Raw genomic sequence first — 72,089 nt, forward strand, 5'->3', positions numbered from 1 at the left:
ATTGTGTTTTCCTGAATCTATTTAACAGATTTTTGTGTATCCTCTTTAAGGACTTCTACATGTTTATCTGTGTTCTCCTGCATTTTGTTAAGAGAGTTACTAATGTCCTTCTTAAAGTCCTTCATCATCACTATGAGAAGTGACTTTAGATCCATGTCTTACTTTTAGGGTGTGTTGGGGTTCCACTTGATATGGTGCAAGTGTTGGGTGCTGATTATTCCAAATAACTTTGATTTCTCTTGTTTATTAACTTATCCTTGCCTCTCACCATCTGGATATCTCAAGTGCTACATGCCCTGGCTACATCAGACTGTCCTTCCTGTGATATTGGTTGTGTCATAACTCTTCAAAGTCTAGCTGTCTCTGTGATCCTGTTATTACGGTATACTGTGATTATGAGATGCTGGGTGTGTCTGACATCCTGGGAGTCAAGCTGCCCTTGGAACCTTGAGATCCTGGTGTGACTAAGCTCCTAGGATCCTGGGATCCTCTGACCCTGGCCATATTAGATCTTCAGGTAGTGGAGCTTCCTCTGGGTGTTATGGGGCTGGCTGCTGAGTTTGCATCCAAGGACTGCTCAGGGCCCTGTCCCAGACAGAATGGATGCAATCCATACCACTGGTCTGGTGGAGTTCCTGCATGCCTGTGTCTTTCTGGTACCCTCTACTCCAGGTGTTGGGGAATGATGTTGTGTCTTCCTCTTGTCTGATCATCGGATCCTATGAATGTTAGATGATTGGCAGTGGAGTTGCCTCCGGGTGTTATAAGGCTAGCTACAGAGTTTGCATGCAAGGTCTACTCAAGGTTTTGGCTCCAGAAATAAAATATTTTTTAAATGATGTTTCTTGTAAACTTACCTGTCTCCAAAAGTACCTGAAATATTTTTACAGGGATTGATTTAATCTCATAAATTGATTAAGGAAAAATGACATCTTGATGATTTTGATATATCCTAACAGGAAAAAAATAATGGACATCTCCCACTAAGTAAAAAATATTTCGGAAGCCAGGTGGTGGTGGCACACACCTTTTATCTCAGTTTTTGGAAGGCAGAGGTAGGCAAATCTCAGTTTGAGGACATTCTAGTCTACAAAGTAAGTTTCAGAATTGCCATATATATTAATAATAATAATAAAATAAATGAAAAACACAGTATTGAAAAGGAATGATAATTTTAAATTATGTACATATGTGCCACATGTCCCTGTGTACATATGTGAATACACTTAAGTTTTTTTTTTCAATTAGATGTTTTCTTCATTTAGATTTCAAATGCTATCCCAAAATTCCCCTGTATGTTCCCCCAACCCTTCCCCTTACCCACTCACTCTCATGTCGTAGGCCTGGCATTCCCCTGTTCGAGAGCATCAATAATAATGGTAACAGAGAGAAGGGGCTGAGCCTGGAAACCAGAGAGGGGGCTAATCATGGCACTCAGTTTGCAGTTTAGTTTGTTTCAAGAAACAAATATACTTTCTATCAATGAGGTTTGTAAATGAACAGGAAATATTTTCATCTCTCAGACTGGAAGGTGTTTATTTTATAGTGTTTATAGATATTTTGGGACTATTTTATTATAAGCAATTAAAGCCAGGTAAGTTTTTACATACCTGTAATGGTACTAGCATGGAATGCTGAACCTCAACACTCTAGACCTTCCTGGAGAATACAAAACATACTAACTGCCTATCTCAAAAATCAAATGAAATGAAATAAAATTAAACCAATGTACCTTTGGTATTTGTATATCATCCCTTTGGAAACTAATAAGATAATGAATCAAAAAAATAAACTTCAATTATTTTATTAGTCATAAACATAATTAGAAATGATAAGAAGGTTAAAAAATCAATACAGATAGGAGAAGGGAGAGACCTGGGTGGGAAATGGGACAAGAAGGAGAATAGAGGAATTTTATCAGGTACTGTGGTTGTGGGAAACAGGACTGAATTGATGAAGACCAGCGAAAAGAATGGAAACAGGCAACTTTGTGAAGGAGGAAATGAGAAAACGCTCTAGAGTATACCAGAGACCTGGGATGTGAGAGACTCTCAGGAATTTAAAAAAAAAAAAAACATTAGATGAAATGCCCTCCAGTGGGGAGAGTGGAATTGTAGAGTTCTCCTCCCAGGAATCCTCTCCTGTATGTGTGTTGGAGGCCTCATATCAGCAGGTGTATTCTGTCTCTTTGTTGGGCCACAATTTCAGACATCTTGGGGGAACACTTCAATTGAGACAGGTATCCTACCACAGGGATGCCCTCTTCTTTAATATCTTTGACCTCATTAATTCAACAACAGGGGTCAGATGCTTCAATCCATTGATTGGGTGAAAATATCTGCATCTGAATCATAAAGCTGCTATTTGGGTCACTAGGAATATTTCTTAAACTTGTTGCAGTGGGTATAATAGCTAATAAATAAAAAAAATCTCTAAAAATATATATTGTATATTGTAACAGAAATAAAATGTTGGTTCTAAGGCCCCTGTTTGCATTCAGTTCAAGATACAGGCATTAATCTGTGTTTCTCTGTGTTTCTAATAATGATTGTGGGTAACTGAAATAAGCAAAGCTAAACCAAACCAAACCAAAAGAAACAACCCTGTCTATACATTGTCTTTTCTTCTACTGATTCACAAGTTGTTAAAGTCCATGCTCTTGGATGTAACTACAGTTTGGAATTGTCCTCCCCCTACTCTGACTCAGAATAACAGTTTGCATGAGCTCAGATACCTTACTTTGTAATCTGAGTGCATGTGTGATTTAGATATTAGTTGATTGCTAAGAGAAAGCACAAACTGTGTAGGAAAGTGAATGAATGTTGCAGATGACATGCCAATATCATCCCCTTTGTAGGAGAGAATATAAGAGAATCTTTATTCATACTAAGTGTTAGAGGAATATATATATTGAGAGAGAGAGAAAGAGAGAGAGAGATATTTCATCACATAGAATAGAATATTGTAGAGCACTGATATCAATTTTAGTACTTATATTATATATTGCTTTTGCAGAAGACCTGCTTGCAGTACACAGCCTCTGTATGTTTCTGAATTCAGATACTTGTAATATTAATGCTAGGATGACTGTACTTATGAACAAATAATGAGCAGTTGAAACAGTTAGATGCAGATGTATGCAAACAACCAATGGACAGAATCTGCAGAACCATTGGTTTAATTTGAGAAAGACTGAAGGAGGCTGACAGGACCAGTTGTCTCAAATACTATGGACCTAGAATTCTCCCAAATGCTAGACAACCAAACAGGCAGCATATATGAACTATCAGAAGGTCTCTAAAACATACACAGAAAAAAATCTGCTTGATCTTTATTCAATCAGAAATGATGTACCAAATTCTCAACAAACTAGAGACATCAAGGTGTTTAGAGATCCGGTAGGATGGGGACTTGCCCTTGGAGACAGGGGATGGGCAGTAGATATGGGATGTGGAACAGTAGGAAGGTGGACAATGAATGAACTAATTAATAAAAAATAATAGTGCCACATAATCAGGTCCCCTATACTCTAATTCTGCAATCGGAATCCAAGAAAACTCACATGTTCCCATAATAACATACTCAAAAAAATTAAATATATATAACTGAAATGGCATGATTTTCAATGTTATTTTACAAAGAAATTCACTGGAACAAAGATTTTCTTTGGTTGAACTCATTTACATGCATTTGCTCTCCTAGTGTACCGAAAATATAGGTTATTCTAAATATAAATGGCCAAAAATATACTAACATAGCTTTCATCTGGATACACTCCAATTTTATCTTTCATTAGAATGTAATCTGGATTCATTTAGACATAAATTAAATTTATATTTAAAATTCATTTAGTTGGTGTAAGGTGGAGGTAAGATAAAATATCAGGGTCATGTTGGTTTTCATTTCTCTACTGATATGATCATTGATTTCAATAAACAATACCCTGCTGGGGGCTGAGAAGATGGCTCAGTGGAGTTCATGTATTCTCAGCACCTCTGTAAAATTCCAGGCATGTCTATTCATATCTGCAACACTGTGGGGTGGAGACAGGAAGATATCCCAATAGTGTATTGGACAGTCAAACTAGTCAAAATGGTGAGAGGGTTTCACTCTAAGAGAGCAAGTGTTGAAGATATTCTACTCATTACTGAACATATGTGTATGTGTGACATCAGACTTGGGAACAGACACTGCACTCATATACAGACACTAATCACCCTACCATACCACCCATAAAACCTTGAGTTCCGCAGATCTATAACCCATGTGTCTCTAAGTATGAAATACGAAGTTTTATATTCTCATTGTCTTGTTAATTCTGTTTTCTGTCAAATGCTAGAAGCTAAACCAATGTATTCTCAGACTCTGGATGGTACGTCATAACTTTTGGTCTTTCTGGAATAGCAACCAACTATCAGCAGAGACACTTTTCAATTTACCCTGGCTTACAGGTTCAGAAATTCAGTCCATTATCATCAAGGTAGGAATATGGCAGGATCCTGGCAGGCACGTGCATTTGGAGCTGAGAGTTCTACATCTTCATCTGAAGGGTGCTAGGAAATGATTAGCTTTCAGGCAGCTGGGCAGAGGGCATTAAAGTCCATGTTCACAAAGATAAATTTCTTTCAACAAGGCCAAACTTACTTCAACAAGGTTATTAGCTCCCAGTAGTGCCACTCCCTAGGCCAAGAATAGTCAAAATATCAAATGTGTTTTTGAATGTTTGTGTTTGTGTTAGTTTGGGTTTTATTGCCATGAAGAGTCTCCAGGATCACAGTAACTCTTGAACACTTTGTAACTTGTTTTCAGAGGTTTACTCCATTATTATCATGACTGGAAATATGGAAGCATTCTGACAGACACAATGCTAGAGAAGGAGCTGAGAGTTTTACATCTTGATACACAGGTAGAAGATGGAGACTGTGTGTCACACTGAGGACAGCTTAAGCATAACGGACCTCAAAGTCCACAAGCACAGTATTACATTTCCTCCAACAAGGCCACATCTATTCCAACAGGGTCACACATACTTCAACAAGGCCACACCTCCTAACAGTGCCACTCCTACTGGCACTATTTGTTCAGGATCTTTAAAAGTATTCTTAAAACTTTTCAATGGACAAAAGGTAACTTTAATGAAATAAATACAGAACGATTGAAAAAATTAACTGGAATATGGATGTCTTGGTTACTGTTCTAATGATGTGAGACATCATGACCACACCAAATTATAAGATGAAATATTTAATTGTGGTCTTACAGTTTCAGAAGGCGACTCCAGGACATCATGGTAAACACCATGGCAACACGCAGGCACACATGTGTAGAGCAGTAGCTGAGAGCTCACAAGCAATACTACAGACAACAAACAGAGACAGAGAAAGACAGAGAATGAAAGAGAGAGAGAGCAACAGAGATAGAGACAGAGACAGAGACAAAGAGACAGAGACAGAGAGAATGAGGAGAGAGTAAGAATGAGAGAGAGAGAGCCTGATGGATTTTTGATATTTCAAAGAATAGTGACAAATCTCCTTTAATAAAAATACAAATCCTAATTCTTTCTTAACATCTCACCACCTGGAAAACTAACACCTTTGAATATTTGAGCTTCTGTGGACCACAATTTTTCAAACAACTAAAGTATGTAAAGGAAAATGAAATCTAGTAATAAGTGTCCATGTCACTTTGTAGTATATCTTATATCATTACTTGTCTTTTCTCAGAGGTAAGGGTTATTTGAATAACAAGAGACTAATCAGTCATCACTATCACATAAGCCAAACGCATCCTAACCCTGCCAGATTTCTACTTGAATAATCACATTGACATTACTTATTTGTACGGAAACATAGCCCTTCTCCCTGATTTAGTTAAAAGTGTGGGACCTGTTGATGTGCAATTAATTTTGTTCACAATGGGACAAAACAGAAGCCTACAGCATTGACTGTATTGTTCCTGAGAGCTGAAGATTTCACTTCCATTTAATACAATGTTATAAATATGATTTTAACACAAGCCTAAAATCTCAAAAAAGCTTTGTTTTCATATTTTCATTATTTACAGATCATTCTATGCTATATAAAGGAACATAGAGGAGGAAAGCTGTTTGGAGTCACTGACACACACACTTAACTGAGGTTTCCTTTGCACAGTAAGAAGATATACCCATCATCTATATCTTGGGAGTTTGCTCCAGGAACTATAATGATATAAAGTCCTCAGGTTTCTAGTCTAAAACAACATTGCTTTTGAATATAAGCTATGTAAAATAACCTCTTGCATATTTTAATCATATTTATGTGAGTCTGCATAGAGAACTGTACAGGTAAGTTCAGAGGCTAGGGAAGGGTATAGTGTGATCTACTCTTTTCCTACATAACTTATCTCCTTGTGACTGGGTTTCTTGCTGAGCTGGCTTTCAGAAAGCCACAGTCATCTTCCTATCTCTGCCCCTCCCAAAATCATAAGCACTGGTGTTGTAGGTGAATGTTTGAACACACACATGGCATTGTCTCTGGGCCATATCCCCTGATCCTTCTTTATTTTAAATAATCTCTGGATTACTTTTGCACTTAATGTAATGTAAGTGCTACAAAATGAGTTGCTATTTAGGAGATTGAAATATAAGTGATCTGTATATGTTCAGTACAGACATTGTATATTAAGAACTACATTAATTAATTCCTTGAGAACTTCATACAAATTTTTTTGATGGAATTCACTTTCCAATTCTCTTGATAACTCCTCCCAGACTAAAACCAGACCCATTCCCACCTTAATCCTCCTCCCAAGTTCAAGTCTACTTTTCTCCCCTTTGATACAACCCAATTCAAATCAATTGTGTTGCCCCTAAACTCTTGGACATGTGGAAACCAGTAGAGCATGGCAAACCTATCACATACAAAAGCCTTACCTTTGATGAAAACTGATTCTCCATCCTTCATCAATAGTCCATATATTCGCAGATGGGGATGATGGATAGTGGATACCATACCACTTAGGGATGCAAGGCAGACTGGCCTGATTTTGTGCAGATAGAGACATACAGTGTCTCAGTGACCTCTCTGCCTTACAAGATTTCTACCATCTCTTCCGTGAGAGTTCCTAAGACAAAGCTCCTCTACTGCTTGCCTCTTTCTGTGAGTATGTGTGTATGTACAAATATGTCTATATTATACATGTCTCATTTTACATGCAAGTCAACACATAGTGTTGTTTGCAATCAACTGCTGGCACTATTTAACACTAGGCAATATGCCTTGAGGCAGACATGGTGGACTCCGTAACAGACAGAAAGTAGAGATGGCTAGAAATCATCCCAATTAGTTGTAGTATAGGTGCAATTTACACTTTTGACCTACATTTCTGTGTTCACCCTATGGTTTTAAGATGCAGAGTTGGGGGACAAAGACCCTTAAATTGCATTGCAATTTCGCTCTTCTTGAACTCACATTTATAAAAGCTCCTGGAGGTGCTGATGCTGTTTACCTGGACATTTTCCTTTTGGAACTGCTTGATAGAGATACCCTTAAAGAGACAGATAGATCCTATCACTTTGTGTAGCATAAAGAATGCTGTGGTGAAATGGGTTTGAAATGTCTGTCCTGGGTCTTTGATGAAGGTTTTGTTCCGAAGTACAATGTTCAAAGGTAGAACAATATATACAATCTGAAAAGTGATTGGACCCTGAGGCCTTTAATCTATGCGTTGATTGATGGGTGTGCATGGAAGGGGTGAGAAACTTGTAAAGGAACATGGTCATTGGGAACATGTCTTGGAAGGTGTTTATTGTATTTGGTCGCTTCCTGTGTTGATGTTTACTGGCTGCCAATAAGTTGGACAATTGTGCTCATTCATGCCCCTTTCATACTCTTGTGACCATGGACCTGTTTTACTTATTGCTAGGCATCTTGTAACAGTGATGAAAATGATTGACATGAATATGACTCATTAGTGATACTGAACTCTCTGGTCCAGAGGAACCATGGCTTAATTCTTTAAGTTTTTTTTTTTCTAGAAATTTCATGCTAACAGTAGACCCAAAGTTACCAAAAAGTTGTATCTGGAATATTCAGACAGTGTATCTGTTGTTTTAGAAATAAAGAACTTTGCAGCTTCCCACACTGATCCTCCCTCTGCCTTCAGTACTGTATTTTAATAGATTGCAATATCATATGAAGAAGCAGAAAATGAGGGGAAAATGGAATGGAGGTGAAAATGTGTTAGAATCATTAAATTATACACTTAAAGAAATCAATTGACTTTTTAGTATACAAAGGAAACTTCAAAAAAGCACTGAAAAGGCTTGGCCAACTGTGCAGCTGCTCATGGGAGTTGGTATTTGTCATATCTCCTGTGATGTATCTATTAATAGTAGTGGTTTTAGTACAGATGAATAAGACACCAATATATGCATGAAGGGATAACACTGAGTTGCCCCAGGAGAAAGAAATCAGGTAAAATTCATTGGATCTATTGATGAGGAGATTTTTTTTCTCATAGCTGAGTTGGCAGGAAATTGGACAGATTGGGTTGTACCCCAGTAAGTGTAACACACAGTAGAATGTGGGGGGTTGTGTGGCTATAGGACATATTAACATCATTTCACCTATTATTGAGTATCAATGCTGATGAAAGAAGTTATCCTTCACTTATGCCATGCATGGAAGTGGGTCTATGAAGGGGCAGAGAGGAGGAAATGCTGTTCAGTAATGTTTGGGTAGGTTGTGGAGTCAGTAAAATATTCCTGTGATGGGACTTTATTTTTTCCCAATCTTGACAATCAACGGATACCTGATCAGAGAGAGCAATTGAAGATCTGTCTCTATTCACTTGGTTATTAGGTAAGTCTATAGGATATTTTCTTGGGTAATGATTGATGTGGGAGGGCCCACCACTGTGGCTAAGCTCAACAGTAGTCATTTTAATTGGGAGCCTTTTAGACTGTACTAAAATAATAAAGGCTGATCAAGCCATAGAAAATTGGTAGTTTGAATAAGAAAGTTCTCTATAGACACATATATATGAATACTTAGTCACTGGGAAGTGGCAGTGAGTTTAAAGATTAGAAGGAATAAGAGAAGGTGTGGCTTTATTGGAGGAAGTGGGTGTGTCAACAAGGATGGGTTTGAGTTTTCAAGAAGCCAAAGCAATGGCAGAATCTCTCTCTTTGCTTAAGGATCAATAGTTCTCTATTGCTCCAGTGTTGGGATCCCTCCCTTGGTGAATGACCAAACTTCTGAATATGTAAGCAAGCCTCTAGTTAAATGTTTTGTTTTCTAATAGTTGCCTTATCCATGGTATCTCTTCACATCAATAAAAGAGTGACTAAGACAGTGGCAAGCCAATAAGCAGTTTTTTGCTGTTACTGATACAACTTCCTGTTTTGTCTTCCTCGGTGATAGACTATAACCCTTCTATTTCCAAGTAATTTTTGATTGTAGTATTCTACATAGTGAGAAAGAAGCAAACTAGAACATTTACATCTCAGGTAGGTACACGAGTATATCTTACCTTTAAATAAAATAAAATGTCTACACATTATTATTTGTGGTTTTAAGATAAGTGGCATTGGCACTGTTAGACATTTTTCCGATGAAAGTCTTACTATGTTTATTGTTGTAAGGATCCACCATGTCCAAAGAGCAAATTCCATAGCAAAGGTTTTATTCAGCTTATACTTCCACATTGTTGTTAATTATCAAAGAAGTTGGGACAGAAACTGAACAACAAAGGATCCTGGAGCCAGGAGCTTATTCAGAGGCTATGGTGTGGTGATGCTTATTGTCTTGCTCCTCTAGTCTTGCTTAGCTTGCTTTCTTAAAGAACCCAGGACTACTAATACAAGGATGTCAACACCCACAATGGAGTGGGTGCTCTCCCACCAATTATGAAATTTCCTAACAGCTGGATCTTGTGGAGGCATCTTCTCAACTGAGGCTCCTCCTCTTTGAAGAACCTAGATCTTGTCAATTGTTATGAAACCAGTGTGGCATTCTAAATGTATTATGTCTATGAGGAGGTGTGGCCTTGTAGGAATAGGTCGGGCCTTGCTGGAGGAAGAATACCATTTTGGGGCTTTAAAGCTCTACCAGTGTGGAAGAGACCCTCCCTGCATACAGAATACATAGTTTTTCCTGGAAGCATTTGGATGAAGATGCATAATTCTAAACTTCCTCTCCACCACCATGTCTGCCTAGACAGTGCCATATTTTCTGCCTTGATGATCGTGGAGTAAATCTCTGAACGTGTAATGAAATGTAGAAAAGCCCTAATGAAATGTTGTCTCTTATGAGTGGCCTTTGACATGGTGTCTTTTCACAGCAACTAATCCCTAAGAGAATCAGTTACTGCAGAAACTATCCCAGATATTAAAATTAATCAACAATAGAGATTATTATCAAATGCTGAAGCATACAAACTTATTCTAGAGAGGAAAATTGTAATGACTGAGTCCATGGCATTCCTGCCTCAAAAAAGAAAAAAAAAAAAAAAAAAACAAAACCTCTCAGAGTATAGATGGAACCCAGGCAGACCTCCATGAAGTACACGGGCTCCTCAGGAAGTGACCCACAAAGTGGGCAAACTCATAAAATTTGAAACCCATGTCAACTGGCGTAGAAAAGAGGTAAGCATATATGCATTGGTTACACCTTCAGTGTTTTCTGAGAATGAGGTCACATATAAGTAAAAGACTAGAATTTCCAGGCTATAGACAGGCTGAAGTTATACATAGGTATGTAGGGGGTCATGTGTTTAGAGGAGAGCTAGGTGGAACAGGCCACTATGGGGCTTTTTATGGTTATCTGGGGATCTCATTGGAGACCTGCAAAAGATCACAGGATTCATCACAGGGAAAGAGTGCTCACGGAAGGAACTCAGGATCCATTCCAACCCAAAATTATCTCACAGCATATTCATTTTCTGTTTTACTTTACTTTTGGAACTGATTACACAAAATCAAGGTTTCTGTGATGATTTAGGGAGTCTCATAAATATAAACATTCACTAGTCTAGATTGCCTGTGTAAAAATGGACACACACACACACTCACAAACACACACACACACACACACACACACACACACACACACACACACACACACACACACAAACACACCCATCTGTAATGACAGGCTGGCTATTTGTTAAGAAAACAAAGAAGCCAATGTGGATATGGCCCATGTTTGACTATTTCCTTAAAATTTCTCTTCTTTCTGTGACTCCAGCTTAACTTTTTGAGAACTCCAACTTAGAATTCATTTGTCTCTCAGTGTCCTCTACTCTTTGTGTGTCCCTTATTACTTTTAATGGTCACCATCAATTAGAACTTTCTTATCTTCAATCTGGTCTGTTTTATGCATGTGAATTTTGGATTTCTTAAAAAAGATATCTTTGTGGGATTAGAGAGATGAATCAATGGTAGCAAGCACTTTTGCACCACAAGAAAAATGGATTTGGTTTCTTGATTTCATATCCAATGGCAAATAATCACCTTTAATGGCAGCTCCAGAGGACCTGACAACGCATGTCTCTGTGTTCACCTGTACTCAAAAGCACATGCCATATCCCCACCCACATAAGTAAAGATAATAAATCTTAAAATGTGAGACGGGTTTCTTTAAGTGTCATTATTCAAAGAAAACCTGATTTTCTCTGATTTCTGAGTCTATTTCAATCAGTTTTCTGGGTTTCACCTTGTGCAACAAGGCCACATTTCTTTTAAATGTCCCACTTTCCCCAAATTTTTGTTTCTCCTTCAGTCTTCACATCAGAGGTTGTACCTATGTCCTGTCCTTCTCCCCTACTTCCTAAACATCCATCTTTTTCTGCCATCCCTGCTCCTCCAAGTTCCATCTCCATTTCCTTATTCTTCATGCAGACCAGAGAAGCTGTTCATTTTAGCATGTATGATTTTAGGTGTATGTACTGTTCACCGCCTGAAATGAAACTTTCATCTTCATTTGATGTTCCTTCCACTGTAGGCCATCTCTTCCAGCAAATTGTTCACTCACAGCATGTCATGTCACACATTTACATTTTTAGAACAAAATACATTTTATTGGCAAAGATACTGGGATTGTCAAAGACCCTTATATAGCTAACACAGGAAAAAAAAAACTTTTTTTTTCTTCCAGTCCTATATGTTTACATTTCTGTACTTTATGATTTTTCAACTTCAAGAATCTTTGGCACCATAGTATAGACATAGATATGGATGTCACCATGAAACTTGATAAAGAACACGGAAGGATTGTCTAGAACTTGGTAAACAACCTTTCCGAACTTTTTAGAACCATCTTTTCTGGTGTACTGCACCCAGTTACCTATCAACACATCACTGTCACCTCCTGATCTCTCCTCAGCCGGAGGAGTGTCTGGAATCATGTGGAGGTTACCTTCCTTGTAGTCATCCAGGAGCTGATAAGCATAGAGAGCTGGATCCTTCTTGTAGGTAATGTAAAACAAATCCTTCATGATTGGCACCTGGGCTAGCACCACCCCCCTCCAGTTGACCTCAGAGCCATCTTTCCTCTCAAATTTTTGTTGTACCGCTCTGCCAACCAGGGCTCTGGCAAGTTGGGCATCCCTCACCTGAGGAAATACTACTATGGGAGGCAAAACCTTAAGGTTTAAAATCCTGTCATCACTGTAGAGCTCCTGTCCATAGATGCCGTCAATTCCATCATACTTCACCAAGTAAAGAGAAGGGTTTGTTGGCAGTTGACCTAGAACTATGGCCTTCCATTGGGTGACAGGCTCATTACCTTCCTTCCAACAATGAGAAATTCTACAGCCGACAATATTCCTCAGGGTGTTGGAAGAAGACTTCCTCCTCCTCTTCTTCATGAGGGAGGACATGCTAAGCCTCTTCAAAGGTATTTTCTTCTACATGGCTGTAGCCTTGCTGTGGTATACCATACCAAACCCAGGCAGATGTCTTGTGGCTATCATTCTGTGTTCAAATATACTTGCCCATTGCCTTGGATTGAAGATATTGCCTGTTTAAACCAGACACAATGCTGTTGCTACTGTCATATATATGAGTTACTAAAAGGCAATGGGTGTAGGGTTGGAGAGAATGCTGGACCAAGGCTCTTCTCTAATGGAAATTTTGAGCAGGTCAAGAAGGCTATGCTAAACATGTTTGGGCTTCTAAACTTAATTTGATCAAAATAAGTAGATCATAATCTAGCTATGGTGGCACACTCATTTAATCTCAGCTTTTAGAAGGCAGGGTCAGGCAGATTTCTGACTTAGAGACCAGCCTGGTCTACAAAGTGAGTTCCAGGGCAGCCAGTGGTAGACAAAGGAAAAATGTCTGCAAATCAGCTACAACATTAACAACTAAAACAAAAAACCAACAAAAACAAAACAAAACAAACAAAAAACAAAAAAGAAAAACAAACAAAACAAAACAAAACAAACAATCAAATCAGAAGTTAATAGGAGATGGTAGTAACCCAAGTCTTTAATCCTAGTACTCAAGAGGCAGAGGGAGGCAAACCTTATTGAGATAAAGGCTAGTCTATTCTACAAAGTGATTTTCCTAACAGTCAAAGCTACACACAAAAACACTCAAAGTAAAATTAAACACCCATCCAAAGAAAAAACAAACAAACAAAACAACAACAACAACAACAACAACAACAACAACAAACAAATAAATAAGGGAAACAAGGAAATTATCAAAGGGAAATTAACAAGTAATTCTCCACAGCTCAGAATAACATACTCAGATGAATATGTCTTCAGCCCTGAGCTAATTTGCCTCTGCTGAGGAACATCTCCTTGCATGTCTATGTCAATGTGGAAGTTGGTATGCCTTTTACAAAATGATCAAGGATTAAAGAATAAAGAAAATGAGTGAGTTGTCACCTACCCTCTCTTGTACCTACAAGCTCTGAATTAGGTGGCAATATTCACAAATATCCCAGGGACACAGCACACCACTGGCCTTCTGTATTATGTCACCTGACCCAGCCTCAGGATTATTTGGTGATTATTTGCCACTGCAACTCTGGCCTCAACAAGTCCAGGCAATATCAGCCATTTAGAACTAACATTTTCTAAAATACATACGGACAAAGAAGAGCTTTGACATTTTAATGGAATTGTGAAGGAGATATTGTTAGCAAGGATAATAAATTCAGGAGATCAACTAAACTGGATCAACCATGCCCCTGGCCCCAAACATGGGAGAATTTAGAATGTACAGTTACTCAGTGTGGGAGGGAAAACTTTCAGCTTTCTATAGCTATGAGGGTCCCATTCACTTCATAAATGTATTTACCCAAAGAAAATGTCTTAGTCATCAAGATTCTGTCTTTTGATACAGACCAGGCAAAAAAAAACTTGAGGAACAACGTTGGGGTTCAGGAGCTGGCCTGCCTTTCATACACCACTGGGAAAATAGTGGACACACCTTCTAGGGATTCTAGTGCCTCCAAGTGGAATAGATGTGCAATCTATGGCCAGTGCTCTGTGACATCACCTAGTTCAGCTTGCATGATAGAACCCCACTCATGCTGGTTCCTTCCCTAATTACACCAGAGACATTAACCATCTAGGCTTTACCTTTTCATATGGCCTTCTCGAAATACAAAATATAATCCCTACTGAAATGTCCTGATGACTTGAGTCACATTCTGCCCAAGTAATTCACTCCTGTATTGTTTTTATCATTTTGGTGGTTGGGTTTCTGTTTATTCATTTGTTGATTGTTTGTTTTGTTTTTGTTTTTATTTTCCTCCTGTGAAAGCCTTCAGTTTCTGACTCACCAACATCCTTGGTGGTTATTTTCCCTGTTCCAACCTTTCCCTGGTTATCTTTAAACTGTTCTTAGTGTCAGAAATTGTGCCAGACTCTTTGAGGCAGCACATTGGATAGCACATCAAAATTCTGTTTATGAAAACCCAAAGTTAGAGCAATAAATATTTTATTCAAACAAAGCAGGAATTTTACAGGGTTAAGTACCTTGTATTGAAGATATTTGCAACCGTGAATCATGGATTCTTTGGAAAATGAGAAGGCAATCTAGCTCTTGTTCCTGCTTACAAAGTTGTGATGAAGTTAAACACAATATCAACCAGTCATGTTTTAAAGGCCTTTAAAATTTATTAGTATTTCTGGTTACAAGTAATTTAATAGATTAAATGCAGTAAAACAGGGTGAAATAGATTTGATAATTTTACTTTTGAAATATGGGTAGACAAAATATTGAATGCTGGTAAGTATGGAATTTACTTACAAATTATCAGGCACTTTAATTTTTTATGCCATATAGATCTTTAGTTCTTCCAGAAAAATTAATTTCAGGCCCTTACACGATAACCACCACACCTTGAATATTTTTTTCATAGATGTTGACACTACCCATAGTGGGCTAGACCCTTCAACATCAGCCATCCAAAAAAGATCATTCCTTACAGGTGTGGCAACTGACCAATGTGATGGAGGCAGTTCTATATCTGCAGTTCTATATTCCCAGGTTGAGTTAACTAAAAAAAAAAAAAATGCAAGAAGGACCATTTCACATCCATATCATAAATGTTGACTGCCTTACTGTGTGCAATAAACATGCGATGGATTAGTACTAGATGTCAACCACTGGATGGATGGCTTAAAACATGAGAGAGAGAGAGAGAGTGACAGAGAGAGAGAGAGAGAGAGAAAGAAAGAATGAGAGAGAGTTTTTGATATGCCAAAGGGTGTTTGATATTTCAAGCCCAGTGCCAAATCACTTTTAATGAAAACACAAATCCTAATTCTTTCTAAACATCCCACCACCTGGAAAAATAACTTCTTTGAATATTTGATCTTCTGTGAGCCACAATTATTCAAACTAATAAAGTATGTAAAAGAAATTGAAATCAAGTAATAATTGTCCATGCCACTTCTTGGAATATTCTATATCATTACTTTTCTTTTCTTAGAGGTTAGGGTTATTTGCATAACAAGAGACTAATCAGTCATCATTGTCACATCAGCCAAAGGCATCCTAACCCTGCCACATTTCTACTTGATTAATCACACTGGCATTACTTATTTGTATGGAAACATATCCCTTCATCCTGATTTAGTTAAAACCGTGGGAATTGTCAATGTGCAATTAATTTTGTTCATAATGGGACAAAACAGAAGCCTACAGGATTGTTCCTGGGAGCTGAAGATTTCCCTTCCATTTAGTAAAATGTTATAAATATTATTTTAACACAAGCCTAAATTCGTGAAAAAGCTTTGTTTTCATATTTTAATTATTTACAGGTCGTTCTGTGCCATATAAAGAAAGGTAGAGAAGAAAAGCTGTTTTGGAGTCACTGACATACATTTAACTGAGGTCTCTTTGCATAGTACAAGATATACCCATCGCTATATCTGGGGAGTTTGCTTCAGGAACTCTAATGATATAAAGTCCTCAGGACTCTAGGCTAAGATAACAAAACACTGCATATAAGCTATGCAAGATAAGCTCTTGTATATTTTAATTATATTAATGTGTTTCTGCACACAGATCTGTACAGGTAAGTTCAGAGGCTAGGGAAGGGCATAGTATGATTTGCTCCTTCACTCCCTAATTTATCTGCTTTTGATAGGGTTTCCTGCTGAGCTAATAGTGAGGCTGGCTTTCAGGAAGTCATATTCATCTTCCTGTCTCTGCCCCTCTAAAAATCCTAAGCACTGGTGTTGTAAGTAAATGAACACACACATGAATTTGCCCCTGGGCCATCACCTCTGATCCTTCTTTATTTTAAATAATCTCTGGATTACTTTTGCCCTTAATGTAATGAAACTGCTATACAAGGGTTTGTTATTTAGGAGATGGAAATATAAGTCGTCTGTATAGGTTCAGTACAGATATTGTATATTAAGAACTACATTCATGAATAACTTGAGAAATTCATACAATATATTTTGATGGAATTTACTTTCCAGTTCTCTTAATAACTCCTCCCGAACCAAAACCAGATCCATTTCCACCTAAATCCTCCTTCCAAATTCATGTCTCCTTTTCTCCCTTTTGATAAGACCCATTCAAATCAATTGTGTTGCCCATAAAATCTTGGATATGGGGCTACCAGTAGTGCTTGGCCAACCTATAACCTTCAAAGGGCATACCTTTGATGAAAACTGACTCTCCATCTTTCATTAACTGTCCATACCTTCTCAAATGGGGATGATGGATAGTGAGAACCTACAACTCATTGATGGAAGGCAGACTGGCCTGATTTTGTGCAGATAGAGACATACAGTTTCTCAATGACATCTCTGCCTTAAAAGATTTCCACTATCTCTTCATTGAGGGATCCTAAGACTCAGCTCCTCTACTTCTTGCCTCTTTCTGTGAGTATGTGTACGTGTACAAGTGTATCTATATTATAGATGTCTCATTTTACATCCAAGTCAACACATAGTGGTTTTTGCAATAAACAGCTGGCATTATTTCACATTAGGCAATATGCCTTGATGTAGATGGTGGGACTAAATACCACACTGAAACTGGAGATGGCTAGAAATCATCACAGTTGTTTGTAGTATAGGTGAAATTTACACTTTTGTCCTAAACTTCTGGGTCCACCCTATGGCTTTAAGATGGATGGATAGGGGATCAAGACCCTTAACTTGCATTGCATTTTCCTTCTTCTTGAACTCATATTAAAAAAAAAAAAAAGCTCATGGTGGTGATGATTCTGTTGGCCTGGACGTTCTGCTTTTGTAACTGCTAGACAGAGATACCCTTAAAGAGACAGATAGATCCTATCACATTTTGTAACATAAAGAATTCTGTGGTGAAATGGGTTTGCAATGTCAGTCGTGGGTCTTTGATGAAGATTTTGTTCCGAAGTACAATGTTCAAAGGTAGAACAATATATACAATCTGAAAAGTGATTGGACCCTGAGGGCTTTAATCAATGAGTTAATTGATTGATGGGTGTGCATGGAAGGGGTGAGGCACTTGTAAAGGAACATGGTCATTGGGAACATGTCTTGGAAGGTATTTATTGTCTTTGGTCGCTTCCTGTGTTGATGCTTACTGGCTCCTAATAAGTTGGACAACTGTGCTCCTTGATGCCTCTTTCATACTCTTGTGACCATGGACCTGTTTTCCTTGCTGCTAAGGCACATTGTAACAGTGATGAAAATGATTTACATGAATGTTTTTCACTATTGATACTGACTTGTCTGGTCCAGAGTAACAATGGTTTAATTCTTTAAGCTTTTTTCTGGAAGAATCATGCTAACATTAGACACAAAGTTACCAAGCAGTTGTACCTGGAAGATTCTGGCAGTGTATCTGTTGTCTGAGAAATAAAGAAATTTGCTGCTTCACACACTGGTCCTTTCACTGTATTCACTACTATATTTTAATAGATTGCAATATCATATGAAGTAGCAGAAAATGATGGGAAAATGGAACGGAGGTGAAAATGTGTTAAAATCATTAAAGTACACACTTAAAAATAAAGGAATCAATGGATTTTTTAGTATAGAAAGGATACTTCAAAAAAGCTGCTGAAAAGGCTTGGCCAACTCATGGGAGATGGTATTTGTCATACCTCCTGTGATGTAGCTGTTAATAGTAGTGGGTTTATTACAGATGAATCAGACACTAATATAAGCATTAAGGGATAACTCTCAGTTGCCTCAGGAGAAAGAAATCAGGTAAAATTCATTGGATTTCCTGATGAGGATTTTTTTTTTTTGTCATAGCTTTGGTGGCAGGATATTGGACAGATTAGCAAGTCCCCCAATAAGTGTAACACACAGTAGAATGTGGGGGTTGTGAGGCTATAGGAAATATTCAGTTCATGGCACATATTATTGAGTATCCTTGCTGATGGAGGTAGTCACCCTTCATTTATGCCATACATGGAAAGTGTCTATGCAGGGGCAGAATGCAATAGATGGTGTTGAGTAATGTTTGTGTAGGTTATGGAGTAAGTTAAACATTACTGTGATGGAACATTATTTTTTTCCCAATCTTGACAATCTACAGTTACCTGAGAAGAGAGAACAATTGAACATCTGTCTCCAATCACTTAGTCATTAGGTAAGTCTATGGGTTATTTTCTAGTCTAATGATTGATGTGGGAGGGCCCATCACTGTGGCTAAGCTCATAAGTAGTCCTTAATAAATGGGAGCCCTTTAGGTTATATTTAAAAAAAATAGCTGATCGAGCCATGGGAAAAGTGGTGGTTTGAATAATAAATCCCCTATAGACACATATATATGAATATTTCATTACCAGGAAGTGGCAGTGAGTTTAAAGATTAGAAGGAATACGAGAAGGTGTGGCTTCATTGGAGGATAGGTGTGTCAACAAGGATGAGTTTGAGTTTTTAAGAAGCCAATACAATGGCGGAATCTCTCTCTTTGCCTAAGGATCAATAGTTCTCTATTGCTCCAGTGATGGGGTACCTCCTGTGATGATTGACCAATCTTCTGAAAATGTAACAAAGCCTCCTATTAAATGCTTTGTTTTCTAATAGTTGCCATAACGATGGTCAGGTGATTATGTTAGCCTCTATCAGCAGACTTCGGAGACTAGTTTTCTCCTGAGTTTGAGTGTTCAGAGTACTCTCTGCAGGCAAGATCTCCTCTTGCAGAGAAGGGTCCCAGATATCTGGTGTTCGAACCTTCCTCCTGGCAGATGTTGTAATCCACTCACTAGAGGTACTAAGATCCCATGGAGAGTCCTGTGGGGACCTTTGGGGTGTCCACAGACTCTGCCCCCAAGGTGCCCGGTGCTGTAATGGATTGGAAGGGACTTGTGACCCTGGTCAGGCCGGTTTATCTGCTTCCCTAATGAATGCAGTCTCAGGTCCTGCATGATAGGATTGGAGCAGAAGTGGTTTTCCATTCATAAAGGTCTTAAGATCTCGTGGATGTTTCTGTGAGGACCTTGGGGCTGTCCTCAGACTCCGTCCAACAAGTTGGCCAGGTGCTGGCACAGACCAGAGGGACTTGTGACCATTGTCAGGCCAGTTTTTCTGCTTCCCTAATTAATGCAGTCTCAGAACCTGTGAGATTGGATTGGAGCAGGGGTTGTGTTCCGTTCACCAGAGGTCTTATGATCCCATTTAGGGTCTTTTGGGGACCTTAAGCGTGTCTGCAGACTCAGAGCACAATATACCCTGGTGCTGACTTGTCACTCTCTCTCTTATGGTACACTTTCTCTGACTCCTTAAACAGATGTTGTAAAGATAATGTTTTCGGACTCTCTAGACGCTGTAACCTTTTCCTAATGTCAGAAGAATACTGCCCAATGGAAGCCATGACACCTGTCACCTGCTGGCACGCCGAAGTAGGGTCAAAGTTAGTGTAACACCTCTATACCTTTCAGAGGTATTCTAAAAACACTGCTGGGGGCTCCTTTTTCTCTTGTAGGATCTCTCTTACCTTGGCCAAATTGGTGGGGCACCTGCCAGCTCCTTTCAGTTCTATTATCAGAGCCCAGCTGAAAATTGTCAATTGCTCCATATGGTCAGTCCTGTCAGGACATGTCAGAGGGAAGGCTGCATCCATTTCATTCAGAAGTTTTATTGGTAGTCAATTGGCCCCCAGCATGATCTTTCTTTCCTCTCAGAATCCTCTCCTTCTCCTCTGTGGTGAAAGAATCAGTAGCTGCTGACAGTCATCCCAAGTAGGCTGAAGAGAGAATATGAGAGATTCCATTAGATTAGCAGGCTAGAGGGGTTTTCAAAGAAGGGAGGTGTGATTAGCCTTCCAGTTATAGAGTTCAGAGGAGGAAAAGGGCCATTACTGAAGGGTCAGCAGTTGTCTGGGGCCTGCTGGAGGAGGGTCATAAGTACATAAAGGCAGTGCAATGGTTGAATCTGGTCACTCTGGGCCTCGAGCTCGCTGGCCTTGGGCTTTAGCAACTGGTCCCTCCCCAAATATCTAGTGGCACCCTGTTGAGAGTTCTTGGAGGGGACCAGTTGGGAATATGGGGGTGGGGTGCTATGCCATTTTGGAGGTTCTTCTAACTCTGGATAGATCTTGGGAGAAACCGAGGGCTGCAGTTCAACCTGTGCCAGTTTTAACTTTTTTTTTCACCTCTGGGAGGCAGAGGGCCAGGACTGGGGACCCTGGATTATTCTTTTTAACCCAAGGCTTTAAACAGGATGGGAGAGGGGGGATCCGGTGCTAAATTTTTCTAGATGAGAATGTATGGCACGTAATCTGGCTGAGACCCTGGTCCCCTCTGTAAAACAACTTTAAGAGCTGAAAACAGAACCAAACAAAGAGTGCCCTCTAGTGGCCAACTATCATCAAAGCTGGCCATTTTGTAGATCAGAAAGTTCTCTAAAATCGATTTCAGACATCCACAGAGAGAATGTGTTAGTCTTAATTTCAGTCGAGTGATCAAGGGTCAGTCCAAGGGGCATGATAATAGTCGGTCCCATCATCAGAGTCACATACAGGGAAAAAAAAAACATATACACAAAAAAGATTACAATAACCAAGACCAGGCCCCAATAAGATGGCCAAGAAAGCACACACTCACTTGGCACCCAGTAACAGAAACAGACAGCCGAGTGAGCACACTCTCACTTGGCACACTGATAGGAGATCTCCAGGTATCCCTAGAACTCCCTCAGAACTCCAGGGATGTCCCAAAGGGTGGCAGCTGGTTTCTCCTGACATGTCTGTCAGTAACCCTTTTCCATCTGAAAAAGGGAGTTCGTTGCTCTCACGAGCATTTACAACTGCAAACGGAGAATAGTGAATTCAAACAGAGCTGGCACAAATATTAGAGACAAAGATAGAGGAAAGTTATAGAAAAAGATAGAGACAAAGATACAGACAAAGATAGAATCCTACCTCCAAGCAGGGTCTCTGAGAATTGGGGTAGGCCACAAATCATGGTGGAGAAGCCCCCAAATGTAAGACCTCAGAAGCTGGGCCTCCTCTCAAGTCCCGGGATGAGCTGGCCAGCACCCCAATGACCCAAGAGAAAACCACAACTGATGCAAACTGCAAGAGGTTTTACTATTAGCTGGCTGAGGACAAAGTCACTCTGCCTAGCAGGGCAGGGGAGTTTGACACCGAGCTGTGACAGTAAGGGGCTTTTAGCAGCTAGCTGGGGAATTGGGAGGAGTTGGGAGGAGAGTTGGGTGGAGTTGGGAAATGTGGGCAAGGGAGTTCTTCTCTTCCTGATGTTCTTGGTGAAATTTACAAGGCAGGAGTGGGGCGTGAGTCCTTTCTAAATTTTTATCTCCTTGTCCTTGGCACAGGAAGGCAGGCATCTCTGGTTGAAAAGTATAGAAACAAAAAGCCTTTTTGCTGGCTATAGAGAACAAAGAGCTTCTTCCTAGCTGTATTTTCAGAGATCAGGGAAAACAAGCTTGGAAACGTCTAGGGGATTTACCTTCCTGCGAGATACACTTTAAGTTGGAGTCTCACCATAGGACATTTTTTCTACCACACAAAAAACTTTACACAGAAAATTATTTTAATTATTTTTAATGAATATATAATATTTGATTTGAACCATATGTCATATCCATATAAAATACATGGTAGAATTCCAAAAAAACTTGTAATATTTACTTTAAACAATTCATACATTTACACCTCACAGCACTTCTTCATAACTGTACTACCATTGCTGAGATCCTTCTTCTTCCCAAATGGTCCTTCTATTATTTTTATAATGGTTCTCCTTTTCTTTGTGTGTATATCTGGGAACATCTCATGCAGGTGGTTGTATTGTACTAGTTGCTATGTTTTTGTGATCACAAGGTCTAAAGGACCACAATCTGGTCTTGAACTACACATATAAGAGAATCTGACCCTGAATTACTCTTTTTCCTGAATCTACTTCTCCAGTCAAGGGATCACAAACACCACTTTTGAAGTACTCTATTGAAATGGGAAAAATTGAAAATATTACACCGTATCTTCATCTGTTTCTACCTGAGGTGATATATTCTCATCTTTGTCAAATGCTGGGCTCTGTACTATATGGACAACAGAAAATGGAAACATAATATGCTATATTAGTAAAAGGGAATAAAGTATTAATGATTTGAATTTCTCAGGAAATACTGCCCAGGTGAATTTTTGAAACAGCTTTTAGAAATGACATAATTACGTACATGAAATCCAGTATAGGCATAGATAAGAAGTAAGGTTTCCAAATTATAGGGCTAGTGAATATTTTTACCAATGTTATAGAAAAAAAATCCCTAACTTAAAGAAAGATATGCTCATGAATAAACAAGGAGACTACAGAACGCCAAATTATTTGGACCGGAAAAAAATAATTTCTGCCATCATATAATAGTCAAAACACCAAATGCACAAAACAAAGAAAGAATATTAAAAGCAGTAAGGGAAAATGGTCAAGTAATATATAAAGCAAGATCTATCAGGATTACACATAACTTCTCCCCTGAGACTATGAAAGGAGAAAATCTAGGGCTGAAGTCATACAGAATGTAAGAGAGCAGAAATGCCAGCCAAGACATGAAGCAAAACTCTTTTAACATAGCTTGGGAAAACAAGGTATTCTGTGACAAAACAATATTTACACAATATCTTCCAATGCATCCAGCACATCAAACGATAATAAAGGGACAATTTCAATATAAAGAGGGAAATTACACTCGAGAAAAAAGAAGAAATTAAAGGTGAAGGAAACCTAAAAGAAGATAGCTACATGAACAAAATTCCAACTCTAATAACAAAAATAACAGGAAGCAACAAGGACTTTTCTTAGGATCTCTTAATATCAGTGGACTCAGTTCACCAGTAAAAAGGCATAGAATAAAAAAATGGATGTGTAAGCAATATTCAGCATACCAAAAACAAACACCAAGGACAAAGTCAGAAATTACCTCAGACTAAAAGGCTGGAAAAGAACTTTCCAAGCAAATAATCCGAAGAAATAAGGTGGAGCAGCCATTCTAATATCAAATAAAATTGACTTTCAACCAAAAGTTATTAAAATAGGCAAGGCGGGAAACGTCATATTCATTAAAGTTAATATTTACCAAGATGGACTCCCAAATCTAAACATATATACTCCAAATGCAATGACATCCACATTCATAAAAGAAACTTTAGTAAAGCTCAAAACTCACATTGTACCACACACAATAATATTGGAAGACTTCAACACCCCTCCCTCATTAATGGACAGATCCTGGAAACTAAAACTAAAAAGATACATGGTGAAACTTGCAGAATTTATGAAGCAAATTCGTTTAGGTGATATCTATAGAACATTTTATCCTAAAACAAACGAATGTCCCTTCTTCTCAGGACTTCACGATGCCTTCTCCAAAATTGACCATACAATCAGTCACATAACATGCCTCAACAGATATAAAATTATTGAAATAATTTTCTGCTTCCTATCAGATCACCACAGACTAACTTCAACAATAATATAAATAATTGAAAACCCACATACACGTGGAATGTGTACAACAATCTAGTCAGTGACAAAACAGTCAAGGAAGAAATATAGAACTAAATTAAAGACTTTTCAGAGTTTAATGAAAATGTAGCTACAACATACTGCAAGTTATGGAACACAATGAAAATAGCCCTAAGAGGGACACTCATAGCTCTCTCTGAATGCCTCTAAAAAAAAACCGGAGAGAGGATATAGGAGTAGGTTGACATCACACCTTAACACTATAGAACAAAAAGAAGCAAATTCACCCAAAAGGAGTTGAAGTCAGGAAATAATCAAACTCAGTGCTAAAATCAACCAAGTAGAAACAAAGGAACAATACAAAAATAATCAAACAAACTGGGAGCTTTTTCTTTGAAAAAATCAACAAGATAGATAAACCATTAGACAGACTAAATAAAGAACACAAGGACAGCATCCAATTTAGCAAAATCAGAAATGAAAAGGGAGAAATAACACCAGAAATTTAGTAAATTTTAAATATCATCAGATCCTACTATTCAAGGCTGTACTCAACAAAACTTGAAAATCTGGATAAAATGGACACTTATTTAGACAGATATCAGGTACCAAATTCAAATCAGGATCAGAGAAACCCTGTAATTACTTCTACCACTGTGAGGAGCCGCCCTCATGGTCACCAATACAAGATGGCGCTGACAACACCATTGTCACCATTGCTCATGGTGAGTACGCTCAGGCGTCAGGGTATCTTTCCATTACCTGAGCCCTGCCTCTCCAATGGCATCATCAGGCTGATGGTGGGCAGACAATTCCGGTGATTCACGTCTCCAACCGTATTTCTAACCATATTTTGCAACCTATATAAGGGAGGGGTTTTCTGCTCTCTGGATCTCCTGACTTGAAGCTGTTCATCTATCTCTGGAGATGTATTAAAGCTTTACTGCAGAAAGATCTGAGTGTCCTGCATGTGTTCTTGCTGGCGAGATGGTAGCGCAGGTCATCCGGTGCCATAAAGCCAGGATCAACATCGCTGGCATTGAGGAGAACCCCTGGAAATGGGGTGGATTCAGAACTGCAGGGAAAAGGTAAGTTTGGAGAGGTATGTCTCATCGTGACCCTCTTATCCCTATTGATTTCGGTCTTAATCTAGATGCACCCTAGGAAGGGGCAGTAGAAGCTCTAGTCTTGGTTGCCCTGGCCCTCATTCTGTTTCTTATTCTGTCCATCGAGGCTGGTGCTGAAATTTGAGGTCCATCGAGGCTGGTGCTGAAAAATGAGGTGTTGTCAGTCCGACGTAGATAAGTGGCAGCACTGAGGTATCTTCTAAGCCTTCCGTAGACAAGGGAACAGAGCACTGTGTTTACTTTCGCTTTGCTTAAGGAGTACTATAAATGGGGTGTAGATCGGAGCAGGGACTCACTCTATCATGGCCTCCTCACAGTCAGTGATCACTGCATTACAGGCAGGTTGCCTCCAGTACACTGCAGAACTTTGTTAAGGAAGTGGATCGCATTTCTCCCTGGTATTCTTGTTCGGGGTCTCTAACTGTAGCCTTATGTAGTAAGCTAGGAAGTGACCTTGACCTTAAGCATGAAGAGGGAGACTTACGCCTGGGCACCAAGGCATTTGCAAGCTGATATAAAACTGTCTAGAGGATGAAACCTGCCAAACAGCCAATGTGGAGGGACAGGGAATACTAGAAGAGGTTCAGGACAGTATGTCAGAAACCTAACAGAATGAGAGAATGGGAGCTCGAAAAAAGAAAGACATGTCTAAGAAAAATGGCCCTCCCAGGGATTCAGAAGGAAGGGGAGAGAGAAAAGAGGGCAGTAAAACTGATCCTCTACTAAGAAAAAGCCACACATGTAATTCAACATTACCTTGAAGCTTGGAGTGCTTGGGGACAAACCAAATTTCTTAGAACAGATAATGGACTGGCCTACACCTCTCAAAATTTTCAACAATTCTGTCTACAGAGGAATGTAACTTATTTAACTGGTTTGCCATACAGGGACAAGACATTGTGGAACGTTCCCACCACACTGTTAAAACTTACCTTATCAAAAAGAAAGGGTGAGTCGATGAGGGCCTGCCCTTAACACTGAGAGTGGACATCTCCATGGTACTCTTTACACTTAATTTTTTGAATATTGATGAGCAAGGCCACACTGCAGCTGATCATCACTGTTCAGAACCAAACAGATCTAGAGAAATTATCAAATGGAAAGTTGTCTTAACTGGAAAATGTAGAGGCCTGCATCCTATTTTAATAAGATCCAAAGGAGTTATTTGTGTCTTTCCACAGGAAGAAGACAATCCCCTTTGGGTTCCAGAATGCCTCATCTGAAGGATCTCCCCTTCAGAAGATGTGGACAAAAGAGGGAATTCTGGAAACAACGATGGATAATGACCCTTCTACTGGAGATCATGGTTCCTAGTATATCGGGGGAATTGTGTTGGGGTATTATGTCTAGCATTCTGTTCATGCCTGTCATGCACAGTGCACAAGTTTTTCTACATTTCTTTACTACTGATAGGGAGCTGGGACTTGCCTTTTTACCATTAGATGGACAAATTCAGGTTCTGATGGAAAACAGAACTTCTCCCTCAAAGGAAGCCTGTGCTTTGTAATGATCTCTGAATTGAAAGACCAACGCCAGTGTATATCCTTCTAAAATCAATCAGTGGCCTGGTTGAAAGCAGCTGCTTGGGGAACCCACTCTGAAATATTAGCCAATGCCTTGATAATCCAAGGCTGGAGGCCTAGTCATAAATCCAGGAAAGCACTGCCCCAGCAACCCAGAATGGCACCCTTTTGTAAAGGAAGATCCTCGGAGGACTCCATGCTTCCTTGGACTGGGTGCCAGGCCAGAAAAACTTTTTGGGTGGTTGAAGGATTTTTTTTTTCCTTTTCCCCACATGTAAGTGTAGAGATTAATGAAATCCTTGCTGGACATGATTTTAACTTCATGGATTCTGATCGGGCAGATGCTAACCCTTTTGATCAATGGTTACTTTGTGGGGTTAATGAGAGCTGTACCGATCTTTCACCTATGGCCATGATTGAAGGTGGATATAGTGAAAAGGGCCAAATGGGTTTTGAGTGGTAGGGCACTTTGAGTGCTGGTTTGGGGTCATTCGATCACTCCTCCTCTAATACTAAATATAAAGCATTTAAAAGGGTGAATTATACTGTCACCCCGGTTTGTGTTTGGCCCCCTTTCTGTGGGTGGTAAGTAATAAAAGTTTAAATAATAATCAATTAGAGTTAGATTGTTTGCTTAATTAAAGTTTCTATACCCTGTGTTGGGATGCTACTAAGTATCCCTTTGCTTTGGTTACTCATGTGCCTAGATTTGTTCCAGTTCCTGTGGAAGCCTCTAGAATTTAAGCTTTTTTAGAGAAAAGAGAGATTTTGGAATCTCTGCTATTATAGTTGGCTTGGTAGCAATAGCAGCAATAGCTGCCTCTGTCACTGTTTCGGCCCTTGCCTTGTCTGCTACGGTTCAGACAACACAAACTATAAAATGACCTTTCGGCAAGAGTGACATTGGCCCTGAACAGCCAGACCATGGCCAACTCCCAGATACAGAGAGGCCTCATGTTGGTAAACCAACGGATCGATCTGGTCCAAGAGCAGGTGTATATTCTTTGGCAAATGCCTCAGCTGGGTTGCAAACATAAGCTGCCTAGCGTCTGTATCACCTTACTACAATTTCAGAATTTTACAAGAGCAGCTAACCTGTAAAAGGCTTTGTCTTGTTATTTGTTACAGAATTGGACCATAGAATTTGAACAGACACTCCGGGAGCTGAGGATCACCATCTTATAAGTCGATTCGACATGTCTTGACCTGTCATTGATGGAAGGATTTTCTACCTGGATTTCTGCAGCATTCTCCTACTTCAAGCAATGGGTGGGGGTGGTTTGTTTGGCGTGGCTGTGTACAGTGGAGTACTGCTCCTACTATGGATGATCTGCAAACTTAAATCCCAAACAAGGAGGGACAGGATGGTAGTAACCCAGGCACTTGTTGCTTTGGAGCAGGGTGTTTCCCCCAATATATGAATATCGATGATGCTCAAGCAATAAGGTTGCTGGACATCCAGCTCCACAAAACCCTGAGGCGAGTCTTGCTGCATGGGTTGGAGCGGGTGTGCTTTAACAGCCCAGGAGAGTTTTGGAGCTAAGCACTGCACTGGAATGGCGTTGTGGTGTAATTTGAGCTTCTTTCTGTGAGATATGTCATCTTTCAAGAAGGTTGAGTGTCCTAGTGTCCTTCCCCCAGGAAAAACGACAGGGGAGCTGACCAAGACCCCTCTGGGTGACGAGCCTGGGAGGAGGTTTTGTGTAAGGCCCCTATGCTTGCACACTCGGAATTTGACCTCTATCTCCACTCTCCATACTGTGTGGCCTGTTGCTTCTAACATAAAAAAAAGGGTGAGATGTGAGGAGCCGTCCTCACGGCCACCATTACAAGATGGTGCTCACAACACCATTGTCACTATTGCTCGTGGTGAGTGTGCACAGGCATCGGGGTATCTTTCCATTACCTGAGCCCTGTCTCTCCAATGGCATCATCAGGCTGATGGTGGGCAGACAATTCCGGTGGTGCACGTCTCCAACCATACTTCTAACTGTCTTCACAGCCTATATAAGGGAGGGGTTTTCTGCTCTCTGGGTCTCTTGTCCTGAAGCTGATCATCTATCTCTCGAGATGCCTTAAAGCTTTACTGCAGAAGGATCCGAGTGTCCTGTGGGCATTCTTTCTGGCAAGACTGTAGTGTGGGTCATAACACCCCTAAAGAATTAGAAGCAATCGTTAATAGTCTCCCAACCAAAAATAAGCCCAGGGTCTGATGGGTTTAGTTCAGAATTCTATCAGATATTCATGGAGACCTAATACCAATACTCCTCAAACTATTATGCAAAATTAAAAGAGAAGGAACACTATTTAATATGTTCTATGAAGCAAGATTACAACTATACAAAACCTAATGGAGAAAGGAAACTTTATTCCAATTTCCATTATGAATATCGATGCAAAAATACTAAATAAAATCCTTTCAAAACGTGTCCGAGAATACATCAAAAGGATAAACCATCATGACCTAGTTGGCCTCCTTCTTATGATTCAGGGAGAGTTTAATATCGAAAATCCATCAATTAAATCCATTATAGAAAAAACAAAAACAAAAACAAAAACAAAACAAAAAAACTCAAGTACAAAAACCCCATGATTATTCGATTAGATGCTGAGCAAATAGTTGGATAAATACAATGGCCATTCATAATAAGTCCAGGAAAGACCAGGAATTCAAGGCATACACCAAAAAAAAAAATAAAAAAGAAGGAGAAGAAAAGAAAAGAAAAGAAAAGAAAAGAAAAGAAAAGAAAAGAAAAGAAAAGAAAAGAAAAGAAAAGAAAAGAAGGCCCAGGATTTAACTTTAATCTAAATGGTCAGAAACCAGAAGGAATCCCACTAAAATCTGGGACTGGACAAGGCTGCCCACTTTCTCCCTACCTATTTAATAGAGTACTTGAAATACTAGCCAGAGCAATTACACAAAAAAAAACAAAACAAAACAAAACAACAAAAACAACAAAAACAAAACAAAACAAAACAAAACGAAAACAGATGAATACAAATTGGAAAGGATGAAGTCAAAATTTCTCTATTTCCAGAAGATATGATAGCATGTATCTATGACCCCAAAAATTACAACAGAGAAAACCTAATCCTGATACACATTTTCAGCTTAGGAGCTGAATTTAGAATAAATTTAAACATAACAGTGGAATTTCTCTGCAGAAAAGACACATAGTATGAGAAAGAAATTAGGAAAAAACGTGCTTCATAGTAGTCACAAATAATATAAAATTCCTTGGTGTGACTCTGAGAAAGTGAAATATATGTATGATAAACACTTCAAGATTCTTCAAGAAAGAAATCAAAGAAGATCTCTGAAGATGGTAAAATCTCCCATGCTAATGATTTGGCAGGATTAATATAGTAAAAATGGCTATCTTTCAAAAAGCAATCTGATATGCATTGCAATCACCATCAAAACTCCAACTCATTTCTTCACTGAGTTAGAAAGGGCAATTTGCAAATTCATCTTGAAAAAAAAAAACTACTATATCCAAAACTATACTCAACAATAGAAGAATGTCTTTTGTAATCACTATGCCTGACCTCAAGCTGTACTACAGAGCAATTATGATAAAAACTTCATGGTACAGGAATAGTGTTAGACAGGTAGATAAATGGAACAGAACTGAAGACAGAGAAATGAACCCAAACTCATGTGGTCACATGATCTTTTACAAAGGAGATAAAACCACCCAGTGGAAAGAAAATGGCATTTTCAAAAAATGGTGCTGGCTCAACTGGCAGTTAGCATATTGAGGAAAGCAAATTGATCTGTTCTCATCTCCTTGTACAATGCTCAAGTCTAATTGGATCAAGGAACTGCACATAAAACCAGAGACACTGAAACTTATAGAGGAGAAAGTGTGGAAGAGCCTCGAAGACAAGGTTAAATGGGGAATATTCCTGAACAAAACAGCAATGGCTGTTATTATAAGATTAAAAATAGACAAATGGGACCTCAAAAATTGCAAAACTTCTGTAAGGCAAGGGGCACTATCATTAGAACAAATCGGGGAAAAAGTCTTTATCAATGCTAAATCAGATAAGGGACTAATATTCAATATATACAAAGAACTCAAGAAGCTGGATTCCAGAAAATCAGATAACACTATTTTAAAAAATGGGGACAGTTCTAAACAAAGAATTCTAAATTAAGAAACACTGAATGGCTGAGAAGCACCTCATAAATGTTCAAAATCCTTAATCATCAGGGAACAGAAAGTCAAAATAACCCTAAGATTCCACCTCACAGAGTCAGAATGGCTAAGATCTAAAACTCAGATGACAATAGTTGCTGGTGGGTATGTGATGAAGTAGGAACACTCCTCCATTGCTTGTGGAATTGCAAGTTGGTACTACCACTCTGGAAAGCAGATGGGGTTTCCTCGGAAAAGTGGTAATAGTTCTACTGAAGATCCAGCAATAGTCCTCCTTGGCATATATCCAGAAGATATTCCAACTTGTAATAAGGATACATGCATCACTATGTTCATAGCATCCTTATTTATAATAGCAAGAAGCTGAAAATAAACCTGATGCCTGTCTTCAGAGGAATGAATACAGAAAATATAGTACATTTACATAATGAAATACTACATCACTATTAAAATCAATGAATTCATGAAATTCTTAGACAAATGGATGGATCTGGATGATATGTTCCTAAGTGAGATAACTCAATCACAAAAGAAAGCACATGATATATACTCACTGATAAGTGGATATTATCCTTGAAGCTCAGAAAAAAACAAGGTAAAATTTGCAAAACCCATGAAACTCAACAAGAAGGAAGACCAACGTGTGGATATGTCGTTCCTTCTCAGAATTGGGAACAAAAGATCCATGGAAAGAGTTACAGAGAAAAAGTTTGGAACTAAGACTGAAGGAATCCAGACACTGCTTCATTCTGTGATCCATACCATAAACAACTACCAAACCCAGATACTGTTGAACAGCCAAACAAGAGCTTAGGGACAGGAGACTGATATAGTTGTCTCCTGAGACGATCTGCCATTTCCTGACAAATACAGAAGTGGATGCTCAAAGAAATCCATTGGACTGAGCACAGGGTCCCTAATTATGGAGCTAGAGAAAGTACACAAGGAACATTCTATGAGGAAAAACAACTAACAAGTACTCCCAGAGTTCCCTGAGATTAAATCTCCAATCAAAGTAAACATAAGTTGTGACTTATGCCTACAGCTGCATATGTAGCAGAGGATGGACTAGTATGTCATCAATGGGAGGAGAGACACTTGTTCTTGTAAAGTTCCTATGACCAAGTTTTGGGAATGCCTGGGCCAGGAATTGGGAGTAAGTGTGTTGGAAAGCAGGGATAGAGGGGAGAGGACTGGGATTTTTGGAGGGGAAAACAGAAAAGGGAATAACATTTGAAATGTAAAAAAAAGAAAAAAAGAAAATAAATAATAAAAAAAAGAATGAAATAAATTATTTGTAATGTTCTTGAAATAAATTCAAGTTTTGCAAACATATTATTGGAACAATTTTCAGGTATTTTCCGGTGGCAAAATCATAACAAGTTATTTTTTATCAACATATTGTGACTACAATGTCAAGAGTAGTTATATGTGTTGCTAAAACTCGGGTATAGGAATATATAGATATAGATAGATAGGTATAATTTCAAATGAACTATATAAAATCTCTGAGAAAAGACTTCTTCCATTTCAGGTGACTAGGTAAAAGTCTAGTGAACTGCACAACACACAATTAATACCCAACACTGAATATGCAGTAACCTTCAGAAAGAGACTCCTCCGAAATATTTATGTCATCTTCTTCATTATCAAAGTCCAAAAGTAATAAGTAATCTTCCTTTGGAATCATCATTATTTTCTTAAGAGCCATTCTTCTCTTAAAAACTATAATGTCTTCTTAGTTAAAAAAAAAAGGAAAAATAAATAAATATGATCTTCCTCCTTCATTTAACCCTCAGAAGCCGTAGGAAATGCAGATCGGGAGGTTTTTCCTCACATAGTGGCCTCTTGCGACTGAGATTTCCTTCCAGTCACACATCCTTTAACAGTCCAATAACCCTAATCAGAGCTGGTTATCTCTTCCAGGTCATTCAGAAGTGAACTCCTTCACAACCGCACCTTTCCTTGCTTGTCTGCTCAATGGGAAAAACAAACAAACACAAAAACAAACAAACAAACAAAAACAAAAACAAAAACAAAAAACAAAACAAAAATAAAACAAATAAAAAACAAAACAATAACAAAAATAAAAAACAAAACAAAATCAAACAAACAAACAAACAAATAAATAAAACGTTATCAGGAGAGACCCACATGTCTCTGAGGACCCTTTGTGATGCCAGATGGAGAAAACAGGTCTCATCCAGGGATTTCACCCTTTGGCTGAATATACCCTGTGTATGCTGTCATGGAGTACCAGGCACCATTGATTAGAAGGGAGGTCTCAGGAGGTGGAAATGAGCTACCATCTTTAAGACAAATGATTTCCAGTTTCTAGGTTGATAAGCATTTGCAGACTTGAAAAAACATGAACAAATGTGTAACATGAAAGTACTGGAAATGGCACTACTAATTTCAACTGTAATATTTTTTGTTATTTATTTATGTGCATAAAAATTAAAATGTGTGTACTTTTTCTGTATGTACATACCCACAACAGAACAGTCCATGCTGTCCTAATAGATCAGAAGAGAACATCCAGATTCCCTACAATCCCTGGTAAACTCCCACCTCCACCTTCCTAGTACTGAGCTTGATTACAAGAGTGTGCTAGGATGTGCAGGCCCTCTCTCCCTCACTTATGTGCTTGGATGCCCAGCCCCTTTTTCTCCCTTATGTGCTAGAGTGCTCAGGACCTCTCTCTCACCTATGTGCTATGCCCTCTCTCACTTCTGTGCTAGTCTGCTCATGCCCTCTCTCTCACTTATGCCTCTATAGCCTACAGAGGCTAAAAGAGAGCAGTGATTCTCTAAAACTGTAGCTGTGCATAAATTGTAAGCCACTATGTGGGTGCATTGTGCCAGGTCCTCTTCAAAGAACAGGTGCTTTTTGTTTGTTTGTTTGTTTGTTTGTTTGTTTATTTTTTGAGAGAGGGTTTCTCTGTGTAGACCTGGCTGTCTTGGAACACACTCTGTATACCAAGCTGGTCTCAGACTCAGACATTCTTGGCCTCTGCCAACCAAGTGATGAGAATAAAGACATAAAGCACCACTGCCCAAACAACAGTTGCTCTTATCAGCTAATTTTCCACTTTTCAACTAATCTAGTGTGTACTTCATGTATCTTTAGGGCATTTCTCCCATTTAATTTCAAGGTGGAGGGTGTTTCCACCAGAACAGGGACCCAAAGTGGGATCCGTGGCACCATGGCATGGGTGTTTATTGTTACATGCCAACATTGAGAAATCCATCAAGAATCATTGGAACAGACTTCAAATGAATCACGTGAAAGAATATAAACAAGAAAGGGGGTAAACACAGACTGGGGGAGATGTATAATTAATCTGGTTTACCAAAGTTTTATTGAACCCAGTGATCTCTACTCTGATATTAGTATGTCCATAAGAATCCTGGGAGGCATCATGTATTCCCCAGTGCTGAGCAAATCTTGAGATGCCAGTAAAAGAAGCCTTTACAACTGCTCCTCCCTGGATAAAAATCAAAGGATTGAAATCTGTACAATTGCCATTGACTCCTCAAAGCACCCACTTGTGAAAGGAATGCATTCTAAAGTCCTGAATGAAAAATCTCTTTTTCATAAAAAATTCATTCTTTGGGTCATCTGTCATGTTGGAAGAAAAGGAAAATGTTTTACTCTGATCTGCCCAACAAGTGATGGAGGATCGACAATCAGACCAAGGCAGGATCAGACCTTCATCTTCCAAGACACAATGAGGGGCTATTTTTGGTTGGTGGGGACGTTCTTTGTCTGAAAAGTTAGGTGGTACAAATGTACCATTAACCCAAATTGCATCCTGCCAAAAGGTCCGATTTGTAAAGGTTATATCTACATTAGAAGTATCTTAGGTTGTGCTCACCCAACCTCCTCGGTGCTCATTAAACCTCCCTAAAGCTCAGGCTGGGAGGTTGATACAATGTCCTTGTCCATTAATTTGAAAACATAAAAAACCCTGTTCTAGTAAGGAGTGATTTTCTCCTAATGATAATAACGAGTTGGATCATAGGGTAAATATGGCAAATCTACTGTTTGATTAGTAGTAAAGAATTTTGGAAAAACTATAGTATCATGGCGAACTGACATTGGTTTAGGGAAAGTCGAGAGAATAGCACATATCTGTTCACCCATTATACTAGGAACCTGAGACAAGTTCAGCATTGTCAGGATCAGGAACAGTCCTCAGGAGGTCAGCATTTTTGCACCATCCTTGATGAATATCCTGCTGGTGAGTCAATCCGGCAGCAAAAATGGGTTGTCTTCACTCTGTGGAAAAACACAAACAGCTCCCCGGGATCTGATTAAGATAGGATCCGGGCCTTTCCAGAGACTAGTTAAAACATCCTTCTGTTTGACCATTTCTTTTGGTCTATCAGGGTCTGAGCTATGTCGCTCAGCTGCAGAACGTCCCTGCTCGTCAAGATTCAAAAAATTAAGTGTAAAGAGTGACATAGATACTGCTACTCTTGGCACTGAGGGCAGAGTCTCATCAACTCCCCCTTTTTGTTTTATAAGATAAGACTTGAGTGTGTGGTGGGCACATTCCACAATGCCTTGTCCTTGAGTATTATAAGGAAGGCCAGTCAAGTGAGTGACATCCATTTAATGACAAAATTGTTGAAATTTAGTAGAAGTATATGCTACTCCATTAACCGTTTTAAGAATTGTGGCCTTGCCCCAGCACTCCACACTTCTAGGCAGTGCTGTATAACATGAGAGGCTTTTTCCCCTGTTAAAGGTGTGGCAAACATTACAGCATTGCAGGTGTCAAAGGAAACATGTAAGTACTGATTTCTCCCAAAGGAGGAAATATGAGTGTCATCCATTTCCCAGACTTGTAATGGCCTGATGCCTCGAGGGTTTACCCCTACATGAGGTGTAGGCAAAAATTGACAACTACCTATGCACATAAGGCAGAGGTTCACTAGGACACTGAAGCCAACAATCCCGAGGCCGAGCAGCAAGCTGGCTTTCACCAGTCGTTGTTGGACTTTTTCTGCACTGAGTAGCTTGCATTTTATCTTGCAGGTACCTTTCTTCCTTATAATGAACTGCTTCCTCCTCCAAGTCCGTTTCTTCAGAGGAGCTAAGCCCTTCATCAGATTCTGAGCTACTAAGAGCTAGCTGCTTAAACTCATCTAGTGGCAGGTATAGGCTCCTTTCCTTATGTGCCTCTCCAGCTGGATCTCCCTTCTTCTCTCCCTTTCCATCCCTTTTCTAATCTCTCCCAAGGCATTCTTTTCTTTTTATATCTTTTCCTCGGGATCAAGGCCCATGAAAAGGCCTAAATGACCCTAAGCAAGCATACCATGGTGCCACATGGTCTATCTCCCTGACAAATCCCTCTAAGGTATTAGTGGCACATTTTAGGCCACACTGCTTCAGGACCGAGTGTAAGGCCACTATTATAGAATGCGAGATTCTCATACTGCCGCTGTACAGGCCTGATTGTGACTGAAAATGGACGCTGTCCAGGCACTGTCCAGTCCTGACCGTGACTGAAACTGGTCGCTGTCCAGGCGCTATCCAGGCCTGACCGTGACTAAGAACCAGTCAGCAGTGGAAGCAGTGGAAGAAAAACGAAACTGAAAGGAAAAGTGCAATCGCTGTGCAAACAATCAAAAGGGTGTCTAACTCTGGAGAAATTTCAAAACTGTATGTACCTTACAGAGCCTTTCATCCCGCAGTTCTGATTCCGCCCCGCGAACAAGGGATCTTCTTTGCACTGGTGTGATGGTATAAAGTTCCCGGGTTCCTCGGTGCCACTTATTGCATCCCACTCGACCGGCAAGAAAGAAGCAACAAACCGGAATCTTCTGTGGCAAAAGATTTATTGCTTACTTATCAGGAAGACCATGATCCGGGAAAATGGCGCCAACAGCATGACGTTTCAGCACCTGATGTGATGTGACAGCTCCTGATTCGTTGCTTGCCCATCACCCCACTATTATGCCCCGAGAATGGGCAGTGACTAGGAGTGAGTTCACTCTTGCACCTGCGTACAAGTCTTGTTTACTAGTTAGGCACAGGGGAGGCCATCACCATCTTATAATGGCGATTGCTCGTGGCATGCACGGCTCTTCTCAGTGATTGCTTGCGGCATGCACACGATTGCTCAGGGCATGGCACTACACAGCCGTCTATATAAAAATGAAAATGTAATTAAGGATAAAAGTGATACAGGAGAAATGGGTAACAATTCAAGGAGGAGAAGATAGGGATGAATTTGCTAAAACTCATTTATGTGTATGTAGAAAGTTCTTACCCAACAAATTTAAAACAAAGTAAGTAAGTAAGTAAGTAAGTAAGTAAGTAAGTAAGTAAGTAAGTAAGTAAGTAAGTAAGTAAGTAGGTAAGTAAGTAAGTAAGTAAATAAATAGACAAATATATATGTATGCACGTGCATATCCGATTGGTGTGTGTGTGTGTGTGTGTGTGTGTGTGTGTGTGTGTGTGTGTGTGTGTGTGTATGTTCATATAAGCTTGTAGGTATGTCGCACCTGTGACTAGAGGAATGCAATCATGCAGTATCTTTCTTTATGTCCTATGACGCAATGTGTTGATTAGAATATCTTTTGCCCATAGTATGTGGCATTATTACAAGGTGTTGGCTTGTTAGAGGAAGTGTATCTTTGTGTAGGCTTGCTTTTGTGTAGTGCTCAATCTCTGCTAAGAGACAAAAATCAATCCTCTTCCTTGCTACCTGTGGCCACAAGCTTCCTTCTGGTAGTCTTCAGACTAAGATATAGACCACTTAGTTCCTTCCCCAGCACCTCCTCTACCGGGGTGCTGCCATGCTTCCTACAAAGATAATAATGTACTGACCCTCTGAAACTGTAAGACAACATCATTTAAATTTTCCTTATAAGAGTTGCCTGAGTCATGATGTCTCCTCACATCAATGAAACCCTATGGAACATAGGCAGTATGTTAGACTGATTTTTAATGCTTACAAGATAATTGCAACCAGCCTGCAAGCACAAAGTAAAGATGATGAATGAGTTGCTGTATTTTTTGCTCCATCTACCCAAGGGACTTCAGACACTCCCAGATATGCTGGATTGCACCTGAATCTTACTACATCACTAGAGGTGTCCCCATCATCTTTGAGATCTGAGCAAGGAACTGTGGGACCTTTCTCATCTAAAGCAACTAAATCTAAGGAAACAACTGTAGGGTTTTCTGCATCTGCTTAGGGTACTAGGGGGTATTCCTTATCTGCACAAGCCACAGTAGGAAAGCCAATGTCTGCAAAGCAGTCTGTGGGAACTTTGCCTCCCACTCCAGGACCTTTAGGGTCCACCCAAATCACTCGGATCTGATCAGAAGCCTCTGGGAATTTCTTCCTCTTCACCAGGAACTCTAGGCACTTCTTCTTCCATAGAGCCTTCTGGACATTGCCTTTCTGACCAAGCGTCTTTAAATCTGTCCACAACTAAGCAAGGGAGTGTACAAACTGTACCGTCTTCTCCAAATACTGTGCAACATCCAACTTATTGCCAGAAATGTATGAGATTTTCTCCCCTTTCTGAACCTTCTGGACAAAGATCCCCAGCTTCCTCAAGGGATATTGGGCCGTTACTACCTAGCCAGAAATCTCAAAAATCCTTTTCATATTCACCAGCAGATGGGAAACACTCACCATCTGTACTAGGATCTCAGGAGCATTCTCTATCTAGTAAAAACTCTCAAGGATATGTGCTATCCTCTCAAAAGTGTAAGGACTTTTCCACACCTGCAGAGGGGATTTTGCCTGTGCAAAGTTCTTTGTCATCCACACGAATGAATCTAGAACCTTCCGTAGATTCCACAGGGATATTGGTCATGGGACAATGTAAACACACAGAAACTACCTCGGGCCCTTTGCCTCTAGTGAGGGAGAATACTGAATCTTCTACATATTCTTTTCCTACTCTTGGACCTTTGCCACCATCACCTCGAGAACCTGGTACACATTCATCTTTTACTCAAGGAGGTGCAGAAACATTCCCATCTAGTCCCGGGAACCTAGCACATTTGCAATCATTCCAGGGGCCTCTGACACATTCCATCTCAGCCCAGGCAATGACTCATATCTCTGGATCTGCTGAAGGGGCTCTACTGCATTCAGCTCCTTCCCCAGCAGTTTCAGAAACAAATGAATATTCTCCTTCTACCTGAGGGACTTCAGACACTTCCAGATGTGCTGAACTGCACCTGGATCATACTACATTATTACAGGTGTCACCATCATCTTTGAGATCTGAGCAAGGATCTCTGGGACCTTGCATACCTGAAGGGACTAAATCTAAGGAAACAACTGTAGGGTTTTATGCATCTGCTCAGGGCACTAGGGGTCATTCCTTATTGGCACAAGCCAAAACAGGAAAGTCCATGTCTGCAAGGTAGACAGTGGGAACTTTGCCTCCCACTCCAGGACCTTTAGGGTCCACCCAAATCACTCGGGTGGTCTCAGAGTCTTTTCCATCTGATCAGAAGCCTCTGGGAATTTCTTCCTCTTTACCAGGAACTCTAAGCTCTTCATCTTCCATAGAGGCTTCTGGAAATTCCCTTTCTGACCAAGGGTCTCTAAAACTGTCCACAACTAAGCAAGGGAGTGTAAAAACTGTGCCATTTTCTCCAAAGACTGTACAACATCCAACTTATTGCCAGAAAGGTATGAGATTTTCTCCCCCTTCTGAACATTCTAGACAAAGATCCCAACTTTCCTCAAGGGACTTTGGGACATTACTACCTAGCCAGAAATCTCAAAAATCCATTCCATATTCACCAGCATATGTAACACATTCACCATCTGTACTAGGTTCTCAGGAGCATCCTCTATGTAGTAAAGACTCTCAAGGATATGTGCTAACCTCTCAAAAGTGTAAGGACTTTTCCACAGCTGCAGAGGGGACTTTGTCTGTGCTAAGTTCTTTGTCATACACCCGAAGGAAAATAGAACCTTCGGCAGATTCCTCAGGGATATTGGGCTTGGGGCAATGTAATCACACAGAGACTACCTCGGGCCCTTTGCCTCTAGTGAGGGAGAATACAGAATCTTCTACATCTGCTTTGTCTACTCTAGGACCTTTGCCACCATCACCTCGAGAACCTGGTACACATTCATCTTTTACTCAAGGAGGTGCAGAAACATTCCCATCTGGTCCTGGGACCCTAGCACATTTGCAGTCAGCCCAGGGGCCTCTGACACTTTCAAGCTCAGCCCAGGCAATGACCCATATTCTGGATATGCTGGATATGCTCTACTGCATTCAACTCCTTCCCCAACAGTTTCAGAAACAAATGAATGTTCTCCATCTACCCAAGGGACTTCAGACACTTTCAGATGTGCTGGACTGCTCCTGGATCTTACTACACCACTACAGTTGTCACCATCATCTTTGAGATCTGAGCAAGGAACTCTAGGACTTTGTTCAACTGAAAAATGCCATCTAGAAGTGACTAAATCTAAAGAAACAACTCTAGGGTCTTCCACATCTGCTCAGGGCACTGAGGGGATTTTTTTTATCTGCAGAAGCCACAGTAGGAAAGTCCCTGTCTGCAAAGGAGACTGTGGGAGCTTTGCTTCCCACTCAGGACATCTGGGGTCTACCCAAAATACTCAGGTGCGACCAGAATCTGTGTCATCTGAGCAGATGTCTCTGGGAATTTGTTTATCTTCACAAGGAACCCTAGGTTCTTCATCTTTCCAAGAGGCTTTCAGACATTTCTGTTTTTCCCAAGGGTATCTAAAAGCCCAATTTTAAACAGGGGAATACACAAAGTGTTTCATTTGCTCAAGATACTTTGCATCCTCCAACTTCTTGTCAGACAGAAGTAGGATTTTCTCCAACTGCCCATCATTTTGCACAAAGATCCCCAGGTTTCCCAAGGGACACTCGAACTTTCCTACCTAGCCAGAAATCTCAAGAAACCTTTTATCCTACACCATCAGTACTGGGTGTTCAGGAGCATCTTCTATCTACTCCAGAGGTTCTAGAAGCTTTGTCATCTTTTCAAAAGCACAAGAAATTTTCCAGGGCACAAGAGGGAACTTTGCTCATGCAAAGTTCTTTTTTCCCCAAACAAAGAAATCGAGAAAATTCAACAGATGCCACAGGGATATTTGCACAATATGAAGAGTCACACAGTGCTTTAGGCCTTTTTCCACAAGTGAGGCAGGCTGTAGCATCTTCTCAGTCGACTTCAGCAAATCTAGGAACATTGCCACCATCATCGCCAACACCTGGTAGACATTCCTGTTCTGACCAAGGAGGTGCAAAGACTTTCCCATTTGGTCAAGGGTATCTAGCACTTTTGCAATCTGCCCAGGGGCCTCTGAAACTTTCTATCTCAGCCCAGGCAATGATGAATACATCACAATGCTATGAATGTTCTCATAATTCTCTGGGTCTTTCATCCTCAGAACAAAGGACTCCAGGATCTTCTGATTCTGCTCAAGGAGGTGTGAGTCCCAGTCTCTGCACAAGGGGACCATACATCTGTCCACATGTCCACAAAGGTCTACCCAACATTCTACATCTTCCAAAAGGTTTTCAAGTCCTTCTTTACATACACAAGGTATAGGAACTCACTCCACATCTACACACTACACAGTAGCAGACTCACCATCTTTACCAGTGTGTCAGGGATATAACCACCCTGCTCAAAATACAGCAAGGATTTTGAGATCTGACCAGGGATCTCTGAGGATTTCAGCAAATACACAGACTCACCTCTGGAACTTGCAATTTCTGCCCAACTTAGTTCCTCACTTTCTTCCCTAAGCCTTTTGGATCTTCCCTTTCCACAGAAGAGCCTTTTGACCTCTCTAAACCTACAGAGGGACCTTTAACTTCATTCCAGGGACCAAATGAGTCTTTGAATTCTCTACAAGGGGTTCAACAAACAGATCCATCTACTTCAGATCCTTCAGGATCTATGCATTCTTCCAAAGGACCCATGGTAATTTCTTTATCTGATCGAGGAACACTAGGATCTATATCATCTGCCCTAGAGCCTTTGACATTGTCCCTATCTGCTCAAGGGAATCCAGGACATTTGTTATCTGTTCAAGAAGCTGGAGGCCCTTGGCTGTCTTTATAGGGGAACCTGGAAGGTTGTACCTGTACACATGGCAATCCAGGAATATCCAATGCTTCATCACGAGCTTTGAAAATTTCAGCATCTACCATAGTGAGTCCAGGACCTTCTCCATCTGTCCAATTGGATTTGAAAGAGTAACATTCTGTCTTAATGTCTTGGAGACCTTCCATGTCTGCCCAAGGTGTACTAGAAACATCAATATCTTCCCAAGGGCTTACAGAAACTTCCTTGTTACCTCAAGAGCCTCCAGGACACTGGTTGGAAAAGGAGGCTTTAGGATATTTACCATCCAATCCTGAAGATCTTGGACTTTCTGATTCTTCCCAGGACACACTAGAAATATGGGCATGTATGCAAAATAGTACAGAAATACCATCTGTCACCCAAGAGGTCATAGAATCTTTGTCAGCCACACAAGATTCTCCCAAATTACCAGTTCCTTCACCACTTAGTCCAGAGACAGAAGAACCTCTGACATATACACAATCCATTTCTAAGAGTTCAAAATCTGTGCCAGGGACTCCAGAAGCTTTGGCATCTGTGTTAGGGTCTCTGTGTCTTTTGAAACCCAATGAATGTGCTCTGGGCCCTTTAGTATCTGAACAAGGGATCCTGAGAACACCAGCATTTCCCCAGGAAAGTCTAGAACTTTCTCAACCTGCCCAGGGGCCTCTAAAACCTGTGACATCTCACCAAGAAACCGTGGATACTTCCTTTTCAACAGAGTTTCAGGGACTGTCCCTTTGTGCAGAAGGGGACATTATGCCTACCCCTCCTCATGAAGATGGATGGAGAAATTTCTCTTATCTCAAAAAGAACCCTAGACGTTTGAAATCTAACCAAAGGATATTGAAACATGTCCCAATTCCTGAAAGGGATATCAGATACTGCCTTTCAGAACTTGATGCCTTAAAATGTATCTCTTCTGCCGTAAGTAGCCTCACATCTTCCAAGTATGCAGAAAAGGAATCCAGTCCTACCTCTACTCCTCAAAGGAGCATCTCCCCCTTAAAATCATCTCAATTGAGTTTCAGATCTAGTATTCTTTGTAAAAAAGGTCTCAGTCATTCTCCTCCTCCAAGAGATTGCCCCACACCTTCTAAATTGAGGAAAACAAGACCAAGCCCTTCCTCTGTAGATCAAGAGGGCCTGAAATATGTGCGCTCAAAACATGCGGGTTGGAAACACTGCCATTCTTCCAAAATTTGGGTAAGAGTTTGCAAATTTAAGAAAGAGTTGTAAAGCTTAAAACTATGACTAACAAACTTTGCCACATCTGATTCTGCTAAAGGAGCCTGCAGATGCTCACCATCTCATGAGGTGGGCCTCAGAAGTCCCCTACCAAGCCAAGGCATTCACAGACCATCTAAGTCTACTGAAACCCCATCAGAAAAAGCCCCTTCAGACCAATGGGACACCAAAGCTTCCAATTCAGAGCATAAGGTTGACAAGCCATCCTCCATCCTTACAGAATAGTGCATGCGAACCACTCTTTCTCATGAAGACAGCCTCAGGCATCCCACCTTCCTCATGAGATTCCCAGACACGCTACTTCTACCAAGAGAAAACAGAGGAAAGCCTCTGTTACCCAAAAAGCCCTGCAAGCTTCCCCTACAGATCAAGAATGCATTGATTCATCTCCAGATGGAGACAGTCCCCATAGAGGTGTGCAACACTCATCATCACCCCAAGAGGATATCAGCCATTCTTTTTCTACTAAGGAGGACTCAAAACATATTCCTAATGTCCAAGAGGGAGAGAAAACTTCCAGAAGTGCCAAACGGGAGCCCATAGCTTTTGTGCCTATCCTATGGGCATCATACCACCAAAAGGGAGTACCACATTCCCTTTTGGAACATTCCCTGTTATGCGAAGATATGACAAACATACAATATCTCAAGCAGAGGATGTGGTACCTGCTCTCTCCTGTCCTCGGAGAGACCCATCATTACAATATAAATTTGGGTTCCCCCTTTGTGACCATTCTGTCCTAGGAGGCCACAAATATACACATCATTTGAAAATCAATCTCAACAGGATCGCACTGCAAAAGGGGAGTTGTAGTTCTTTCCTCTTCCCTAAAGGAGGTGTCGGACCTTCTCAATCAGACCAATGTGGACTCAGACTTTCCAGTTCTCACCAAAGGGACACTGGCTTTGTGATCCCTGTTTCAGAAAGGCTCAGAATGCTTCAGGCTGAAATAGGTGGCCCCTCAAATGCTCCATCTAAGAAACTGGGCCTCACCGGTGCTTTTTATGACAAAAGAGATATCGAAAATGCTCTAGGAGGCTTACGACTTACTCCTTGCTTCTGACTTCCTCCTTCTGCCCAGGGACACACCAGAGCTTCCCAGCCTGCCAAACGGAACCTGTAAGGCAGTCCATCTCAAGAGGGTGGCCTGGGCCCTACTCTCTCTTACTCTGGCATTTTCAGTTCTTTTTTGATACAGAAGCTGCCCTCATATTTTCCCTTTCTATGCCCCTTATGAACAACATGAATTTAGAACTTTTTCTTTTCATCAACTGGCTATCAAACTTACAATTTCCACTCCTAGCTGCCTCAGATGCACATTGAAGCCTCATCTATGCCCCTGTGACTAAAAGCAGGACAAGAATCCCCTTACTGATTAAGATTAGATCACAATTGTATCCAGAAGAATGTGCTATATAATTTTCACCTCATGGAGAGTATTATGTGATTCTTCTGAACATTGAGGACCTAGACCTACCTACTAGATCTGATCTAGTCCATGAAAATTCCACTCCCTTGATCTAAGGTGCACCAAGTGCTTCTTATTCTGATCCTCTGACCTAATTACCCCTGTCCAAGGATCAGGACCCGGGTTCCTGAAGTCTCAGAGCTTAAGAGTAGCCAGCACGTTAATGAACCCAAGACATAGACATTAAGCTGACCAGCAAAAATGAGAAAGCCTTGCCATTTTTAGAAGTAGGCAGCAGAATTATCAGGAGAACTAGCTGGGAAATGTCTCCTAGCACACTGGAGATTGATTAAGCTGTTGCATGGCCTGCATGATTTGCGTGTTCTAGGTTCCCAGGACGTCTCAATCATGAAATATTCAGGCCTTCTCTCCTCTCCATATCGACCCTTGATCTTGTACAGATACAATAGTCTTTGGCATTTCTACTTTCCCCAACATGGTGTGAACCTTTCTGCCTCTAAAGGATGGCATCCTTTATAGATTGTTTGTGGATACATCAACATTATCACTCTGTCACTGGGTCCTCCAAGTCCTGTTTCTGACACACAAACCTCAGAATTATCCCTTCAGCACCAAAAAGACTCACACTGTCCCCCCATTCTTGAAGTGGAGCTTAAATCACTCTCAGTGGCTCAAGGAGTCATCAGGTACACTTTGTCTAAATTAGGAATTCAAAAACACTCCAGGCATTCTTCTCTGGTAAGGTTCAGACCTACAGCTTAAGAACCACAGATCTTCTAAACTACTGTATGGACCAAGGGAACTTCTGATATGCCCATTCTGAACCAGGGATCCTCAGATCATCCCCAATAGCCTAAGTGACCTTCATCTTACCTGTCTAGAACCAATGTGCTGGGGCTGGAGAGATGGCTCAGCAGTTAAAAGCACTGACTTCTCTTCCACAGGTCCTGAGTTCAATTCTCAGCAATCACTTGTTGTACCACAACCATCTGTCATGGGACCTGATGCCACCTTATGGTGTGTCTGAAGACAATGACAGTATACCCACATACATGAAATAGAACCTATGTGACTCACAACTTACACCAATAACTCAAGGGGGATTCAGATGTAACCCCCGAAATCAAATATGTTAGAAACTCCCGAGTATTGAAGGCAGCATTATCATATGAGAACCAGAAACCTCAGAATTTCGTTAATTTCCCTCAGAATTACCACTTCAGAACAAAGGTGTCACATAGGTCCTCAATAACTGAAGATGCCCTGATACATATGACATGATAAGCAAAGGACTTATCAACAGACCCCAACAACATTTTAAGAAAGCCACAAAGTTGGCTCTTTTACTATCAGCATGCAATAGCATTGATAAAGTTACAATGGGGACTCAGATGTACCCTTCTAGACCCAGGATAATTTATACCTCCAGCATAAATATCAACTCCATCACGTCAGGCCCCCTCGATGTAAAGTATCCCATAACTTCAAGGGGGCTGACACCCAGTTGGTTTTTTTGAAGAGCACCTAAACCTTGCTTCCTCTAACCATAGTATCCCCTGACATTATGTGTATGCCAAAGGGGTCAGCTGACCTTGAGTAAAACGCTTTATTCTTCCTCCTTCTGCACTGGAAGGGTCTGAGACATGCCTCTCTGATGAAGCAAGGTATAGAACTGACCTTGTGAGTGAGAAGTTTATCTCAAATATTCAGGCTCAGCTCTAGTGTGCTTCAGGCTGAATCCTTTGTACCAAGAATATGCAAGAGCTTCAGTCTTTGTTCATGGTGGAATCAGGTCTACCACTCAACTAAGAGCTTCTCCCTCAGACATTATTGGTTAGGGAATACACTTTTGACCACCAAAAACAAACAAACAAACAAAACAAACCTCACAGAACTCCAGAGTCAAGTCCCATGGCCAATGTATAAAAACCTCAGCCTGGATCCAAGGCTCTCTTTAAGCTGGTCATCAGAAAGGTAACTGTACACTACATCCACACCTGTGTGCTTTGTTGTAAGTTTAATAGGCAACAAATCCAGGGACTTTGAACCAACTTGTCAGAAGAAACCTCAGATTGCTGTCATATCTTCATGGAGTCCTAAGAGATAAGAATTTTTTAGAGTTCTCTGAAGATGTGGAGGCCTGGAGTGCCTGGAACAAACTCCTCTACAGAAGGTGAACAGGGCAACTCCCCTACTGTCCAACAGGGTTGAGGGACTTTCTACTTTCCAAACCTATAGTATTTTCCTTCCTGTGATGATCAAGTTCATAAAATGTACACCTTTGATGCAATGGGCAATCATAAAAATCCCTTCCGTTCAGGAACCCATGGGATATTTTACCTCTGACCAAGGAGAATTGCTCCCTCTGCTCAAAGTTCACAGAAATCAAGAGGAGGAGGCCAATCCTGGAACCTTATGCCACTTTCTTGAGTATAGTCACATGACATTGTGTGAAATCATCATTATAACTCAGTTCTGGTTGGTTGAACATAATTCTTAGGAGGCAATCATGCTGAGGATACAATCCGAAGCTTTTCATGAATCATGGTATCTATATTTGGTGCCTTGCTAATTCAGCTAAGGATATGGATACCCCAGGCTGTGAAGAACTGTCAGAAGTTGTGGCCATGCTAGGACCTCATGAGCTAAGGTAAGCAATTTAATTTTTGCTCAAAATATTATGGGGAATTTTATACTCCGATCATCTCTCCTGTTACAAGGATATCAGCAACTCCTTTCTCCCCAGGGCTACTCATTCCTTCTACCTTTACTTAAGGAGGCATCACATATTCCTACTGAAGCAAAGGGAGCCTCAGATCATACCAGTTTGTCCGAAGCAGGCTTGGACATTCATTTAGGTCGAGGAATCCCACAGAGCTTGCTGATATTATGGACTGAACCTTAGATGTTTTTCCTAATGTTTCTGAGACTTTTCCTTCAGTTCAAGGTAAACTCTAGGTTCAAAAAGGTTTCAATGAAGAATCTTTGACATAGATACTCTGTCAAGGAAGAATCTTTCATTTTATCTTTGAATTAGGGAAAAATAGAATCACCCTTATATTTGACCGGGGATTAATACAAATTCTGCTGCTTATGGAGCCTACAGAAAAGCCACTGACATGAAAAACTCAAGCCAATGTTCTTTTTTTTTTCTTTTTTTTTCCTCAAGGAAACTTTAAATCAACTTCTCTTGACTATGCTTACCTCAGAAAATCCACTTTTATCCATAGAACCATGAGGTCTATTCCTCTAGGAGGTCCTAAAGTTTCCCTTCAGACCTGGATGGCCAGGCATGCTCAAATAAAAGAAGGGATGCCAAACACTCTGAAATGATGTCCTGGGACATGACAGTAATTATATGAACTCTAATCTAATTTTTAATTTTAAGCCTGTCACTTGAAATGGATCAATTCCATTTTGGTGCCTATGCCTGGGATGCTGCTGTACAGCTTATGGAGAACATAGAGCTAGAGTTTACCAAACAATTTGAAAGAAAACTGCTCTGATTGTTGGCAAGCAAAACTCAAAGTCTCAGAACACATGGGTATTCTGGACTATGAGGACATTTGCACTTGATAAGTTATTTTTGACATCTTCCAATTCCCAAGGTAAACTTTTGTCTGAGGGATTCTGTGACCTTCCTTCTCTTCCTTATCCACCCAACACGTTCTCTTTTTCAAAAATGTCATTCAAATATATGAAGTATATATGTGAATGTATACTTCAAAGTAGTTTTATACCTAGCTGGTCAGCCATATTTCCAAAAGTGACTCCTTCTGTAAACAATGTACCCTAGACCATTCTGGTTTGAGGTCCCATAGTCCAAGTTACAAATCAGAGCAAAGTACCTGTGCCATCTGCCTTTAGGCAAGTCAATAGAAATGTAATAACTTCATTAATTCTGCCTAGACCTGGATAGATGAATAAAGTCAAAGAAGTATACTAGCCAGCAACAGTCATTGAAAGCCTTTGGAAGAAAAAAAAAATATATATTGCTGCCATGTCTCTCATGAATGAACACAAACTATGAAAATAAAAACACTGAATAAGAATTGGAAACTTATGGTCATGCCTGGAAACATTCTCCACTCTATAAGGTACCAGGGACCTTTACCTTTGACAGAGGTGTATATGGCAATTTCACATTCTGCCTCAAGAGGAGTCTGCCCTCCTCTTTCAGGAGGGCCTTCGAGATTTCCTTTTTTACATGGGGCCCACATTTCCCCATGGTAACTCATTTTTTTCTCACTACACTGAATAGAATGTCAGAACTCTCCTAGGGCTAACATTGCCTTAGACCCTATTGGTCAAATGTCGCCTAAAACATGTATTATGCCTTATAAGGAATATTCCTAATCCTACCAAGTAGCTTTGAATCATTTTTCCTTAAAGGGATGTCAGACCATAAGAGACTTATACCACTCATTCTACATAAAAGAGAATCTAACATTCCCTGTCTTCCCAGTAGGAATCTGGGCCTATTGTCTACTTCAATTCACCAAGTGGATTTTAGAACTTCAGTTTCTACAAAGGGGGTCCTGGGAAATCAAAGACTATTGAAAGGGCTCTCAGAACTAGCTCCTGTGTCAAAGGGGCATTTCATACACCTACTCTCTGTACTAGGACACTTCAGGTCCATCTGTGCAATTATTGAACCACCAAAGATTCTCTTCTGGCTGTGCCTCGCAAATACCCCTATTAACTAAGTTTGCTTTAAACATATCCATACAATACATACACGACCAATGAAACCTCACATTTTCTATCCTTTTAGATCATAGGACAGAAAATAGAAATCTGAAATTGGCTCTCATATCCTGTGCCTCAAAAATGGTCATCAAAATGCACCATTCCTATCTCTTATTTACAGATGTGTGCAGCTGAACACAGCCTCGAGGAAACATCAATGCTTGCATAACTACTTATGCTGGGAGATTGTTGTGACCACTGACTGGACTCTCAAAGATGTTACACAGGGTATGCATATGGGGGAAATACTTGGAAGCTAGTGAGGCAGAGTCTGAACATTCCTCCAGTACCCAATGAAGCCTAGAAACTTTCCCTGTTGACCATGGGTGAACTGGATATTTCTGACCTGCAAAATATGACTGGGGACCTCTACTTTAGGTACTAAGACATTCACGATTTCTTCTCTGTTGAAGGTGGTCTTGGAACTTACCATTCTGAGAAGAGGTTCTCATAACTCCTATGTTCCACAAATTCCTCTCACACTCCTTGTTTTTTGAAGTAGCCAAGAGAACTAACCTGGGTGAGGCTGAGTGAGGTTCAGTCTTTTCCTTCCCTCAAAATATGGCCTTGGATCTTGTCCATTTCTGCAAGGGAGGGGGGCATTAACCACTGTGTTTGACCAAAGGAAGGTCACACTATTCTTTATTCCTAAAATGCCATTAGATATGCTCTTTTGAATAATAATGCATGGTGCCTTGTATCCTCAAGCATTCACTTATGACTTTGAACTATATCAAATGTATATTCTCTAATTAAGTAAGATTCAAGCCTTTCCCTTTTATAAGGATGACAGGGGAAATATATTGTTTTTCTCTGGTTTGTGGTTCCAGGTCATATATATATATATATATATATATATATATATATATATATATATATATATATATATATATATATAAGTATTGACTGGATCCTATGTTATGCTTTGCAATCCAATTGAATTGTTGTTGCCTATATATGTACATATTAAGACAAACTGAAGGTGGCAACCTAGCCAGGGACAGACATCCAGGCTGTTTGAAAAGGCTTGGAATGTTATCTGAACTCCCCCAGACTAAACACAGGATGTGGAACTTTTACCAACTAAGGAAGATTTGGAAGCTGAAGAGCAGTGGAGGGACTTCCTTTACTGATCAAGGTAAAAGGGACATTCATACATAACAGGATGTTGCATGGCACTTACCCCCTCTCCTAGGTTTTTCTAATGCATGCCATTGTACCAACCAGGTCTCATTATTTTCTCTTACTCCTAAGTGCCCAGTACTTCCTCTCTTCCCAAGTTACCTCAGTTCTTTGTTTTGTTTTGTTTTTCACTGAAGAGAATGTCAGACATTCCTCCTATGACTAAGCCTCCTGCAGACCTTCTCTATTTGCCCAAGATTGTCTAAAGTACTCATTTAGTAGAAATACCCTCAAACTTTCAGTTTCGTTGAATGTGGGACTCAGTCATTTCTCTTGTGACAAAAGATGTCCCAAACCACTGCCTGCCAAATACAAAAGTGGATGCCACAGTCATCCATTGGACAGAGCATAAGGTCCTCAATGAAGGAGCCAGAGAAATACCCAGGGACATGAAGGGGACTGAAGCCCCATAGAAGGAACATCAATATGAACTAACTAGTACCCCTCCCCCAGAGCTCCTTGGAACTATGCCACCAATCAAAGAAAACACATGGTGGAACTTGTGGCTCTAACCACAAGTGGAGCATAGGATGGCCTAGGAGTTCATCAATGGGAAGAGAGGACCTTGGTCCTGTGAAGGCTCTATTCCCCATTATAGGCAAATGCCAGGGCCAGGAAGCAGGAGTAGGTAGGTTGGGGAGCAGGGTGAGGGAGAAGGCATAGGAAATTTTCAGAAGGCAATCTAGGAAAGTAGATAATATTTGAAATGTAATTAAAGAAAATATCTAATAAAAAAAAAAGATGCCCCAGACTAAGTAAGCTTTATGCCATTCCCACAAAAAAAGTAGAATGATGTCCACTCACATGCAGTTCATTGTAGTACAAAAGGGGGCTATAATTACCTCCTTCAACCTCAAGGAACATAGACATCTAATTGCTTGCCAAGGGTGTATGTGTCATGGAGCAATGATGACAGAGACCTCAGGTTTGGATCCTATGGCCAAGAGGGTCTCATTTATTATACCTGTAGTCATAGGAGTTTCAGATATAGCCTCTTGGGATGCCCAAGAGTATTCTTTCCAAGGGCACCTTAAACTTGACTTAAACTCATATTACCTCAGTGCCACTCTCTATTAGAAAGATTGCAAGGCAAACACAATTGCAACTTCTCAGTGGGCTCTCACATGTTTCTGAGTGTAGGGCAGAGGGCAGAACATAGAAAGAAAACTAATATGCATGTGATCTTCCTAGAGTTAGGTGTCAGAAATGGTATGTTCCTGTCTCTCAGTTATAGATAGGTACAGACAAATACAACCTCAGGTCAGACAACCACTCTCCCTGTTGGAAGAGTGTGCTGATTGTTCCTTGTATTCTTCCCCAACAGTATATACAATATATGGATAATGGAAGGTGGGGAGACTAGATGAAAGCAAACTATGCACTACCATTCTGTTCTCCCTCTACCCAAGATAAACTAGATTTTTCCCTTTTGCACAATGTGGTGACTTGATCCTGCTACTTGGTTAATCATGGCCTGAAACTAACTAACTTACTCTCTCTCTCTCTCTCTCTCTCTCTCTCTCTCTCTCTCTCTCTCTCTCTCTCTCTCTCTCTCTCTCTCTCTCTCTCTCTCCCTTCCTTCCTTCCTTTCTTTCTTTTTCTTTCGTTCTCTCTCTCTTTCTTACTTTCTTTCTTTCTTACTTTCTTCCCTCTCTCCTTCCTTTCTTTCTTTCTTTCTTTCTTTCTTTCTTTCTTTCTTTCTTTCTTTCTTTCTTTCTTTCTTTCTTTCTTTCTTTCTTTCTTTCTATCTTTCTTTCTTTCTTTCTTTCTTTCTTTTTTTTCTCTCTCTCTTGCTTTCTGTCTCTTTCTTTCTATCTCTCTCTCTCTCTCTACCTCCTTCATTCTCTTTCTCTCCTTCTTTCTTTCTCTTTCTTTCTTTCTCTTTCTTTCTTTCATTCTTTCTTTCTTCCTTCCTTCCTTTCTTCCCTCCTAAATTTCTTTCTCTTCTTTCCTTCTTCCTTCCTTCCTTCCTTCCTTCCTTCCTTCCTTCCTTCCTTACTTCCTTCCTTCCTTCCTTCCTTCCTTCATTCCTTTGTTCCTTTCTTTTTTAAGTATTTATTTATTTATTATATATACAGTGTTCTCTATGCATGTGTGCCTGCACATTAGAAGATGGCACTGGATACCATTACAGATGTTTGTGAACTCAGGAGCCCTGGGAGAGCCGTCAGTGTTCTTAACCACTGAATCATCTCTCCAGCCCCAGGTTCTTTCTTTTTAAGCAAAATGGATCCGGAAGGTCATAGAAGTTGTAGGTATGAACACATGCTACTCAACCTGTTTTCAAGGTATCTCATACCATCACCTTTGGATGAAGGGTCATCAGAATTTCACTTGGGATAGGTGGCCTTCATGACCTACTGCTGTTACCAACAATACCCAAAACCTTCCATTTCTGCCCAAGGTCAGTTATAATTATGACTGTAGTTTACTATTGGAATCTCAGAATTTTCATTTTTCCCAAGGGTACCAAAATTCAGGTATCCTAAGAGCATCCTTGCATACATATGAGCCTCAAATATAACACTCCAATCATGAGCTTTAGATCATTTCCCTCCAACGATGGTCTCTAGGAAATTATACTTCACTTAATTCTGCCCTGCATTAACAGAGCCTGAAACTTAGGTCATCTATCCTTCGTACCATCCTTCATGCAAACACCCATATAACTGATGATAAGCTTCAAGAGTGCTTAGAGACTTACAGTCATGCCTGGTGCATAATACTTTTATTGCTGCCAGGCTTACCAAGGTGTATGTGAAGATGGGAATCTTCTAAGTTGTGAAGCAGTCCTACCTCTCCTGCTTAAGGTAGGCTAGGCCACTTCCTTAACCCTAAAGAGGTTGGGGACATTAAGCAGACTCTAATTCTGCTTTAATCTTCTACTCCTAAACATCAATACTTAGACCACTAATTTGTGTCCATTATATATCAAATGCACCCTCTGTATACATGAGGGTCCAATATCTGTCTTGTAAGCCTGACAGGCCTGAGATCATCTCTACCTGCCCCAGGCCCCAAACTTCACGTCCAGTCCAAAAGGTCTTCAATAATTACCCTCTCTGATCAGAAAGAATTCCAAACTATTCTCTATCTGATGGAGGGCAAAAATTTCCATTTAACTGTGTCTCACATCGAACTCCTCATTTGAAAGGGGCACCAGAATGACTCTTTTTGTTCCAGTGGTTCTCAAATTCACATCCTCTGTCGAAGAGGTCTATAAATGTCATCCAGTCATACCAGGGCTTCAGTGCCTCTCCCTCTCCCTATGGGAGCCTCAGACACACCACATCTAGTCATAAATATTTCCTCTTCTCCCTGTGTCTATTGGGCAACAAAGCCTTCTCGAATGCCCATATTTGACTGAAATATTTCCTTTTTTTTTCAGTGGTGGACACATACCTACACTCTCTTGTAAAGTGTAAATAGATCTTGTCTTATTGACTATGTGTGCCTGCTATATTACAACTGTCTAAGATTACTTCCAAACTTCTTCCTGTTACAAATATTCGGAGACATTCCTCCATTCAAGAAAAGTGGCCTTGCTCTTATGTCATCTGACTAAAGGTTTCATAGACCAAAAATAACCATCCAACCTGTTGGAATACTGAAACAATTGCTGCCTGCTTTCCACACACTACATAAAATATGTGGATATCCTAAATTCTACAAAAAAAGATTTGTAAGCAAATCAAGCAATACTGGGACTCCCTCTTCTCCAGAAGGTATTTGCATTTTCACCAATGTGAAATGGTATTTCTTATTTATTGAAAATAGCCAGAGATTTTACCCCTCTTACAAGTAGGTTTAGAATTTCACACTTGCAAAGTGTCACAGAAATGCTGCTTATGACCAGAATGCTTCAACTTCCTTATTCTCATGAAGTTTGCCACATTACCTCTTTGATGAAGGGCACAACCATTCTACTTCTGTGCAAAACTGCCCAAGCTCCTCCCCTATCTTCCTTTAGGAAGATTTAGACATTCACAACAGAGAGTGCTCCAACCTGTGTGGAGCACAGTGTGTTTGAGGAAATCCCCCAGATTCTCCATCTTCCCAGTGTATGTCCTACCTATAACTTCTAATTTCCGTGGTCTGGGAAGCACTGTTCTGACCTAAGAGATTTCTGAACACTCTGGACTGAAATCCCAAACAGAAGAGTATCAAGGTAAGGGTAAATCAGTTTACTATCTTTGTTTTGTTACTTTAGACAGAGACATCCTGGCCTCCATGCAGAGGAATGTGTGGATAGACATATATTTAAGGAAGACACTAAACCAGAAAATACTACATTACACCCTCTTAAAAGACTTCTAAGATTGTTGTCATGCCTACCACTGACATTCAGATGATGTGTATTCTTGATTGTGATTTCATGTTTGGAGCTGATGAAGGAGTAAGTACCTGGAAAGTCCTAGAATTCTCAAGGTATCAATCAGTGTTCAATTTCTGATCAATAGTGCTGCAGACATAGGAATAACAGGATAAAACTATTCTATACAATCCTATGAAGCTCCTATAACCATCCTCCTATTTTAGAGAATCTTAGATCTATCACCAATCCTGAGACGGGAAGAAACAATTCTTCTCCTGCACATAGGGATACTGCATATGTCTCTCCTTGCCCAAAGTATTCCAATTACTGTCTTTTTACTGAATTTGCTTTTAGACTATACCTGAAATATTCCACTTTTCACCAAAAGATCTACCAGCCCTCCCTGTTCTAATAGAGAGCTACCGTCCACCAATATCCAAAGGGTTCTCAGACATTCTAAATATGCCCCTGTGGGAGTAAACTTACTAAGTCTATTTAATTGGGCCTCAGATCCTTCTGCTTTGACCAAAAAGTTTTCAATCTACTGACTCTGAGTTACCAGGGGCCTCAGATATCATTTTCCCCAAGTGGTCATCAAATATGCTTTTCTGACTAATAATGACCTTGCAATGTTCTCCTCTGATGGAGACACTTAGTCACCCCTCCTCTAATTTTAACTCCCAAATGGACCTCCAGACCACCCAAGCTTAAATTACCTGAGCCGAACATTAAGAAGTACAGCCCAGAACAAAAGCTCATTTCCTCAATGCAGAAACTAAAATGATGTACTCCTCACGATTCATACCTAGACCCAGGAGAAGAACATATGCCTGAGAAGAAAAACTAGTGTGGAACTGTCAGCCAGGTTTTTGGTGAGTGCTCAGACTGCTTCCTGATCCGTCACCACATTTACTACAGTGGACAGATGCTCTAGTCTCTGATGAGGAGTTGCTAGCTGTAAGGAAGTACCTGGAATGGGCTCCACTGCATGAGGTAGGCTGAGTCTTTGAGCTCACGTCAAGGAAAGAACATGCAAATTTAAACTCTACCTAACCAAACATACTAGTTTACCTGTACAAAGGGGTTTTAGATTTCCAAATTCTCACAAAGATGCCCTCGTGTATTTCCCCTCTGACCATTGGGGTCCTATCTATTTTTCATGGCTCACAGGGTCTCATTTCTTCCCAATGTCCATTACCCAATCACCTCTGACCACTAGCCATACATCTCTGATTAGTGTTGGGGATGTTCTCGGTATGACAATAAGGCCTACAGTAGTGCCTACATGCCATTTTTGAATAATTGGATCTTAAATTCCACCTCTATCCAAGGGTACTTCAGAAAGACCTTTCTCATTACATGGGGTCTCTAAAGTAGCATCTTTATTCAACAGGCCTCTGGTTGTACCTTCTGGCCAAGCAGTTCTTACATTTCACTTAAAGAGATGCCACATTTACGCAATGTAGACAAAAAGGATTTGAGCATTCTCATACTCATCAATATAACATTCCTCCCCTCAGGTTTGAAGTCTCCAGAGCAGCAAGGAGAGTGGGGAGTAGAACTCATCATCTTTAGGTCACTCATCACCGATGGATTGTTCCCAACCTTAGTATACAGACATGGATGGTTGAATACAAACTTGTCAGACTGACAATGCAATAGACATCTACTAAAGTCCTTGGAACCATGTTCAGAGTGCTGCACATCCTCCTGAAGATGCCACGGATGACATGGTTCCTTGTGATTGTTGTTCTCTTCTTGTTGTTGCTGTTTTCTTTTAACTTTTGAAGAGGATACATTATTAGTCTGTTGCTATGTTAGTCATCTCCTGGCATTAGAAACCAACATGCCACTGCTTAAATGTTTTACATTTCCTACTCTTTTTGGAAAGCACAATGTATGCACATCATTTTTTCCTATTGTTTCAAAGACATACCACTATGTAATTCAACTTTACAATTGTAATCATTTTGACCAATATTCACATGAATATAAATTTTATGTGTAAACCTCTTCCTGTGCTGTGTTATTTTCCACCAGGTGACAGTTTCATTTCAGGTCATTTGGAAGATCGTTCCTTACTATGTGTCTTTAAAAGATATATTTTGGAGCTGAGGGGTATGACTGAATATCTTCAGCACAATAAATAACTTCTGTAACGTTACTATCTAGTGGATTATAAGAATCAGGTTGTACACGGTAGTAACTAAAATAATGGACAAGTTTGAGAAAGATTTTAGGGTGTAATCTCTCATAATATACACAAAAAAGAAAATCCTAGATATTAATCAAATCTATGCACACCAAATGAACATTGTGAGTTTTGTGGATTTGTTTTTATATGTCTTTGTAGTTCGAATGTCCAACCTTTATGTCTTAATTGAGGATTGTAAACAATGCTCAGGGTGTGTGTGTGTGAGTTAAAGGGCACCATGTCTTTAGTGTTTAGATTAATAACACATATCATTATCTGTCTATCCATCATCTATATATGTATGTATGTATGTATGTATGTATGAAGTAATGATTAAATGTGTTTATATAGATATGTATGCAACTATTTCTCTATCATCTACCAATCACTCTTTCTCTTTCTATTTCTCTCACCCTCTTTCTCTGTTTATCTCTTATGCATGAATATATGTATGCATGTAGCTAGGTAGGTGTGGTAGTTTTAATGGAATTGGTTCCCATCGGCCCATAGGCTGTATTCGGATGAGTAACCTTGTTGGACTAGGTGTTTCCTTGTTGGAGGAAGGGTGTCACTGGAAGAGGTGGGTGGTCTCATACATGTTCAAGTTATGCCCAGTAGGGTTCTGTGTGTTTGCTGTCTGTTTGCCTTTCCAAGAGTAGCTGTGATAGAGTGTTCAATGATTCAAGGAGGGGATGTTGGTTAGATGGCATATAAAGCAGGCAAGACACATTTACATACATGGTAGATGAAGCAAGCTTTAAGAAGCACAAACAATCACACACACACACACACACACACACACACACACACACACACACACACACACATTTGTTGGACAGTGCAAAGCTTCAACCACTTTCCATATATACTCACATTTGGTGGATGGAACAAAGCACCAACTTTATTTTTCTCACACTGCTTATATATCTCTGCACAATCTTTCAATTAGTATAAAATTTATACTGGTTACTTTCTATTTTCTTCTAGTGAATAATTATGAGAATATATAAGGAAAAGCATCTTCTCACTATACTTTTATGATGAGCTATTTATAAATTATGTTTATAAATATCCAATATTATCCCCAAGAACCAACACACATTTCTAACTAAAAAACTTGTTATAGATTAACAAGTTGTAAGCAAGTAAGGTATTTTTTTCAGCCAGTTTCTCTTACTGGTAGACTGAAATTTGCTGTTATACATAAAGGATTAGTTTTTATCTATCTCAAAAATTAATCCTTCAAAAATCTTAAAAGAATCACAAAACTAAACTTTTATGTAAAAACCTATCATCCCTTTCTACTTTGAATCCTCAGGGTGCACATTTATTCATTAACCATGTTTTTCTTAAATCATATCAGGAATTAGAGGGAGGAAATAGGTACAAAGAAATAATAATCATCTGAACACCAGCCTGACTTTTGAAAAAAAAAAAGGCATGCTTTTCGTAGTAATTCTTTCCAAGATCATGGTTGAAGTATTAATCTGCATCAGCTGCAATCCTTGAGAAAGTTAGATCTAACTAACACTGTTGGTGGCAATGATATTGCCCAGTGAGGGGCTGGAACCCCCCTTAAATTTTCATACAATCCATAGATTATGAGGGATGTGATGTGAGGGCAGCAAGTAGAGAGAAACTCTACAACAGCATGAGTGGTAACAGAGTGGTACCAGCTTTTAAGTGTTTAAGAGTGGTAAGAGCTTTTAAGTGGTTCACCTCACCAAGAATCCATCAAAGCCCAGTATTTTGGAGGTAAAATGTACATTCCTGGGAGCCCCTCTGCCATGCTTAATATTCTAGTAAAATTAAAAATAATATTAATTTCTCATTTAATAGACCCTGCTTACAGTCCCCCCAAATTTTACTCCCCACGGTTCTTTCACTACCTCCCATCCTCTCCAGTTCCTCCACCTTTCGGTCATCATTCATCAAATACTTCTCTTTCAAATATCTCTTCCTGCATTTCCTTATTCAACCCCATCTCCCTCCACTATGCCACCTGATCTTCTCTTTCTTGTCCACCTTTGTCCACTAATAAAATCCATTCTATATCCCCATACCATGGGCATCAATGTATGCACCCAAGTCCTTCCTCTATACCTAACTTCACTGGATCTACAGATTGTAGACAGGCCATCACATATGTAATGTAGAATGTGTTAATCTTTGTATTGCTGTCACCAAAAACTATAACCCAAGCACAAGTTGGGGAGGGTAGGACTTATTTGGTTTACACTTCTTCATTGCTATTCATCATCTGAAGACAGACAGAACAGGAACTGAAATGGGCCAGGTACCTAGAGGCAGGAGCTAATACAGAGACCATGGATGGGTACTGCTGCCACGCACACCAGTCGAGTCAGCTTGACAGGCCGAGAGGCCTGGAAGCACTCATGAGGCAAAGAGTTTCACGGAAGCTCACCTTCTGGAGTTTTGGCCTTCTCATTAACCCATATACTCATCCCCTATTCCCGCGTTAGTCTGGTGTATGGATCCACATGCTCTCTTTTAGTGTTATCTTATTATAAGTTCTTTTTAAGATTGAATTCTGATATAGCTAAGCTTTTGCCAGTGTTCCAATATCCTAGAAAGTCCTTGAGCTGACCATGGGCTTAGAATTCAGTAAGAATGTTGTCTATTCAGTGGCATTCAGAATTGCCTCTGGTATTATACTACCACTTTGAATAAAAGCTAAGTCACTGCCCTACACAAGAATTTATCATCATCTAGGAGGAAGGAAGTTTGAGACCTAAGGAGGAAGCAGAGTACATACTTAGAACTATAGATAGCTGAGTTCCACCCATATACACGTATTTACAATTGCCTAGGGGGAAGGTGGTCTATACAATAGACTAAAATAGGAACTATAGCAAGGGCACGAAGCCCTTGACCCTGACTTCTAAGATTATGTGGATATTTGGTGGAGCTCTTTTTGATCCCAGTTGTTAACAGTGAATTTTATCCCAGGTGTTTCCTGTGAGAACTTCTGAGTTTGTATTCCTCCGTTTTCTGTAAGAATCCAGTAACCTCTTTGTACCTTGCTTGTGTGTCACCCAACTTTCCTATTCTCTTCTGTATAAAAAGTTTGATGCTCAATTTGACACATTACATTCAGATTCTACACAACCTCTCCTCTGTGTATCTGTCTATCATTTCATCCAACGCTTTGCCCACCTGTGACTAGAGATCCGTTCCACGCAGACAAAGGGGCCCAGAGTGTCTGCAGCATTCTGCTTAGTTTTTAGTTCCCCATGGTTTCATGCTTTCTCATAGACAACTCAGAACCACAAGCACATGGATGGCAGTATCAACAATTGGCAGAAATCCTACCCATCAATCATTAATTAAGAAACTGCCCTGCAGTCCTGCCTGCACAGACCAATCTTATGGAGACATTTTCTCAATTGAGATTCCCTACTCTCAGGGGACTTTACTTTGTGACAAGTTGACAAAAAACTATCCAGCCCAGTCAATATCAACATATAAATCAACACATAGCATATTTATCTTCCTGGGACTGGGATACGTTATTCAGGTTATGTTTTTGTTTTTAGTTTTTTTTTTTTATTTTTTTCTGTTTCCATCCATTTCATAACAGCTGAGTAATGTTCCATTGTATAAATATAACATATATGTTATACATTCTTCAGTTTATGGACATGTAGGTTGTTTCCAGTTGCAGATAATTATGAATACAGCAGCAATTAATATGGTTGAGCAAGTGTGCTTCTAGGAGGAAGAAGCACTTTGCGAAACTTTCTGACCTATCAGGTGTCTGTTGTTATGTCCCCCCATTTAATATCTGATTTTGCTAATTTGGATATTATCTTTTCTATTTTAGTTAACTTGAATAATAGTTTGTTGATCTTAGTGATCTTGTCAAAGAACCAATATTTGTTCCAAAAATTATATGTATTTTTCTTTCTATTTTATTTTTTTTCCACCCTGAGTTTTACTATTTCCTGCCACCACATCTTTTGGGTGTCATTTCTTCTTTGTGTTTGAGATCTTTAGGATGTGCTGTTAACGTGCTAATATAAGGTTTTGCTAATATTTTTTAACTCATTTTTATTAGATATTTTTCTTCATTTACATTTCAAATGCTATCCTGAAAGTTTCCTATACCTTCCCCTACCCTGCTTGCCAACTCACCCACTCCTGCTTCCTGGCCCTGGCATTCCCCTGTACTTGGGTATATTATCTTCACAAGACCAAGTGACTCTCCTCTCTTTGATGGCTGACTAGGCCATCCTCTGCCACATATGCAACTAGATACATAGTTCAGGGCGTTACTGGTTTGTTCATAATGTTGATCCTCCTTTAAGGTTGCAGACCCTTTAGCTCCTTGGGTACTTTCTCTAGATTCCACATTAAGGGCCTTGTGTACCATCCAATAGATGACTGTGAGTATCCAATTCTGTATTTGCCAGGAACTGGCATAGCCTCACAAGAGATAGCTATTCCAGTGTCCTGTCAAAAAATTTTGCTGGCATATGCAATATTGTCTGGGTTTGGTGGTTGTCTATGGGATGCATCACCAGGTGGAGCAGTCTCTGGATGGTCCTTTCTTTTTTCTCACCTCCAAAATGTCTCTGTAACTCCTTCCATGGGTATTTTGTTCCCCATTATAAGAACCAATGAAGTATCCACACTTTGGTCTTCCTTCATCTCGAGTTTCATGCGTTTTGCAAATTGTATCTTGAGTAGTCTGTTTGGGGGCTAATATCGGCTTATAAGTTAGTACATATCAAATGTGTTCTTTTGTGATTGGATTACCATACTCAGGATGATATCCTCCAGATACATGCTTTTGCCTAAGAAATTCATAAGTTCATTGTTTTTAACTGCTGAATAGTACTCCATTGTTTAAATGTACCAGAATTTCTGTATCCATTCTGTATCATATATTCTTCTGTTGAGCAACATCTGAGTTCTTTCGAGCAAATGGCTATTATAAATAATGCTGGTGACTGCTTCCAATTCTAAGAAGGGGCAAAGTGTCCACAATTTGGTCTTCATTCTTTAGTTTCATGTGTTTTGCAAATTGTATCTTATATCTCAGGTATGCTAAGTTTCCGGGCTAATATCCACTTATCAGTGTGTAAATATCATTTGAGTTCTTTTGTGATTGTGTTACCTCACTCAGGATGATGCCCTCCACATCCATCCATTTGCCTAGGAATTTCATAAATTCATTTTTTAATAGCTGAGTAGCACTCCACTGTGTAAATGTACCACATTTTTTGTATCCATTCCAATGTTGAGGGGCATCTGAGTTATTTCCAGCCTCTGGCTATTATAAATAAGGCTGTTATGAACATAGTGGAGCAGGATTCCTTCTTGCTGGTTGGGACATCTTCTGAATATATGCCCAGGAGAGGTATTGTGGGATCCTCTAGTAGTACCATGTCCAATTTTCTGAGGAACCGCCAGACTGTTACAGAGACAAAGTTTGGAGCTGAGACAAAAGGATGGACCATCTAGAGACTGACATGTCCAGAGATCCATCCCATAATTAGCCTCCAAACGATGAAAACGTTGCATAAACTAGCAAGATTTTGCTGAAAAGACCCGGATATAGCTGTCTCTTGTGAGACAAGGCTGGGGCATAGCAAATACTTAAGTAGATGCTCAAAGTCAGCTATTGGATGGAGCACAGGATTCTCAATGGAAGAGCTTGAGAAAGTATCCAAGGAGCTAAAGAGATCTGCAATGCTGTAGGTCCAATAACATTATGAACAAACCAGTACCCCGGAGCTCTTGACTGCATATGTATCAAAAGATGGCCTAGTAGGCCATCACTGGAAAGAGAGGCCCATTTGACATGCAAACTTTATATGCCACAGTACAGGGGAATGCCAGAGACAAAAAATGGAAATGCGTGGTTAGGGAAGTGGGGGGTACGATATGGGGGACTTTCTAAATGTACATTCTAAATGTAATTGAGGAAAATACGTAATAATAAAAAATATTAACAAAATAAATAAATAAGGCTGGTATGAACATCATAGAGAATGAATCCTTATTACACATCGGAACATCTTCTGAGTATTTGCCCAGGAGAAGTGTTGCTGGATCTTCTGGTAGTACTATGTCAATTTTCTGAAGAAGCACAAGACTGGTCCAGGTCCCTGCCAAGTGTATTCTGCAAAGGCCCCAGACATCCGGCCACTTTCCGAACCAGAGTAAAGGGGGTCTGCCGGGTGCAGAAGTGCTTTGCCTGAGCATTGGCAACAGACATCTTGGTTCTAGGACCCCACCGGGTGTATTCTGCACAGGTGAGAGTACAGAATACAGAAGCCAAAAGCTTCTGGGAGAGGTGGGAGCCACAGAGCTTCTAAGGCAGCCCACTTTTCGGGCCCCAGACAACTGGCAAATGTCCAGGCCAGAGGAAAGGGGTCCGACCAGTGCGGGAGCGCTTTGACGGAGCATCGGCGGCAGCAGATATCTTGGTTCCGGGACCCAGCCGAGAGTATTCTGCACAGGCTTCAGACATCTGGCCACTTTCCCAGCCAGAGGAAAGGGGTCTGCCCAGTGCAGGAGTCCTTTGCCCAAGCATCAGCTGCAGACATCTTGGTTCCAGGACTCCACAGAGTGTATTCTGGACGTGTGAGAGTGTAGAATACAGAAGCTAACACCTTCTGGGACAGGCCAAAGCAACTCAGCTTCAGGACAGGTCCTGTTTTGGGCCTTCTTCTTCGGCCAGGAGGGAGGTCTTTAGGCCATATATCTGTGCACCTTTCCCGTGAGAGGAGAGCTTGCCTGCAGAGAGTGCTCTGACAACTGAAACTCAGAGAAGAGATGTAGTCTACCAGGTCTGCTGATAGAGGCTAACACAATCACCTGAGGAACAAGCTCTAACCAGAGAAAACTATAACAACTAGCTCCAGAGATTACCAGATGTCCAAAGGCAAATGTAAGAATTGTACTTACAGAAATCAAGAACACAGCACTCCCACTCCACCTAGTCATGTGTACCCCAACAAAACCGAAAAGCTAGACCCGGATTTAAAAGCATATCTCATGAAGATGGTAGAAGACATCAAGAAGGACTTTAATAATTCACTTAAAGAAATACAGGAGAACACTGCTAAAGTGTTACAAGTCCTTAAAGAAAAACAGGAAAACACAACCAAACAGGTAGAATTCCTTAAAGAAAAACAGGAAAACACATCCGAACAGGTGATTTAAATGAACAAAACCATACTAGACCTAAAAATGGAAGTAGACACAATAAAGAAAACCCAAAGTGAGGCAATGCTGGAGATAGAAACCCTAGGAAAGATATCTGGAACCATAGATGCAAGCATCAGCAACAGAATACAAGTGATGGAAGAGAGAATGTCAGGTGTAGAAGATTCCATACAGAACAGCAGCACAACAATCAAAGAAAATGCAAAATGCAAAAGGATCCTAACTCAAAACATCCAGGAAATACAGGACACAATGAGAAGACCAAACCTACAGATAATAGGAGTTGATGAGAATGAAGATTTTCAACTTAAAGGGGCAGCAAATATCTTCAAAATAATTATAGAAGAAAACTTTTCAAACCTAAAGAAAGAGATGCCCATGAACATAAAAAAAGCCTACAGAACTCCAAATAGACTTGACCAGAAAAGAAATTCCTCCCAACACATAATAATCAGAAAAACACATTCACTAAAAAAAGATAGAACATTATAAGCAGTAAGGGAGAATGGTCAAGTAACATATAAAGGCAGGACTATCAGAATTACACCAGACTTTTCACCAGAGACTAGGAAAGCCAGAAGAGCCTGAACAGATGTTATACAGACACTAAGAGAACTCAAATGCCAACCCAGGCTACTATACCTGGCCAAAATCTCAATAACCATAGGTGGAGAAAACGATGTATTCTATTTCTCCTTCCCTGTGTAATTTGTTGACAACTTTCTGAAGTATTATAACTATCTATCCTAAAATTTAACATTTTTTTGTTTCATATTATTAATCAGTAGTTTGAAATACGAACTTATTATGGCACTACCCAATGCAGGTAGAAAATATTCATAATTATTATTTTTTAAACAATATTGTGTATTTATGTTTAGGTAGGCATGAAATTATTAAGACAAAGTATTCTGTCCTCGTTCTAAAATCAGTTCTAGGTAACAGTAAAATAGTTCCTATGATCTAGAAGTAAACACAGAAAAATAGACAACAGGAATATATTACTTTAAACCTAGATGATATATATGTACACAGTATATTTCAAATGAGTCACTAATCTTGTTGTCAGGGATCACAGATGTGTAATATGCTTGATTACTTTCTCTGCTAGTAGCATAAACAGAACATTCTGCCACTATATAACAGCAAGCCCTAAGAATTAAATTTCAAGATTGTTTATAACTTTATTTATTCATGTTCTATTACTCGAGTATGTGGTTTCTTCAGAAAGTGTTGTAGTATCAAGTTTTGGACTGTAACCAAGAGTAATGCCACTTAAATGTAATATTTTAAATAAACTTCCTAAAATGTGACATTCCGTATGGAATAACAGACATAATCCTATACTCATGCTTACCTAAACTTGTAATCTCTAATGTTTCCTCCTCCTACTATGTTGCATGTGTTCTGTCATTCCCTCCTTCCCTAAAGGCTTCATCCTTTCTTCCATGCCATGTGCCACTTTGGGGTTCCTTATCTCCACAGTTACTCCAAGTTAAACAAAAAATCTAATAGTTGAAGCTAGACCAAATGTGATTACAGACACGTAGCATTTCTCTTTATAGGCCTGACTTAACGCATTTATTATATAGTATTTTCAAATTCCATATACTCTCTAGCAAATTTAGTTACAGCTGATTGCATCTCCTTTTTTGAAAACAAAATCAACAAAAATGACTGAGCAAGTATCAATAGATAACCATGCTATCTTTTCTACACTCAAGTGTGATATAGGTGAGTCACCAGTTAGTTCTATTTTTAGATATTTTTAGCAAATTCCACACTGATTTTATCCTGGATGTACCAACTTAAGCACCCACCAGCAGTACAGCTGTACTTTATTCCCACATCGCTAATGCTTCTTGACTTTTGTTTTCCTGATTGTACTCATTCTTTAAGGGATGAGCTAGAATTTAAGTTTGGAGAAAAAAAGAGCACCAGAAAATTTTTTGTGGGAGCCATAGCTAGTGTTGAAAGATATAAGGAGTAATGTAATAAAGGGAATTGTTTCCTCGAGGTGAGTATCCACCAAGCTAATCCTGCAACTTGTGCAAAGAAATGTCCCAAGGATTGATCTGTTTATAGCAGAAAAACAACATATCAAATTTATGAAAAAATATTCAAGGAAGCAGGCAGGTTCTATCTAAAGCAGGCAAAAGAACTTGGCAACATCCACCATGTAGTTCTTTCATCAGATTAATGAAGGATACAGAAGGAAAAGAGCCATGGAGTCTTCCTACGTGGTTATGGAAAGCCACTGAGGGCATCCAGGTTGCAGCGAAGTCCCTGCATAGATGCCTAGAGAGGCTTTTAGTGAAGGTATGAAAGGGAAGCCTATATTGTGATATAGCAATCAGGATGTAAGAAGGTCCACAGCTGTGCGATATCTCTCAAAGAAAGCTACACACAAAGAATGGAACCATTCCAAGACAGAGAAATATATTGTAGTCATGAAACTAGATAGGAAGAGCTTTTTAAGCCACAATGTACATAAATTTAGGATTTGGGGTTTGTCTAGCTAGATTTGATCTTGATTTTCCCAATATTTCCTGTTTATGTTTCTTTTCCTCTTATTTTGAATGAGAATGTATAATCATGTCAGTGTACTTTGAAAGTAAACAATGCTTTGAATTTGATTTTATATGGTGTTACAATTAAGAAATTGTAATCTATTCTAAAAGATAAAATATGATTGTAGTTGTATATGGAATTTTATCTCATGTTAAGCATGATTCTGCTCTGAAAATTCATATACTTTATTTGCAGTTGTATATTGGATATAGGATACTATGCTAGGCATAACTATTGCTTTCCTTTGGAAATTAATATAATATAAGGAGATATGATTGTATGTCTTATTGACAAGAGGTATACTTATGATGGCTAGTCTTGGTTGTAACCCTGATAATATTAGGAATTCACTAAAACTCTGGGAATTTGGGGCACCTGTGAGGAATTTTTTTTCCTGATTTGATTATGTGAAATAGGAAGACCAACCCCAAATGTAGATCGTTTGTTCTGTTGTAGAAACAACTCTAAAATATAAATTTCATTGATGTCAGTTTTTTAATAAAAGTGTGTAGCTAGAACTAAATTCTAGTAGTTACAATCAAGATAGTTTTTATGATCCTACACTGTTTCTGTCTTTTATTACAGTGTTTCCTGAACACTGAGGTGGAGATTTGATGGTGACCTCCCTTGTAGGACTGAATGTTAGAAGGTCCCTCAGGCTTTGCATATTATCTGGCTGGTAGATTAGAAAGGAGATGGTTACAAGCAAAATTGGATGGATGAGCAGTTAGGCATTCCAAAGAGCAAATGGTGCTTGACTAACCTCGTAAGCTATCTCCCTCTATTCTCTGGGACTGGTTGTTGCTAGTCTATTTCTGTTTGTCCTTATATATCAGATTGATATTTCCCAAGTGTTGTTCCTCCATGCCCAGAACCCTTATTTTTAGTCTTATACCTGAACAAGCTTCCTTTCATTTTCAGCTGATCTGCTCAGGTTTCAGTATTAGAGAGCATCTCAGCAGAGCTTGCAGCTCTATAACCCTGCCACTCCCACTGCTGCTGCTTTCCAACTAGCATTTCTGGACCCATCACGTGTTCACCTGCAACTTTACTCCAAGATGATTTGGCGGGAATCAGGTCCCTACCTCTGCTTCATAAATAAGTTTCAGAAATAGTAAAATTGAGCTTTGTTCAGAATTTTGCCTTAGCTACATCTTTCTCTTCTCTGCCTAGCTCCCTGTTCTCTTCCAGGTTTCCAAGATTCCTTTCCAGATTAGAACCCAGACATGTGAGCCGCTGGCCAGACACAACACATTTGAATTGGTACTTGTGTGTGAATTACACATCTACATGCTCCTGAGGCTGTCAGGAGTATAATCTGTTTCACACTCAGCAACACTGAGTCTAGGAGGCTAAAGGCAAGCTAATGGCTAACAGAAAGAAGGTATTGAAACAAAGTTGCAGAGTGTTGAGTCCTGAAACAATGAAAGGCAGAGATGACCCTGCCTTAAGTGCTTCTCTCTCTGACAGGCAAATGCCAAACAGAAGTCAATTTATTTCTTGATCTCTTGAGGTTCTATGCCCCTTCAGGGTTCTCATTCTCTAAGCTCTGCATGCATGCCCGACATGACTAGGTCATGTTATGTCTTCTGCTGATCAGAGGAAAGATTTGTCCTGCTTTAGAGCCCGGCCCCAGGAAGTTAGAACCCAATAAAAGCAGACCTAATGATTTATATGAACTCAGGCTGTGTCCTTTATTATCATAGCACAAGGAATGCTAAAATATGGATAGTTATGGTGAATTTGATCCTGGCTCATTGCCACAAGACTCTAGGTGTCTGTGTAAAGGTTTCTCTTGGCTGCATGAGCTTTGCCAATTTAGATATCTGAAGCCTTATGTCATGGACCTTGGACCACAAAAATCCTGATTTCTTTTCTCCAGTTTTTTCCAGCATGAATCCTAGATACTGCTGAAATATTACTTCTGAGTCAGACATTGAGCAAAATTTTGTGTATGAGATCTTACAAGAGAGCTTTATACAATGCCCAAGTCTGCCTTCAAGATAAACAAGCCAGTTCAGAACTACCTTTACTGGGATGCTCCATATTCTCTACCCAGAAATCACTGTATTTTCCCCAGGACCACTTTTTCTTTTCTCAACTTGAAGTCTAGATTACTTCTGCCTCTCTCTGATTTCTATGCTCCCCATTCTCTCTCCCATGTAGATGCTTCAGGGATGAATCATCTCTATAGAAAGGGACTGACTGGTTTAAGAGAAGTTCAAGTTGCTACAACAGTAGTGGTATCAGAGTGGATGACCAGAATTCTCCAGGTTACAACAGACTATTCATAGAAGGGACTGCAGATATCGTGGTGAATTGTGGAGAGCCGGTACGTGCTGCAAGCAATTACGTGCGTGCCGCCAGTAATCTCTGAGAAGAGCCATGTGTGCCGTGAGCAATCACCATTATAAGATGGTGCGGGCCTCCACAGTGCCTAACTAGTAAACAAGCCTTGTACGCAGGTGCGAGAGTGAATTCACTCCTAGTCACTCCCATTCTCGGGGTGTAATAGTGGGGTGATGGGCAAGCAATGAATCAGGAGCTGTCATGCCATATCAGGTGCTGAAACGTCACACTGCTGGTTATAAAAGCAGTGCCATTTTCCCGGATCGGAATCTTCCTGAGAAGCAAGCAATAAAGCTCTTGCTGAGGAAGATTCTGGTTTGTTGCATCTTTCTTGCTGGTCGAGCTGGACGCAATAAGTGGTGCCAAAACCCGGGAACTGTCATCACACCAGCGCAAGGAAGATCCCTCATTCACGGGGCAGAATCAGAACTGTGGGACAAAAGGCTCTACAAGGTACGTACAATCTTGAAATTTCTCCAGAGTTAGAAGCCCTTTTGATTGTTTGCATGGCGATTACACTTTTCCTTTTGGTTTCGTTTTGTTTCCACCACTGGAACTGTTGACTGGTTCTTAGTCGCAGTCAGGCCTGGACAGCGCCTGGACAGCAACCAATTTCAGGCCCGGTCAGGCCTGGACAGCGGCAGTATGGGAATCTCCCATTCTATAGTAGTGGGCTTACGCTCAGTCCTGAAGCAGTGTGGCCAAAAAATCGCCACTAAGACCTAAGAGGGATTTGTCAGAGAGATAGACCGTGTTGCACCATGGTATGCTTGCTCATTGTCATTAACTGTCGCCTCTTGGGACAAACTGAAAGGAGATCTAGTTAGGGAACAGCAGAAAGGCAAACTTAAAGCAGGGATTATGCTGCTATGAAATTGGTGAAATCATGTTTAACAGATGAGGATTGTCAGCAAATGGTAGAAGCAGGGCAGAAAGTTCTGGACGAAATTCAAGAAAGTCTATCAGAGGTAGATCAGGGAGAGAGAGTAAAAATAGAGAGGAAACAAAGTGCACTGAAGAATTTAGGCCTTTCCATGAGCCTTGAGACCGAGGAAAAGAGAATGTCAGGGAAAATACCTGGGGAGAGATTAGAAAAAGGGATGGAAAGGGAGAGAAGAAGGGAGATCGAGCTGGAGAGGCACATAAGGAAAGAAGCCTCTACCCACCACTAGATGAGTTTAAGCAGCTAGCTGTCAGTAGCTCAGAATCAGATAAGGAACTTAGCTCCTATGAGGAAACAGACTTAGAGAAGAAAGCGACAGGTTGTGAGGGAGAAAGATACCAGTCAGATGAAAGACGAGTTAATCAGTTACAGAATAACATGAAAGCAGCTAGAGACAAATGTCAAATCATTGCGCAGTCTTCGGATATGCAACTTCAGGGTTCTAGTGCACCTCCGCCTTATGTGCAGAGGCACCATTCTGAGCCTTATGTGCAGAGGTATCATTCAGACTCATTTATACCAAAAGAGGAACAGAGGAAGATACAACAGGCATTTCCAGTTTTTGAAAGAGCTGAGGGAGGGCGTGTTCACGCTCCAGTAGAATATATACAGATTAAGGAGCTTGCAGAAACAGTCCGTGATATGGAGTCAGAGCTAATTTCACTGTAGCACAAGTTGAAAGGCTTGCAACTCACACTATGTCTCCTGGTGATTGCCAGACTGTAGTAAAAGCTGCAGCCCCCAGTATGGGGATGTATCTTGAATGGAAAGTTTTGTGGCAGGACTCCTGTCAGACGCAGGCAAGGGCCAATGCCACCATGGAAGGAAACCAAAGGACATGGACATTTGAATTGCTTACAGGTCAGGGACAGCATGCTGCTAACCAAACAGATTATTATTGGGGAGCATACGCCCAGATCTCAGCTGCCGCTGTTAAGGCATATAAGGCACTCTCTAAGAAGGGAGAGGCAAGTGGGCATTTGACCAAGATCACTCAGGTCTACCAGGAGTCATACTCAATTTTTGTGGCTAGAATGACAGAGGCAGCAGGGAGAATATTTTGAGATACAAAAGCAGCTATGCCTTTAATTGAACAGTTGATATATGAACAGGCTACCTAGGAATGCAGGGCAGCTATTACACCTGGAAAAAGCAAGGGACTGCAGGACTGGTCGAAGGTTTGCCGTGAACTTGGTGGGCCACTCACTAATGCAGGTTTAGCAGCTGCCATTCTACAAGTGCAAAAATCCCCTGACATGGCTGAGCTCAAACTCTGCTATAATCGTGGCAAACCGGGACACTTAAAAAAGGACTGTAGAGCCCTTGATAAAAGGAGAGCACCAGGATTGTGCACTAAGTGTGGAAAAGGATATCATTGGGCTAGCGCTTGTCGTTCAATCAGGGACATTCGAGGCAGGCTCCTGCAGCCAGGATTCCCTCAAGCAGTAGATAATGACACCATTTCAAAAAACCAGTACAGGGCCCTCAGGTCTTAGGGCCCGAAGACATACGGGACCACGACAGGCGAAAGGTGGACCCCACAGTCCGCAGGGCAACAGAAGGCTCAGCTGGATTGGACCACCGTACCACCACCCAATTCATGC

At 40.2% G+C, this 72,089-nt stretch overlaps 1 non-coding gene across 1 annotated transcript; it reads left to right on the top strand.

The window, feature by feature from the left end:
- The first annotated feature begins 41,688 nt into the window (after positions 1 to 41,688).
- Positions 41,689 to 44,816, top strand: 4932431L22Rik. Its single transcript, XR_035333.4, has one exon. It is a non-coding gene; the product is annotated as an RIKEN cDNA 4932431L22 gene (transcript).
- The last annotated feature ends 27,273 nt before the right edge of the window (positions 44,817 to 72,089 follow it).

Source organism: Mus musculus, chromosome Y (assembly GCF_000001635.26).
Source record: "Mus musculus strain C57BL/6J chromosome Y, GRCm38.p6 C57BL/6J".
Classification (NCBI taxonomy): Eukaryota; Metazoa; Chordata; class Mammalia; order Rodentia; family Muridae; genus Mus; species Mus musculus.